This window comes from Quercus lobata, chromosome 10, assembly GCF_001633185.2.
Source record: "Quercus lobata isolate SW786 chromosome 10, ValleyOak3.0 Primary Assembly, whole genome shotgun sequence".
NCBI classification, from domain to species: domain Eukaryota; kingdom Viridiplantae; phylum Streptophyta; class Magnoliopsida; order Fagales; family Fagaceae; genus Quercus; species Quercus lobata.
The window spans coordinates 44,575,369-44,636,316 of NC_044913.1; the positions used below are offsets into that span (position 1 = coordinate 44,575,369).

General features: G+C 33.9%; 4 protein-coding genes across 4 annotated transcripts; 2 read left to right on the forward strand and 2 right to left on the reverse strand.

The window, feature by feature from the left end:
• Positions 1–16,448: 16,448 nt before the first annotated feature.
• On the reverse strand, positions 16,449–17,465 carry LOC115965903 (kinesin-like protein KIN-14A). The gene is made up of 2 exons (XM_031085205.1): positions 17,330–17,465; positions 16,449–16,790 (listed from the first exon to the last, which is right to left on the reverse strand). Exons 1-2 carry the CDS (start codon positions 17,408–17,410, stop codon positions 16,488–16,490), a joined length of 384 nt encoding a protein of 127 aa, XP_030941065.1. The 5' UTR covers positions 17,411–17,465; the 3' UTR covers positions 16,449–16,487.
• Positions 17,466–29,133: 11,668 nt separating this feature from the next.
• LOC115966106 (probable inactive purple acid phosphatase 16) lies at positions 29,134–37,353 on the reverse strand. The gene is made up of 5 exons (XM_031085447.1): positions 36,985–37,353; positions 33,250–33,474; positions 31,986–32,289; positions 31,435–31,609; positions 29,134–29,618 (listed from the first exon to the last, which is right to left on the reverse strand). The coding sequence occupies exons 1-5, from the start codon at positions 37,280–37,282 to the stop codon at positions 29,406–29,408; spliced, it is 1,215 nt and encodes a 404-aa protein (XP_030941307.1). The 5' UTR covers positions 37,283–37,353; the 3' UTR covers positions 29,134–29,405.
• A 1,491-nt stretch (positions 37,354–38,844) lies between these two features.
• On the forward strand, positions 38,845–52,971 carry LOC115964812 (cysteine-rich receptor-like protein kinase 29). The gene is made up of 5 exons (XM_031084060.1): positions 38,845–39,682; positions 39,783–39,911; positions 50,786–50,913; positions 52,318–52,528; positions 52,651–52,971. The coding sequence occupies exons 1-5, from the start codon at positions 38,845–38,847 to the stop codon at positions 52,887–52,889; spliced, it is 1,545 nt and encodes a 514-aa protein (XP_030939920.1). The 3' UTR covers positions 52,890–52,971.
• On the forward strand, positions 52,967–53,889 carry LOC115963151 (cysteine-rich receptor-like protein kinase 26). Its single transcript, XM_031082046.1, has 2 exons — positions 52,967–53,156; positions 53,525–53,889. The coding sequence occupies exons 1-2, from the start codon at positions 53,031–53,033 to the stop codon at positions 53,870–53,872; spliced, it is 474 nt and encodes a 157-aa protein (XP_030937906.1). The 5' UTR covers positions 52,967–53,030; the 3' UTR covers positions 53,873–53,889.
• Positions 53,890–60,948: the final 7,059 nt, after the last annotated feature.

Below are 60,948 nucleotides of genomic sequence, written 5' to 3' on the forward strand. Positions count from 1 at the left end.
TATTACATTACAACACATTTTATTACTAGTAATAAAGATTACAATTCCTGTCCTAATCTTCATTCAGTGTACCAAATGTACCCTTAGAAACTTTTGAAGGAAGGGGAATAAATATTTTGTTTTTCTTGGGTGGTGCTTGATAATTTGCTTTTTATGATTCAATACACATCAGTTATATTAGATTTCCTTTTTCTTATATTACTAATTTGTTGTTTACTATTTAATTGGATTGTTTGGTGACCTAGAAATTGTGAAAATAGAAAAGAAAAGAAAGTAGAGTTTGAATCTTAATTTTTTTTGTTGTTTTATGGAACTTGGGGTCTAACAATTATTTTTTATTTTATTATTATTATTATTTTATATTAATGTTTTAAATGAAACTAAATTCTTCAAAGTACATTAGTTTAAGTAGACTGTTGTGTTGTGGCTGGAATTTTTGTGTTTTGGGTCTTAGTTGGCCTATTTGGTTGATGAATAACTTTGCGGATTGTTTAGCTTTTAAGAAATTGTTTGGGATTTTAGGAGTGATAAAATTCAAAGAACTGAATTCCTTTTAAATTCCATTAGTATCTAGCTTTAAGCTAATTGTTGTGTGGATGGAAAAATTAATTGGTTCTTGATTATTGAATTTCTATCTATAATATTTTGTACATGAACAATATAGTTGGGTTTGTAGTTTTAGATTTTGGATTATGTATTTTTTTTCAAAAACTTGTTTTGCTTTCTAGAATATTGTGTACATGAGTATTAGACAAAACTTAACAGTACTACTATTCTCTGAGTTTTAAATTTTGAATTTTGCTATTTCTTTCATTATTAAACACAATATGATATAGTTGATGTGATCCAATGAAGGCAAAAGCAACTACTATTTTTGAGGCATAGCAACTGATACAATTTGATAATTTTTCATAGCCATTTAAAGTTCATGAGCTGGAATGCTAGTAGCCATCTTCTCCAAGGCAAGAATAATTAGCCGAGCTTAGCAAGTTTGCCACCAACTTTGAACACAACATGTTGGAAAATTTTTATAAAATTATTATTATTGATTAAATGGTCATTTAAGTGGAAAGATCAAATTAATTTATTTTTCATATTCTTTGCATCAGTTTTCTTTTTTACCAACTTTTCAGATTTGTAAATTACTTTCTATCCAACAATTAATTTCACATATACAATGATATAACGCATGGTTTAATTGTTTTTTTACCACAAAATTTTTTTTTTTTTTGAGGAATTTTTTACCACAAACTTAAAGGCTTAGGCTGAAGCTTTTTAAATCATAGAATTGATTGTTATGCATTCTTTAAATTCATAAACATTACCTATACAACTATGAAACAATGGGTAGAAAAAGCTACAATGCGATTAAAATATGGACTTAATTTGGTAAGGCTATGTCTATCTACAATATTATATGGATGTACATGGTCAGGTTAGTAAGATATAATATATATGCCTATGTTCTTAACTCACTTACTTATAATTTGTATATGCACTATTTACACTATTTTGATTATTTGTAGGTATTCAGAACATTGATAAAATGAATGTAATGGCAAGTGGGTGATTTGTATATGGACACATTAATAAATTAGTGTGGTGGACTAGACATGGGTGGAATCAAGGGCACATTATTGTTTAACAATTTAGTCTTTGATAGAAATTGGTATAGTCACTACAAAAAACGCGGGCTAAAGCTGCATTTTAAAAACGCAGTTATAGCTTCTAAAAACGTGGCTATAGGTCAATTTAGCCTATAGTTGCATTTTTTGTAGCCGCATTTCTAGCCATTGCCTAAAACTTGCAACTATAGGTCTAACAGGTCTATAGCAGCGTTTTTTCAAACACGACTATAGGATGCACATTAACCGGATTTTAAAAAATGTGGCTATAGGAGTCTTATTTCAGCCGCGTTTCTAAACTGTGGCTATAAGGTGTACATTAGCCACGTTTATTAAACGTGGCTCTAGATCCTCAGCCTACAGCCACATTTTAAAAACGCAACTTTAGGGTTTTATTTATTTTTTGATTTGGCTATAGCCGCTTTTTAAACGCGGCTATAGATCCTTATCCTACAGGTTTTACAAATGCCTGTCTACAAACGCGGCTATATTCAACCTATCTACAAAATCATCAACCTTTCAATATTTACCATTTCAAAGAAGGCATTCCATTGTTTATTTTCAAAAAAAAAAAAAAAAAAAAAAAAAAAAAAAAACCCTACTCAAACTACTTAAACTCACTCTTCAACAACAATAACAGGTTTATCATAATTGATGATATCGAAAATCGTCAGTAAGCTGCATAGTCCTCACGTGCTCTAAACAAAACCTGTGCAACATTATTAAACGTGGCTCTAGATCCTCAGCCTACAGCCACATTTTAAAAACGCAACTTTAGGGTTTTATTTATTTTTTGATTTGATCCTTATCCTACAGGTTTAACAAATGCCTGTCTACAAACGCGGCTATATTCAACCTATCTACAAAATCATCAACCTTTCAATATTTACCATTTCAAAGAAGGCATTCCATTGTTTATTTAAAAAAAAAAAAAAAAAAAAAAAAAAAAAAAAACCCTACTCAAACTACTTAAACTCACTCTTCAACAACAATAACAGGTTTATCATAATTGATGATACCGAAAATCATCAGTAAGCTGCATAGTCCTCACATGCTCTAAACAAAACCTGCGCAACAAAGAAGAAGGAAACCTTACAGAGAGTACTAGTGTGGTACTGGCCAAATACTCCCTGAAGGTTAAGTTAGAGAGTGTTCACAATTCTAGAGTGCTAGAGCTGGGGTAAATTATACACCTTGGTTTGTGAGGGCTTTGGCGTTTTTAAAGTAGCGTAGAACTGGGATTCGTTTCTTGGTGGATAGGGTCTTTCCTTGTAGGGAAGATCCTCATAAATGCACATAATTTGCGAGATCCTCTCCTTACAGGGATTCCCTTGATTAGGGTTAATCATGGGGTGCAAGATATTTCCTATATAGATACCCGTGGGGGTCAAGCAAGGCCATGCTAGACTCGTCATGCTCTTTATTCCCATTGGCTTCTTTTACTCTCATCAGCCTCTCTCTTCTCGTCAGCCTGGGGATTCCTGTCGTCTCGCGTAGATATCGTCGGGTATTAAGGTGATGTCGTCGGCTTATGGTGTTGTCAATTTTGCGTTACTTCACATGCGTTTGAAGCTGACGGGCTCAATGGAGTCATCAAGTTCTTTGTTCGTAATGAGTTTATTTCTTCCTAAAAACACCCTCGTCAGCTGCCCCCTACTCCATGCTCTGTCAGCCTTAGCTGAGGGGTCGTGGAGTGTAGCTTTTATTATTTATTTGTTGAGAAAAAAAGGGTGCTCATTAATGGCTTTTTGAGCAAATTTTATTTAATGCTAGGACACATGGCATAGGCTAGTTGGCCTCGTTTCTAAACGAAGGTGTCACTTCGTATCATGTACTCTTTTGCCCTATATATAGTCCACCACCTCTTTTCATTTTCCCTTATTTTATCTTTGCTAATCTTGAGAGAGAGCTGTCACTTTGTCACCTTTGCTGCCATCAACTTGCTGATGCCGTCACCTTTAAGGAACCGTCTACTAATCTTGTAAGTCCTCTTCTCTTTTCATTCATTTTTTATTTTCGTTTTTCTAGTTGGTCGTCACTTTTATAGAGAGACCCGTCAAATAGGTTCTTAGAATGCTTCCATCGCTTGTAGGTGAATAGATGTCAAGTGATAGAGAAGCAACGAGTGAGCAGTTGTTGTTAGTCCGTAAGGAAGCGGGCTACGACGAAATCTACCTGTCAGGTTATGGGCTCGAGGAGGACTTATCTTGGTCGTCAAAGAGGGAACTGTCTGCCCATTCTCTTGATAACGATGAGAAAAATTATGATGTAGAGGAGTAGAGGAAGGAGAGGGAGAGGATAAGGACGAATACAAGGAGGGAGAGGGGGATGGAGAGGAAAAGGAGAACAAGGACTGTGAGGGAGAGGATGACGAGGATGAGGATGAGGGCATTGAGAGAGCTTTCATGGAAGGAAGTTCAGGAAGTCCAGGGGATGGTCACACCCGTCCTTTCATCCTTCCCACTATATGGTTAGTCAACGACTTCAAGCCGACGATGACGACCAATATTTTCAAGAATTTACAGGATCATTACCAAATCCCTGATAACATTCCAATTTGTCTGATTGGCATGTATGACGCCATGTTCGCGAAAGGATTGAGATTGCCTCTAACGGCACTACACCGTCAGTTGACCATTTTCCTTGGTCCATATGTTAGCCAAATTGCCCTATATGCTTAGAGGATATTCATAGGGGCTAAAATCCTCTAGGGTCATCTTAGTGGGGGGAGTCGTCAGCTTACTTTGGATAAGTTCTTTTGGTGCTACAAACCCCAACATATCTCCTCGTCCTAAGGGATATATCATTTTGCAGCGAGGAAGAAGACACTTAGGCTGGTGTCGGACATGCCCAACTCTAATAGAAATTGGAAGGGTAGATACATTTTTGTTCAAGGGATGGACTAGGTATGTCGTCGGGAAGAGTGGGTGACGATGCCTCATGGTTTTGACAATACTTAGGGTATTGTCAAGGATTCAGGTCTAGTACCGTCTGTATTTTCACTTTTTCTTTATTTATTTATCTAAGTGTTTAACGTTGTCTACTTTTTCTCTTTTTCAGCTAGCGTTCATCTACGTATAACCGATAAGCAGGAGGCTTTCATCCATTGGGTGCTTGAGATACCCTTTGACTAGAGGAAGTGCAAGGACCTAATCACCCTTAACACACTGCATGCCTATTACAGTGGTCTTGTGCCGACGCTTACAGCTCGTAAACTAAACACATACTCCCGTCGGCATAAGTTCCTATTCCTTTGCTTCTTTCTTCCCATTGTCTTCTTTTCGTCTATTCATTTAACGTCTGTCTCTTACCCTTTGCAGAAATGGAGGTAGTGAGGCAAAGAGCTTTGATAAGGGCATCAGCTGCGGAGTGTAAGCAAAAGGAGAAGGAGGGGGCCTCCTCGTTAGCTCCCAAGGGTGTTGGCAAGGGAATGTCCAAGCAGAAGAGCGACGGGAAGGACGACTGTCCATTCAAGAAAGGTTTGGGTGTTCCTGTTGGTGACAAACAGCCGTTGCCTCCCAAACCCAGCTATAGGGCTAGTAAAGGTCTAATGACGGCGACTGGTCTCGTCACCCAGGGAACTGTCCAACGTCGTCTTACGCATAAGGAACATACTGTTGAGATGGTTGGTCAATCATTAAGGAGATGAACTTAGACCCTTTTGTCAAGGAGATGACGGAAGACCCAGGGGTGTCGGGTCTCTTCGACCTAGCCAGAGTATGTTTTTCTCATACTTTGTTCCATTTCATGTTTTTTTCTCTTCCTGATGGTTGTTTTTTATTTCAGGCGCCCGTGTGCATGAAAGCTCTCTAGGACAAGTGCATCGCTAGAGAGGGAGTGATCCGCCGGCTCTAGAAGCATCAGGATATTCAAATCAAAGAGATGGATCAGTACAAGGAGGCTGTCCACACCCTTAACAAGGAGCCTATCCGCACCCTTAACAAGGAGCTGACGGCTGTTACTAAAAAATTGAAGCAAGAATCCATTCTCCTAGAAAAGGTGCAGAAGGCCAAGGAAAGCTTAGAGATGAAGTTGACGACCCTTCGTGAGCAGACGGAGAAGGCCAAAGCAGACGCCAAGGTGGATTTTAAGGCCTCGTAGTCTTTTATTGATGCGTGCGTCGTCTACTATGGTGAAGGTTTTGGTGATTGCCTGAAGCAAGTTGGGTCCGTCTATCCAGATCTTGAGCTGTCCAAGATCTCCATGGATGACCCAGTGCCGGCAACTCCTGTAAGTGTTGACACCATCAGTGAGGAGATCGACGACTCTACTCAGTTAGAGCGGGATCCAAAAGATGATGGTGTGGTCCTTGCTCAACCTGTTGTTGAAGGACCCGTTGCTCCCTTGATCCCCTCTGCTGATGACCCTCATTCAAAAGCTACTGAGAGCCCTTCTGCCTTGGACGCTAAGAACCTTTCCTCCCCGGATGCCTAGAACCTTTCAATATAGTTTTAATTTTTTAACTTTTTTGTATCTTATTTTCAGATGATGTTAAGTGCCCCTTTTTGTTTTTGGGCTTCGTTGTAAACACTTCTTTTTAATTTATGGCATCGGTTTAACACTTTGTTATTTCATTCGTCGCTCTTGGTATGTGAATGTTCAAATAGTGTATAAAACACCTGTGAACGTTTAGACACCCAATTTACAAATTACCAACACAAGCTTATTATCAAACAATGTATATGAGGAATATGAAAATAAGCTAAAACAGAATTGGTAAAACAATCTAAACCAAAATTAATAACAACCACAACAGTAATTAAAAGGCAAAGATTAAGGGAAGAGAGATGCAAATACAAAGACAACACAGTGATGTGTTATCAAAGAGGAAACCGAAGTCTTCGGCGTAAAATCTCTTCGCCGCCCTCCAAGTGGTCAATAATCCACTAGAGAATAAAGTTGGGATATATGAATAGTAGAAGACCTTCCAAGCCTAATCTACCTAGTGCACCTAAGCCCTTCAGGCTTCTTGCTCCAACAAGGTTTTGCCGAACTTTGTTTTCTCTAGCTTACCGGATCCCGCAATAGCCCATTGCATCAATCAAAATGAATTGGTCCCTTTTTAGCTACTTCCCAAGCACCAAATAACCTTCTTACAGATATTGGTATAGTGAGATAAGGATTTGGCTAATGAACCTTTCAAGGATGTATCAATGGAGAGGGTGAGAGTAAAGGAATTTGGAGAATCAAAGGATGAAGATTGTGGATGGGTCAATCTTGTTTTTCTCTAGGGTTTCTCTCTCAAAATTCTCTCTAAAAGTTCTCTACATTTCGTGGGTATAAGGGTATTTATAGTAGGGTGTGTATGGAATGCGAAGAGTTGGTTACAATCAAACAGGGTGTTCTGCCGACTCAAGCTTGCAACTAGAACGAGTCGCGACTTTGAGTCGTGAGCTAACTGCCTGGCCAGACTGGAAGTTTTGTCTTGTAGTGGAATAGCTGGCGTGACCCTTCAGCTCCCCTGCATTCTTCACACGTGTGCCAGCTTTGGCGACTTGCTAGTCGCAAGCCAGTTGCGAGATCCAGTCGTGAGGCTTTTCTTGAGTGCACACTCTTGAAATTTTCTTTACACTCTCTCACACACTACTCTTACATGATTCCCACCTAAATACAGTGTTTCTAAATGTTGAATTACAAGCAAATTTGGCATGGAATAAAGCCAACTAATGATTGAATAAATTCAAGCTTACAATCTCCCCCTTTGGCTATTCTGTGACAAAACCCTAAAACAAACTCTAGACTTAACATGGGAGTTAGGAATAGTTGAACAAAACTCACTCACGCCTAACTGTAGAATCTATGAAGCTCTTGAACCATACGGACAAGTATTTCTTGAAAACAACAACATAATGTGATCATTGTAAGCAACAAACTTGAAATGCATATGGAGCAAGCACAATGCGATTAAGCAATATAGTCAAAGAGCAAATAGTCGCCTTAAAGAAAAATTGGAGGAGGTCGAAAAGGCCAAAGATCAAGCCGAGAAGGCTAGGGAGGAGGCGGAGAAAGCTCAGGAGGACGCATAGCAACAAGGATACGATATTAAAGTGGTTGAGACCGAGGAAGCCCTCGGGGCTGAGGTCTCAGGGGTGTGTAGGACTTATTGTGCCCAGGTATGGGATGAAGCCCTCAACCAAGCTGGGGTTAAGGCTTCTTCTGTGCTTAGGAAGACAGAAAGTGTTTACTACCCCCAGCCATTCATGCCTCTTCTTCAAGCAGCTCCAAGACAGACACCCTTCCCGAGGTGGCAAATCTTAAGAAGAGTAGCCCAGCAAGGTTCCCCCCCCCCCCCTCTCTTAGCAACCCTCCAAAAGTAGCCGAGCAGCTGGGGTGACGGGAAAAGTGACTGAGGTGACAATGGAGATGGCCTTTGATGCCACCAAGCCCCTGACTGTTCCCCAAGATCCAAATAAAGACAATGAGGCACCTAGGATGGAGCTTGTTCTTGCAACTCTTTCGCTACCTGCCAAAGGTGACCTTAAAGGCGTAGGCCAAGGACCCTTGGAGGCTACTATCCTATAATCCTAGGCCCCAACTCATGGAAAAATTACGATAAAGAAGAAGTAGGATTTAGTACAGTTCTCTCTTTTTTTTTTTTTTTTTTTTTTGGTCTGACAACTTCTGTTTTGGTTTTTGTAATTTGTAACCAAGTTGCCATTTTCTTTTCAATCTGCCTTGTTCCAAGGCTTTTGTTAATGAAAGTTATGACCATTTTCCTTATTTCTATAATTGTCATACAAGTATTGATATAATTTCTATCTTGTTTAATACTTAGCTAATATGGAAATTGGATACAACTCCATTTATGTATACAAGTGGTGAGACACTAGTTCATGCCAGACTTTATCTAAACTTCTTCCCATTACCAAGTTAAAAAACCTGGATACAATAACCAGACCTAAAACAGATCATGCATAGACTTTCAACTGTCCTAAGTGATGGTTATAAACATGCAATTGATTATGTCACTTTAATGAAGATCCACATCATTCAGTAAGGCTGATTCCATCAGACATTTAAATAACTAAGAGGAAGTGTTAACACACTCAAATAGGACCCAGATAACTTGCAGGTTCTGTTTGACACTTAGATAGATATCAAGGAGTATTAATTTACTCAAAGCATATTGTTTGAGGAGCTAGGCAAAGTTAAAGTTCTGTTTAATACTTAGATAGATGTTAGTAAGTATTAATTTACCTAAAGCATGTGGTCCGAGGAGCCAGACATAGCTAAGGTTCTGTTTAATACTTAGATAAATGTCAGTAAATATTAATTTACTCAAAGCATGTGGCCGAGAAGCCAAGCATAACTAAAGTTCTGTTTAATACTTAGATGTCAATAAGTATTAATTTACCCAAAGCATATGGGTCGAGGAGCCAGGCATACCTAAGATTCTGTTTAATACTTAGATAGATGTCAGTAAGTATTAATTTACCCAAAACATGTGGTCGAGGAGTCAGACATAACTAAGGTTCTGTTTAATACTTAGATAGATATCAATAAGTATTAATTTACCCAAAGTATGTGGTCCAAAGAGTTAGGTATAGCTAAGGTTCTGTTTAATACTTAGATAGATGTCAATAAATATTAATTTACCCAAAGCATATGATCCGAGAAGCCAGACATAGTTAAGTTTCTGTTTAATACTTAGATAGATGTCAGTAAGTATTAATTTACCCAAAGCATGTGGTTTGAGGAGCCAGACATAGCTAAGGTTCTGTTTAATACTTAGATAAATATTAGTAAGTATTAATTTACCCAAAGCATGTGGTCTGAGGAGTTAGACATAGTTAAGGTTCTGTTTAATACTTAGATAGATGTCAGTAAATATTAATTTACTCAAATCATGTGGCTGAGAAGCCAAGCATAACTAAGGTTCTGTTTAATACTTAGATAGATGTCAATAAGTATTAATTTATCCAAAGCATATGGGCCGAGGAGTCAGGCATTGCTAAGGTTCTGTTTAATACTTAGATAGATGTCAGTAAGTATTAATTTACCCACAGCATGTGATCGAGGAGTCAGGCATAACTAAAGTTCTGTTTAATACTTAGATAGATGCCAGTAAGTATCAATTTACCCAAAGTATGTGATTCAAAGAGCTAGGTATAGTTAAGGTTCTGTTTAATACTTATATAGATGTCAATAAATATTAATTTACCCAAAGCATATGGTCCGAGGAGCCAGGCATAACTAAGGTTCTGTTTAATACTTAGATAGATGTCAGTAAGTATTAATTTACCCAAAGCATGTGGTCCGAGGAGCCAGACATAGTTAAGGTTCCGTTTAATACTTAGATAGATGTCGTAGAATATCAATTTTCCCAAGGCATGTGGTTCGGAAAGTCAGGTATGACCAAAGTTCTGTTTGATATTCAACAAATAGTAGAATGTATGACAAATAATATAATAAACCAAAAATATGGCAAAGACTGCTTTCATTAATAATAATACCTTCTCAGCTAATGCTAAACCAATCGCTCAAGTTTTTCCTCTAGCCTCAATTGACGAAAGTAGTCTTCTTCCTTACTCAATTTTAGATTTGAATTTTGCATCAGTTTTATTCATCGAATGCTGCTAAATGGTCCAAAATGATCTTTTTCTATTGATAATGAAAAAAATTAGAGCATGGATAATGAAAAAAATTAAGTTCGTAGAAGCCTGCCTACCCAGGCTAGTTCATTTGCCTGAAATTGATGTCATCTAAAAATCTAATACTTTCTCTTTAATCATTGTAAATCAGTAGAGAAAATTTTCAAAGTCTAAGCGGGGATAATGAAGCGGGTAGAGATCCACTTCTAAAAGTCTCAGTGGGAAAAATCTTCAAAGTTTACTTTGAAATATTGGTATGAACAATGATTTCATTCAATAACTTGCGCAGTGCTGGTATATGCAAAATCATACACCACGAACTAATGCTAAACCAATTGACGAAACTAGTCTTCCTTACTCAATTTTAGATTTGAATTTTGCATCAGTTTTATTCATCGAAGGCTGCTAAATGGTCCAACATGATCTTTTTCTATTGATTTTGATGAATTTTTAATGGTTCCCACTTCCCACTTTGTTCAGTGGACATTTAACAATTTTTCTAATAAACTCATGTTGTCATCATTGGTTCCTACCTTTGGTCTAATTCCATGAAACTGGATTGTTGACACATGGACCCACCACCTTATAATATTTCTAATTCTGAAACTGGATTGTTGACACAATGACCCAACACCTTATAATATTTCTAATTCTCAATTTGATGGTGATGACTAAATATTATTATGGGTATAGTTGGTGACTCCCTTGTGACCAAATACATGATAGTCTTCTCCTTTTATTTTGAACGTGAAGTTAACTCTTGAAGTGTTACCTTTTGAGTGTAAACCAAATGTTCATCTTTTCCCCGATGATACCTTCCGATAAAATTCGAATGGAAGTGATTATTAGATAAGCATAATGGATTTTTCAGATGGTTCTTTCAATGTCTTTAGACAATATACATGAAGACAAACAATTTAATTTAAAGAAAAAATGGCGTAAGAAAAAATTGTGCTTGATTGCAGAAAACTTGTAACGAACTAGACAAATAATTTTCTGACGTTTCTAGGGAAATTACATTTTTAAACCCATAGTTTATGAGGTGTTGTTAAATTACCGATTGTCCAAAAAACTTAAGAAACTACATTTTAATAGGTGAGGCCCAACACATAGGAATTTAAATGGGAGAAATGCTACGTCCACAATATTTTTACAACAAATCATAGGTGATTATTTGTTATTAGTTCAAATTTGAATATAATACTAAAATTACTTTTTCAAATTTTAATAAAATACTAAAATTACTTTTTTGCCCCAACAATAATAACCAGTAACAACTTGCCACTTATGATTTCTTGTAAAAATGTTGTGAAAATATTGTGGACATATCATTTCTCTTTAAATGGAAGGTAGAGTGGAAGAGATTAAGATTGAACTCAAGATCTCATGCTCTGATAACATTTTAAATTACCGATTGTTCTAAAAGTTTAAACTATTGAAATATGGTCAATTTAATAATTTAACCACATAATTCTAACAGGTGTAAACATAACATTTGTTTTCAAAAGTATTATTTACATTTTGCTGTTCTTTCACTTTGAGAGCCTAAAATCCTTTGGCCAGGTATGTTCAATGATTGTCTTATTAAATAGCTTGCATATATTTTTAGTGATATAAGAGAAAGGCTTTCTGAAACTTTTGTCAAGCAAGGCATAACCCACGATTAGTGCGCTGTTTATTTAATTTTTAAACTTTGACATTATTATTTTTAAAGCTTTTTTACTTTATATACAGTAACTGCAATATTTTCATTGAAATACCAAGTTCCTTATGTTATGACGTTTACTGTATCAATTAAAATAAATTCTTTACCAAAGTGAATATGTGACTTTGTAATTGCGTTGGGATTCCAATTGCACCAGCATGATTTTCAACATATTGCACCAGCATGACTTCCAAAAAAAACTGTTTGTTTGATTGAATCTAAGTTTTGTGTGGGTTTATGGCTAATTACACCTATAGTTGGCATCCATCAAAATTTTTCTTCATCATGTATTCAATTTCCATCTCTCTAAAAAATAAATAAATAAATAAAGGTTTTGCAAGTTCCCGAACTACTCCATATTCTATACAATGATTAATGAACACTATGGGAAGAAAAATTATCTATATATATATATATATGTTTGGTTGAAAGGAAGCTGGAGGGAAAGCAAGGGATGACAAAGGTAGGAAGGAAAAGAAAATTCCTTTATTTGTTTGGAGAGAAATGGAATGAGGGAAAGGAAATAGAGAAAAGAGAGAATCTGTACTAGAGCATGAGGATTTTTTTTTCCTTTCCTTTCTCCCTTGTAAACTAAACACTTCAAATGCAAGGTAGTCTCTTTTCCTTTTCCTTCTTTTCGTTTCAACTCTTGACTTTTTTTTCTTCACCCCATCCATTTTCCAAACATTAAATCTTTAACCCCATGCAAAATAAATGTTCTAAAATTACTAACTTAGAATTTCAATCTTGTAATATGTAACCATGAAAAAGGCTACAACCATCATAAACAAATGAAACATCACATGATATCATACAACCATATCTTGAATATACATCAAATTAATTTTATACAAAATCCAACAAAATGGTCATTGACTGTTGGGCGTTGTGGAGCCTAGTTTGTGTTTGATCCGGCCCAAAATAATATTGTGAGAGACCACAAAGCTTCCTCAATAAGGAGAGGGTGCTCTCAAAAAAAAGATTTGGGTGCTTGCAAGGGCACCTCTCTTTTTGGGTAAGTGGTGTGGAGTCGCCACTTATTTTTTATAGAAAAAAATAAAATACAAAACACATGATCAAAATGCTTCATTGTAATTGATTGAATAGAAATAAATACAAGCTTGATAAAATGAATCTTACAAGACTTTGAGTCCTAGTTACAATCTACCAAAAGAATAAATGGCTTTTTTTCATAGTTACAATCTACCCAAAGATAAAAAGAAAGACAAAGCAAATTATACCTATCCAAAAGAACTAAATTCAGAGGCTAGGTTACGGAATGAGAAGGTGTTAGAAATCCATTTCGCCCAGACAAAGTCTAATCTTCTAGACTCTAATGACCAATATACTATTTATGCATGATATGAATGATATGTTGAACATACATGACAAACATTGACCAAAACTAACTCACATAAACTTATCTTATGAATGTATCCTCTCTTTTAGAGCAAAAAAAAAAAAAAAATTCAGATCTATTTTTGTGAATAAAAAAGTTTGATTTGATTCATTAAAAAACCAGAACTGTCTTTGTGTGGATAAAAAAAATTTAGTATTGTGAAGAAAATTAGATCTGTTTTTGTGTAAATAGAAAGAACAAGATTTTTGTAAAAAATGTCAGATCTCTAAAAAAAAAAAATTCTTATCTATTTTTGTGAATAAAAAAGTTTGATTTGATGCATTAAAAAACCAAAACTATCTTTGTGTGGATAAAAAAAAAAAAAAATAGTTTTGTGAAGAAAATTAGATCTATTTTTGTTTAAATAGAAAGAACAAGATTTTTGTAAAAAATGTCAGATCTCTTTTGGAGCAAAGTAAAAAAAATGTTATTTAATTATATAATCTCCAAAAGGAACCTTTAGATTTTAGCAAAAAAAAAAAGGAACCCTTAGATGTCACTCTAATCACCTTGGAATGTGACTTTCGAAGAAAAGAGATGACTACCAAATGTGCCTCACATAATTGTGTGCCCTTAACAACTTCTACTACATTCGTGATAGTCTTTTTATTTTTTTTATAATGATAGTGATACAATCTAAACATATGCACTTTTTAAATTCCAGCTTGTTGTATTGGGATAACCCTCCTAAAGGCAAGTCACATTACTTTTAACCATATATTAGAAAAAATAATGTTAATTAAAGTACACCATTTTCATCCCGTCTGCATTTCTCCATAAAAATGAATTTTACATCAGTATCCATACAGCTCTCTAAAAACAAAAAAACAAAAAACAAAAGCAATCTTGCAACATTCTTGTGTGGGGGGGGGGGGGAAGGAGAATATAAAAATACTATCAATCATCATGCTGACTATTAAATATCAGGATGAACTTTTTCTTTAAAAGAAAAAGAAAAAACTCATTTGTAAATGAACCCACAAAATGGAACTATGAATACTTAGAAAGGCATTTAAAACATACACACAGAAGCACAAAGAATTACTAAGATAGTTTAGACCAAAAAAGGACATATTCTACAAGCAAATCGCACAAAGACTTATGAAGAAACTGCCAACTCCATCATGCCTTGTAAATAATCCTGGAAACAATTTAAGCCATGTTTCATCACCAAACATCACCATCTTCCAACCAATCTTTAAAAACTGGCCTACATAGGAAGGCGGTGAAAATATTAATTGCATTACTTGAAACAATTGGTGAGCCAACTATTCTAACACGATTAAATCAACTAACCAAGTAGATTGTCATCTAATAAAGCTTGTGTGTTAAAATTGAAAGCCACATCCAAGAATCCCCCAATTGCACCAGAAACCATAGCCTACAATTTACACACCAAATAGTGATGATTAAAAGACTTCAAAAGGTTACACATATTTTAAAAGATTGTACCAACACCCCACCTTCAAACGAGGCATTGTAACAGTCGGAGGTGCAGCCTTTGCATGGTACCCAATTGCCATTCCATTCGCTAGCAATGACTAAGTGTACGGCATAGCGTCCATCAAAGCCTTGGGCGGAGGCTTATCATCCTTACCGAGCACAAATTCTGCTGGAAGACCATCAATAACCTAAACTGACATGGTTGTAATAAATGACAAACTGAACCTTATCCAATTATATTACATAGCATCATTTAATGGCCCAACGTTTATCTATTTAACTAAAGCAAACTTTAAGTTTGGAGTTGTTTTCATTTTGGCCCTCCTTGTTTGATTCCATTTCATATTGGCCATGCCATCGCCATCCATTTCCATTACTAATCTAGTGAAAAGTGGCATTATACAGGTAACATTGCTTAATCGAGAAACAAACAGCATGGTCAATATGAATTTGGGTCAAATAGATGTCAATTTGTGTCAAATAGATGTGCAACTAAACTTTTTGAATTGTTTTAAATTTGTGAATAAATTCTTCAGATATCCAAATTATTAAGTGTAATTTATTAATCAAATTAATAATCTATTTTGAAGTAAAAGTTATATAACATTTTTAAAAATTGTATCTATTCTTTATAAATTCATAAACAAAAAATATTATATTAATTAACCCAAATAATTAAATTTCTACCATAAATTCATTATTAATATAGATTTGTGAACTAAAAACTTTTGGTCATAACGTTTATTATATTTGGAAAAAAAATTTAATCAAATAACTCACAAATAAAATATAAAAACCAAAATTGAAGGTTTAATCTAACTTAGTGATAAATTCAAACTCAACTTGTGTTCAATAAATTAAATGAAAAGATTCTGGCTTTTAATACTTGACTCAACCTATTCACAACTCTAATTTCAATAGTTAATTTAGACAATTAAGGGCAAGTATAAACATCTCACAGTTTCCAAAACTTTAAGGATCAAATACTTAAATTTTGATACAATATTTAAAGACAATTAAAATCTGATAGTTTAATAAGAATCAAAGGAAATAGAAGGGTAAAAACAAGGAGTTCAAATCTTCTGTCTCACTTTTCCTGCTCCACTCGATACTTCACCAATAAAAGCTTATCACGTGTTAACATAATTAATTAAAATACTATCATTAATTAATAATGGTAATATTAATAAGTCAATAATTATAGTATTTAATTAATTATGTTAACACGTAGCAAGTTTTTATTGGTGGAGTATAGAGTGGAGCAGGAAAAGTGGAACGGAAGATTTGGATTAAAAAACAAGGCAGCGATGTATTCACAAGAAGCTTCAGTAATTTACCCGAAAAATTGATACGAAAATCAGCGATGACTCTCATATCGAATACGTGAATACAAAACGTGTATACAATCCCCATTACGGCAATAACAGTTAGAATTCGCAAAGAGACTGTTGCCAGGCAAGCCACGCTATATATTACAACGCCAAACTGGACAAACCCCCCAAACTGATACAAACAGACCTCGCATAAGACAATCGAGCACAAGGCATAAAATTATTTCACAACAAAAATTTTCATGATCTCACATCTTTCAGTACTCCCCCCTTCTCAAGCTCACCAACGAGATCACTCAGTGAAGGAACTTTCATGGCCAAAGTTCTTTACAGTCTAGAATACCGAGTTCGAGTTCCATCTGCAGTCCTTGCTAAGGAAAGCAAGCTTAGAGCCTAGGGGAGTTGAGAGAACACCTGTTTAATCTCTTCCCAGCTCATGTTTTCCAAAACAGATGGTCTTGGAACAACCCTCACTATCTCACCACCTTTAGGTTCCTGAACCCTGGCATCTGCTTTAATAACCAGTTCGGAATTTGAGTTTGCACCACATTTAATTATAAACGGGGTTGTTGAGCCTGTGTTAAACTCCAAGACATTCCACTGAGCCACATCGACTTCAGAACCAGACCCCAAATCTGCAGATGCTCTGTGAGCATGTGATGTCTCTTGAAGGTGGTCATCTTCTTCCGGAATTGCCTCCAGCAATGTAGGGCAAATTGAAATTCTAGATAAGGGATGAAAATATATTAGTGCAGTCTCATACAAAAGCCAGATCAACCGATATAGAAAGTGTCTTGATTGCACCACCCCCCATATTCATACGTTGGCAGTGAACAAAAAATTAAGAGCATTACTATTCCACATGAATTGCACTAAGCCCATTTTGTTTCTTTCACAAATTCAGTTATTTGTTTCCATACCCACTATACAACTTAAGTTCATTCCAAATAAATGAAGATTATCTTCTTCTTTTTTTTGCTTCCTGGAGATGCATGAAAAGGAAAAAGATTTGAACAACATTATCGTCCATCAAATGTATGCCTGTTTTCTCTTAACTGTAACAGTCCTCGTAAATTTATCAAAAACTTTTTTCTAACATGCAGATCTACAACAATGCACTCTGGAAGAGGGAGAGAGAGATCTACAACAATCCATGTGATTCCCCTACCCAACAAACAGGAAACAAGAGTTGAAAAAAAAAAATTATCTCCTCCGAATGCAAAACTTTTACAAACCTCAATCGCACGGCGAGCATCAGCAATTTGCCTCTGTGCACATGGATGATCAATATCAAGAAGGGAAGGCATCCGTTCCATAAGTTCATCTAATGATGCAAGCAGTGCTTTCTTCTTACTTTTGCTCAAGGTGCTAACAGAGGATTGCCTCATTATATCCTGGTCAATATATATTTAGGATGCTGCTTGTTTGCATTCCACATAAAATTATCAAGTAAAGCACTAAACTAGTTTTGAAAAAGGCAAAAACCTTGATTTGCTTCAATATGCCATCAAGGGAAATTAGAGATGCCAATCGTGCATCTTCAGCTGCAGTAGAAGGATTCTGAATAGGGGAACCACCATCTTCCAGTGTTAATAACGCTATATCACCCTTACTAAATCTTCCGTCAAACACAAGACAAGCAACTTCAGAACTAGATAAGAAGCTAAGAAAAGTCAGCAACTTCCTTAAGAGCAAGATGCAGGACAGCAAAAGATATTAGCAGTCTAACAAGATGAGCAACTGAGCAGAAACCTTTTGATTTAACAAGTGCAGTGACAATAACACTATTGATATATTGGAGATCTAATTTGAAATGTGCTATGTCTGGTTCGACGGAAATTGATTTTTGGAAAATATTTTCCACATTTACAAGTATTTGAGGGTGACAGAAAATGGTGAAAATTTTACGATTTCATTTTCTGTAAACTATTTTCAGCCTCACCCAAAACTTTCAGCCTAACCTCCACCCCCAACCACCAACCCCCCACTAACGTCCCTAGCCTCCTGTGGCCAACCACCTCCGCCGGTGGCCACTGACACCGCCCCAATAGTGTGGCCTCAAGTATTTAAAACATATACAAACTGATTATAAAATGTACACGCACATATGTACATCATGTAACATGTTTGATCTTGGGGGGAAGGGGGAGAGAGAGAGAGAGAGAGAAGAATATGCAATGCATATACTTGCACAAATATTATTGGTCCTCTTTTTCTTTTCACAAATGTGATTAATTATATATCCCTTGATGGTACTGGCGTAGGACAACCAGAAAAAAATTGAAAGAACAATAAAATAAAGGGGATATAACCTAAGAGTCAGAACCAAACCAAAGAAAGACCAAACGGCCATTTTTTCATTCATCAAAATATCAGCTAACTCTCAAGGAGTACAATAAGTTGCTTATAAAGGATTGTTAAACCCTATTTCTAATTGGCTAGGAAATCCTAATTGCCTTATTATAAAAATAACCTTACTTTTAAATTAAAATACTAAAAGCCCAATAAACTAATAAAACCTAAAACATAAAAATACAATTAACTTGAAAACATAAATAATACTAAATAATAATCCTCTTGTATCTCCCTCATCATTTTCCTCTGGTTGGAGAAAACTTGACCTCGAGTTCTAAAGCGTTGAAGGATTAGGATGCTGACAAGTAACACTTGTTTCAAGTCTAAAATCACCTTAGAGAGCATAGAGAAAAGAAAAACATTGAATTCTGCCATGTCAAACTCTTCTGGAATAACAAAATCAATGTGTGGAATCAACATAATCTTATTTTGAACCATTGGAAACACTATGTTATCCACTTTCTCCACTTTAGCGAACTGTTTGTCTTCATGCACCATGGAAGGCTGATCAATAGCAGATTCATTAACTTCCAATATCACATCATGTGCACCTTCTAACATAATACTCTCTTTAGACACCATCTCTTCACCTTGCTGCTCTTCAATAGATTCATTTCCTTGCACACTTGTTTAAGCAACACTTGTCGAGGCATGTTCGCCTATGTCAACATTAGGCTTTGGTGTTATTGGAGGATTCTCCATGACCAAGATATCATCATCAATGTTGTCTTTTATTGGGACAGCAATAAGTTTATTGTGATCAAGTATCTTTGGTTTCCCAATTGAATCGGTTTGAGTCTTCTTTTGCTTCATCTAAGCAATCCTGTCTTGAACATCTTTCATGAGCTTTACAGATAATTCTTTTAATTCCTTGGTAAATAATTCTTTGATAGATTGTTCAAAAGTGTGCTAAGGACATGAAATGGGATGAGGATGAGGATTCATCGTATTTGCTTCAACTTGAAAAGTATCACACTGAGATTGGGGTAGATACTTAGCTCAATAGTATGGTAACAAATACTCATCACAAAACTTTTCTTTTATATCTTCTCACACACTAATGGCAAGTTCATACTTCATATAGCGGAAATATTCAAGATTCTCCCAAAACCTTTGTGCTTTACCTCTTAACTTCAACTTGGCATACCTAACCTTTTTGTTATTTGCAAAATTTGTTTGCTCAAAAAATTGCTCCATTCCATTCACCCAGTTGACAAAATCTCATGGATAAGTTTCACAACCATCAAATAAGGTGCTTCTAATATTACCATGATTCTCTAAAATAGTGCTTCAACAAATAGTTGGAAGTTGGAACAAGAACCTGGGTGGTTGTTGTGATGTTCTCTGGATAGATTGTAGGAATAGGCTTCTAAGACTATTCTCTAAAATAGTTGCTGGGACTGGGCTGGTTGACAGATTTGGATTTTGTGGGCTGAGTCTTTTTTTTTTTTTTTTTTTAAAGAAAACTAGTGTTGTAAAATGTGGGCTCTAGGCTTGTTAACAAATGATTGCTAAACACTAGTTCTAATTGGTTAGGAAATCCTAATTGCCTTATTACAAAAATAACATTGCTTCCCAAATTAAAATACTAATAGCCTAATAAACTACTAGGACCTAAAACATAAAAATACAATTTACTTGCAAACATAAATAATATTAAATAATAATTTTCCTGCATCTCCCGCATCATTCTCCTCTAGTTGGAGAAAACTCGACCTCGAGTTTTAAAGCATTGAAGGATTAGGATGCTGACAAATAACACTTGCTTCAAGTCTGAAATCACCTTAAGGAGCACAGGGAAAAGAAAAACCTTGAATTCCACCACATCAAACTCATTTGGAATAACAAAATCAATGTGTGGAATCAGTATAATCTCTTTTTGAACCTTATGAACCATAGGAAGCATTGTGGTTTTAACCTCTTCGACTTCACCAAGATGTAGATCTTCAAGGACTGTGGACGGTTGATTAGAAACACGTTCAACAACTTCAACTTTCACATCATGTGCACCCTCTAACATAATACTCTCTTTAGGCACCATCTCTTCACCTTGTTGCTCTTCAATAGATTCATTTTCTTGCACGCATGTTAAAGCAACACTTGTCGAGGCATGTACGTCTGTGTCAACATTAGGCTTTGGTGTTGTTGGAGGATTCTCTACAACCAAGATATCATCATCAATGTTGTCTTCTATTGGGGCAGCAATAAGTTCATTGTGTTCTAGTATCCTTGGTTTCCCAATTGAATCGGTTCGAGTCTTCTTTTGCTTCATCTGAGCAATCCTGTCTTGACCATTTTTCATGAGCTTTACAGATAATTCCTTGGTAGATAATTTCTTGGTAGATTGTTCAAAAGTGTGTTGAGGACATGAAATGGAATGAGGATGAGGATTCATCATATTTGCTTCAACGTGAAAAGTACCACACTGAGATTGGGATAGATACTTAGCTCGATAGTATGGTGACAAATACTCATCACAAAGCTTTTCTTTCATATCTTCCCACACATTGATGGCAGGCTCATACCTCATATAGCAGAAATATTCAAGATTCTCCCAAAACCTTTGTGCTTTACCTCTTAACTTCAATTTAGCATACCTAACCTTTTTGTTATCTGCATAATTTTCTTGCTTAAAGAATTGCTCCATCTCATTCATCCAGTTGATAAAATCTTGTGGATAAGTTTCACAACCATCAAAAGAAGGTGCTTTTAATATTACCATAGCTCACTAGGCAAAAAGATTTTGTTCAACTTGATTGGTTAAGTATGGCCCACTAAAGAAGAAATTTTCATGGTATTAACAAAATAAATCTACATTGTTTGAAGTTTGAACACCAATGGAAAAACCAATGCATCCATGTGGATTGGACTAAAGGCCTAGACTTTCTTTTTTTTCTATTTTTTTGGTATGAACGTAAAGAAACTAAAGAAGAATCTTAAATGAAAAGTTGAGTCCACTAAAGGTAGTAAGAGAACCTAACTCTTGTGATGGCGGCTAAGTAACTGGGCCTTACGTGGAGTTGGTTGTTCATGGACTTGGAACTTCTCTAGTACACGGGCCAGAGGACTTGACCCTTTTTTTTTTTTAAAATGACCAAAAAGCTAGATACACCGTGGTGTGGATGGGTAACAACAAAACGAAGCTTCAGTCCCAATAAGTGCTATAGTTTGACAGCGGTGCCAAGCGAGATGGAGAGCTTCAGAACCAGCGGAGCCAGTAGTGGTGCACAAGATGAAGGGCTTCTGGCGGTGCAAAACTGACAAGGATCAGGATCGGGCTCGCGAGTTGACGGAGATTGTCTGGCATTGATTGGAGTAGGTGAGCAGATGGCGGTCTGAAGGCTGGATCGTTGTCGTGGTGGCGCTGGACAATGAAATTGGAAGTCGCTACTATGATGGGGACGCTACTGGTGATGGAGGCTGATGGTGGCGCTGGCATCTCGTGGATCTGAATTGTGATTAGATGCGATGAGAAACATGGGCACAGAATGATTTTTTTTTTTTTTTTAAATACTTTTCTGGTTCGTGACTGCGATGATGCTTCAAACAGATCGGTGTTTTCTCTGATACCAAATATTGACACAAGCCAACCATAACAAAACTGAAACAACAATAAAATGTTGGAAATAAAGGAGAGATAATACTTGAATTTTCCTTGGAAATTACACAATTTGATTTTTCCAAAAAGAGGTGGCAGAGATGAGGCATGGACCAAGTCACTATCTTGAGACAAATCGTGCCATCTACGGTATATCCGATGTAGTTAGACAAATAATTTCTGCACGTTGTCCCCAAGATACAACAGCCCAACCACCTTTGCTGATTATCCTTACGAGCCTACACTGCTCGTAGGATATAAGCTCTCTATAGTACTTTCTTTTCCCATAAATTTTGTAAAAGATAGAATATTTTGTGAGTAGTAAAAAGCAATAGATGGTAAGTGTTTAAGACAAAAAATAGTTTTTGAAAAGTCTACAGCTTTTTAATTCAAAAATACAAATGTGTGTATTTGAAACTTCTATTTCATTCCATATATATAGGGCAGACATTTTGCTTGTCCTTAGCCAAAAAACAAAACGTTTGATATCAATTAAATAGTCATAAAGTTATTGAAATTAATATATATAATCAAAAGCTTTCTTTATATATATATATATATATATATATATATATATATTATAAACCGGTCATCAAAAGCTTCTGTACGTTGAGAACAAAAAAAGATCATAATCTTTGAAATTAATGCCCCATAGATTAAGGGTCTGTTTGGATAGAACTTATTTTACTGAAACTGAAAACTGAAAACTGAAAACACTGTAGCAAAATAATTTTTAAATGTGCGAATAATATTGTGGGACCCATTTTTAATGAAAAAGTTGATAAAAAGTGAAGTTTGTGGGACCCATGAACAGTGCACAAATGCACTATTCACAGAAGAACGAGTCAACCATTACGGCTGAAAAGAAAAAAAAAAAAAACTGAGGAAACGCAGACGCAGCACTAATAAGTGCTATCCAAACGAGCACTAAGTTGTTGAACAAGAAAAGAAAGGGTCATAATGCCAAGCATTTAATGGCTTATTATTACAAAACCTTTTCAAAAGTTTTCTTTATGAATATATGTTACAAAAAATTGCTAACAGTTTGACCACTGTCTATTAAACCAAATAGTAAACATTTGTGTATATATGGTAACATAAAATAATTCAGCTATAGCTGTACATTCAAGTGCTGAAATTCTTCCATATATGACGTTATTATGTTGTATTCAAATAAGATAATAAAACCAAATATGCTGGCAATTATGGTATTAATATCACATTAATTTTCATAAATTTCCTAATTAAAACCATTGACAAAAGCTATTCAAATTTTAAATTATATTTGAATTTCAAAATTTAGTAATCAACGTATCTGACATTAATGGATAATTGATACACATAAATGAGTATTAAAATAAATATAATGTTTTATTTAAGTAGAACATTATGCATAATGGGAGTGCCAATGGTTTGAACCCTCATTTAGTGTTTCAGCAATATTGTTCCAAAGTTAATACTGATCTAAGTCTTGAACTATAACTTTTTCTATGGATACAAAACGTTACATCACACACATAATATTCCAGTACTCTGCTACGAGCTTCTAAGCCAACACATTACGGCCTTGTACTTTATCCCAGCATCCACAAGCTATTTAGAGAACTAGCCCCATTCTCAAAGGAAGCGGCCTCACTTCCATGCTCACTTAGGTGTGGCTATCAAGGATGTTCTTGCAACTCTAACATCCCACTCATAAGAGCTATAGTCCACATTAAGAGTTTCTATAAAAACTCATCCTATATAACGTTACAAGATACATGCATGCACACCATAGGTAGGGACATGCGTATTATTACTCATACATATATTTAGTGCATGTTAATCAAACTACTCTATGATTAGTTTTTTCCTTTGAACCTAGTTCTTGGGATCTCCAGTCCCTAGGTAGGGTATCCTCATAGGTAGTTTATTCTTCTTTGGGCTTAAGTACCATCCCCCTCGATGTTATCCAGATCTTTTCTCTAGCTAGAGCTTTAGTTAATGGATTCGCAATATTATCATTTGTACTAATATAATCAACATTTATGGTACCATTGTTTATGTATGATCTCACAGTACTGTGTTTTTTTCTAATAGATATGGGTTTACCATTATAGTATTTATTGTGCACTCTACCAATAGTGGCAGTACTATCACAATGAATTAAGAAGACTGAAATAGGTTTCTCCCACATAGGAATTTCAGATAAGAAATCTCGTAACCAACCCGCTTCTTCACTAGCTGAAGATAAGGCAATTAATTTTGCCTCCATGGTGGATTTAGCAATAATCTGTTGTTTTTTAGATTTCCAACTTATTGCTCCACCACCTATTGTAAATACATAGCCAATGGTAGACAAAGAATCACCTGATAAAGTGTTCCAACTAGCATCACTATATCCTTCAAGAACAGCAGGATATCTTTGATATAGCAAACCATAGTGCACAGTTCTTTTTAAATATCTCATTAATTGAGTCATGGCATTCCAATGCCCAAAATTAGGTTTGCTAGTAAATCTTGCTAGAACTCCTATGGTATAAGCAATATCAAGTCTAGTACAATCAGTAGCATATCTAAGACTACCAATAATACTAGCATATTCCTTTTGATTGTAAATATCATTTTCATCTTTAGTAAGAAAAAGATGCACACTAGAGTCAAAAGGAAAACTTGCAAGTTTACAATCAAAGTAATTATATTTTTTCAAAAGTTTTTCTATATAATGAGATTGATCTACAAATATGCCATTTGAAGTTCTAGAAATTTTCATGCCAAGAATCACATTAGCTTCTCCTAAATCTTTCATATCAAAGTTATTTTTAAGAAGCATTTTGGCAACATTTATAATATCCATATTAGGACCAAAAATTAGAAGATCATCAACATATAAACAAATTATAACATGAGCATCATCAAAAGTTTTATAATATATACATTTGTCACTTTCATTTGTTTTAAAACCATTAGAAAGCAAACATTGATCAAATTTCTCATGCCACTATCTAGGTGCTTGCTTTAAACCATATAAGGATTTTAATAACTTACATACCTTGTGCTCATTACCTGGCATTGTAAAACCTTCTGGTTGGTCCATGTAGATTTCTTCTTCTAAATCTCCATTTAGAAATGTCGTCTTTACATCCATTTGATGTATCATCAAATTATGTATAGCTGTTATAGCAATCAATAATCTAATAGATGTAACTTTAGTAACAGGAGAAAAAATATCGAAAAAATCAATATCTTCTTTTTGTTTAAAACCTTTAGCTACAAGTCTTGCTTTGAATTTTTCAATAGATCCATCAGGTTTTAATTTTCTCCTAAGTACCCATGTACATCCAATTGTTTTACAACCTGGAGGTAAATCTACAAGTTTCCAAGTATTATTAGATATAATAGAATCCATCTCATCATTGATGGATTCTTTCCAAAACTCTAAATCAAGAGAAGATAAAGCTTCTTCTAAAGAAGTAGGGTCACCTTGCAAATTATACACATAATATTCAGTACCAAAAATCTTTTCAATTCTAGGTCTTTTACTCCTCCTAGGTTCAATCTCATATTCATTAACATCTTTTGACTTAGATGTTGAACATTCAAATTTCTCTTGTTGTTCAAAACCCCCACTATTTTTATATTTAAATGGAAATTTATTTTCATGAAAAATTGCATCTCTAGATTCAATTATTGTATTATTATCAATATCAAAAAATCTATAAGTTGTACTATATAAAGAATAACCCAAAATACACATGTAGAAGCCTTTACCCCAAGTTTAGGTCTTTTAGGGTCAAGTAGCCTCACATATGCTAAGCAACCCCAAACTTTGAAAAAATTCAGATTTGGTTTATATTTTTTCCATTATTCAAAAGGAGTTAAAAAAAAGTCTTTTTATGAGGTACACTATTCAAAACAAAATTTGCAATTAAAACAGCTTCACCCCAAAAATATTTAGGAGCCTCAGAACTAACAAGCATAGCATTAGTTAAATTTATAAGAATCCTATTTTTAGGTTCAACTACTCTATTTGAAGATGGAGAATAAGGGGCAGTAGTCTCATGAACAACACCAAGAGATTGAATATAATTATTAAGACCAAGAGTATCATATTCTTTTCCACTATTAGTTCTAAACCTTTTAACCTTTTTATCAAAAGTATTCTCAACTTCTTTTAAGAAAATTGATAATTTTTCAAAAGCATCACTTTTGTTTTTCATAATAAGATAGATATATGAATATTTTGAAAAATCATCTATAAAGGTTATAAAATACCGATTACCTCCACGTGTCAAATGTCCTTCAAATTCACAAATATCACTATGGATAAGCTCTAGTAATTCAGTATTTCTTTCAATTGATTTATGAGGCTTTTGAGTAATTTAAGTCATGCTACAAATTTCACATTTTTCAAGTTCATTTTCAAGTTTAGGAATTAAACCTAAACCACTCATATTTTTCATATATTTATTATTAATATGACATAATCTACCATGCCCAAACATTCACACAAGAAACAATATAAGCAAAACTTGAATTTTCATTCATCTCAACATTAAGTTTAAACATGTCATCACAAGCATAGCCTTTGCCAACAAACATGCCATTTTTAGAGAGTACATATTGATCAGCCTCAAAGACTTGTTTGAAACCAGCCTTATTCAACAAAAAACTAGAAACTAGATTCTTTCTAATGTCAGGAACATGAAAGACATCTTTGAGAGTGACTTCTCTTCCAGAAGTAAATTTGAGAAGCACCTCTCCAATACCTACAACTTCAATGGTATGAGAATCACCAAGCATAATTTTCTTTTTCTCATCCAAAATGGTGTAGGTCTTGAACCAAGTTTTATCATAGCAAACATGTTTGGTTGCCCCAGAATCATTCCACCACCCTCCTAAGCCTTCGAGAATATTAATCTCTGTAACCATAGCCACAAGAGGCTCTTCAATGACATTGGCTTGAGCCATAGGCCCATGTTTTCGAAAACGACAATTTCTAGCCGAATGTCCAAGCTTTCCACATACAAAACATGCATAATTGCTATTATTAGTGTGGCTGCCATTGTTTGGAGCATGCTTAGAATGGTGTGCTTGGTTCATTCTTTGATTAGAGTGGGTCTTATGTTGAGGCCGATTTCCATTTGGCCTACGTTTGAAGTTCCTTTTCTTAGGCCTTACATAGTTGTTATTTTTTACATTGGCTTTTGGCATGTTTTCATTTGAAGAAATAAAATTTACCTTCGGACCACTTGCTCCATGGAGTTCAACAATTTTGTCTTGGTTCCTAGCCTCTTCCTCCACTCTCAAACGAGTGATAAGGGATTCAATGGAGAGTTCCTTTTGCTTGTGTCTTAGGACTTTGGCAAACTCCTTCCAAGACTTAGGCAGCTTGTCAATGACGGCTGAAACTTGCATTTGTTCATCTACTCGAATGCCTTCAGATTGAACATCTTGTGAAATCATTTGGAGTTCATAGGATTGTTCCACCACGGACTTGCCTTCAACCATCTGAAATCTGAAAAATCAGCTACATGCATATTTCTTGGATCCAGCTTCCTCTGTATCAAATTTTTAATTCAATGCCTTCCATATCTTTTTGGCTGATTTGTAAGCTTGATCATAATAATCATACAAATCATCAAAAAGACAATTAAGTAAATAATTTCTACAGTAAAGATGATCCTTATCCCATTTCTTAACATCTTTTTCATGTTGAGAAAGTTCTTCAGTCAATTGTTCAGATTTCTTTTTCTTTGGTTTTTTTCTCAGTTAACACATAAGCCACATTCAAGAGAGTAAGATAAAATAAAGTCTTTTGTCTTCACCTCTTAAAGTTAACACCACGGAAGCAGAATGGCTTATTAAGATCACCCGCTCCAGAGGAATTAGACATAACATTACCATTTTTCAATGATGATTTTGTGTTCTCCATAACGATTTGTCTCAAATTGTTGGAAATAAAGGAGAGATAATACCTGAATTTTCCTTGAAAATTACACAATTTGATTTTACCAAAAACAGGTGGCAGAGATGAGGCGTCGACCAAGTAACTGTCTTGAGACAAATTGTGCTGTCTACGATATATCTGATGCAGTTAGACAAATAGTTTCTGCACGTTGTCCCCAGGATACAACAGCCCAGCCACCTTTGCTGATTATCCTTGCGAGCCTACACTACTCGTAGGATATAAGCTCTCTATAGTACTTTCTTTTCCCATAAATTTTGTAAAAGATAGAATATTTTGTGAGTAGTAAGAAGTAATAGATGGTAAGTGTTTAAGACAAAAAATTGTTTTTGAAAAGTCTACAGCTTTCTAATTCAAAAATACAAATGTGTGTATTTGAAACTTCTATTTCATTCCATATATATAGGGCAGACATTTTGCTTGTCCTTAGCCAAAAAATAAAACGTTTGATATCAATTAAATAGTCATAAAGTTATTGAAATTAATATATATATATAATCAATAGCTTTCTTTATATATATATATATATATATTATAAACCAGTCATCAAAAGCTTCTGTACGTTGAGAACAAAAAAAAAAAAAAATCATAATCTTTGAAATTAATGCCCCATAGATTAAGTTGCTAAACAAGAAAAGAAAGAGTCATAATGCCAAGCATTTAATAGCCTATTATTACAAAACCTTTTCAAAAGTTTTCTTCCTGAATATATGTTACAAAAAATTGCTAACGGTTTGACCACTGTCTATTAAACCAAATAGTAAACATTTGTGTATATATGGTAACATAAAATAATTCAGCAATAGCTGTACATTTAAGTACTGAAATTCTTCCATATATGACGTTATTATGTCATATTCAAATAAGATAATAAAACCAAATATGCTGGCAATTATGATATTAATATCACGTTAATGTTCATAAATTTCCTAATTAAAACCATTGACAAAAGCTATTCAAATTTTTAATTATATTTGAATTTCAAAATTTAGCAATCAACATATCTGACATTAAGAGATAATTGATATACATAAATGAGTATTAAAATAGATATAATATTTTTTATAAAAATATCCAACATAAAATAAAGGGATATGACCTAGAAGTCAGCACTTAGGGTAGACTTGGAGTCAACACCAGACCAAAGAAAGATCAAACGGTCATTTTTTCCATTCATAAAAATATCAACTAACTCTCAAGGAGTACAATAGGTTGCTTATAAATGATTGCTAAATCCTAGTTCTAATTGACTAGGAAACCCTAATTGCCTTATTACAAAAATAACCTTACTTCTAAATTAAAATACTAAAAGCCCAATAAACTAATAAAACTTAAAACATAAAAATACAATTGACTTGCAAACATAAATAATACTAAATAATAATCTTCTTGTGTCTCACTCATCAGGTACTCAAGGACTCAAGGTAACTCTGCTGTGTACTACACCGTCCTCCATCCTTATCCAAGATTTAATAGAGAAAGGCTGCTGAGTGATTTCTATAATTCTAGCTCCTTTAGGCCAATCTCCATAGCCACCATAACCAGTATGCCTAGCATAGCAGAGCCAGAGTTTCTCATAGGGGCAGCACCAGTCCAATCCATGGTTATGCCCAACAAATACTGCCTGCAACAATAAAAAGAGAGAGAACTCAAAATGATCCCATTCATATCCGTCAAACCCAAGCCATAGATTCATTTAGTTTCTGATATTCAAGAACCCTAAGCACATATGTTGCATATTAAAAATGTGGTTCCAATTCCGAGCTTTTCTCAAGCCAAAACTGATCAGGATTTTTTCAACTTTCTTGCCAAAACATTAACATATTTGCTTCTACTGCTTCCACATTTAAAAGAAAGATATAATTACAATTACCAAAACTCAGCTGACCATCCTAAACTGCATTTGTGATAGAAGATGATTTAGATGCAAGTGTGTGACTCAAATGTCATGGGTGCTTGAACTCATATTTTCAGGGAAATGTATTGTGATAGAAATGAAAAAAGATAATGGTACCATTAGGGGTGTGCAGAAAACCCACCGACCCGCCAAACCCGACCCAACCCAACCCGACCCACCGGGTTGGGTCGGTTTTTAAGGCTTGGTGGGTTGGGTTGGGTTACAAAAAAAAAATTTATAGCGGGTCGGGTTGGGTTTGGGTCATAAAATTACAAACCCGCCAAACCCGACCCGACCCACCCATATTTAATATATATTTAAAATATATTATATATTTAATAATTTTTTTTTAAAACCAGCTGTAGGGCACTTATATATATATATATATTATATTTAATAATTTTTAAAAAAATTAGCTGTAGAGCAACACTTCCTCGGTTCCTCCTACTAATACTAATTTAATATATAAATATATATAAATATATATTATATAATTAATAAGAATTTTAAAATAACCAGTTCTTCCTATCCTATATAAAAGCCAATTAGTTCACACAAATCCTAATAAATTACTATTGTTGTTTAGTCATTAGTGTTGTTTGCCTTTAAGGAATTACATTGATACTAATCTTTGGGTTTTTTTTTAATATATTAATATTTATATTTTTTTCTACTCAATTTAATAATAATAATAAAAAAATTTGTTAAACCCATGGGTTCAACCCGACCCATGTGGGTTGGGTTGGGTTGGGTTGGATTTATGCGGTGGGTTGGGTTGGGTTGAATATTTTTTGACCCACCATGGTGGGTTGGGTCAAAAAATCCCCTCAACCCGACCCAACCCGACTCATGCACACCCCTAGGTACCATACAATCATGAAGAACCAATTTAGAGAGGGGGGGGGGGGGGGTGGGTAGAAGTACAACATGATAAATTAATCATGATGAATAACCAAAAGAAACATAACATTAAAAAATAAAATATTAAAAGAACAAAAAGAAAAAGAAAAAGAAAAGCTCCTTTTGACTGCAACGAAGTTATAAAAGACACAAATACAAGGTACTCTAATTTCAACATGTCAAAACAAGTTTTCATTCTTTTCTAATGTAATTCTTGTCAATTAAATGGAACAATAACAAAAAAAAAAAAATTGGTCATTTTGGGCCACAAAAGCCAAGTCATACAAATCAAGCCAGGCAAAGCCTGGCCAGCTTGTGTATCAAGAAATTCCCTATTTGACTTGGTAATAGTAATCAATCGATCCTGCTGAAAATGGGGTCATTCAAATTTCAAGGTCAAATCTAGACCCAGTCTGTCTAGGAGCACTGATGTGTATCATGTGTATGAAGGTATATGTACTTTTGTATGTACATATGTGCACATGCTTGTTCCTTTGTGTCGTTACCTAGAGAGCAGGCATCTAACATGAATATATGTATGTATGTGCAAATCTATATATTTACATAAGAATACGATCGTGCGTTGCTTATCTTTGAAATGAATATAATTATGTATGTCGTGCTTGCTTATCTGTGTGCTTACCTTGACAGAAGGCCTTTTAACAAGAAGATCCATGATACCCAATTCAGCTTCTTGAGATGCAACAGGTTCTTTGTTAATTAAGCCTACACAAGGCTGGTCTATTCCGTTTCCAAACTGTGGAGCAACGTTCTTATATGCTTGACTTGGAATATGCCAGAATATTAGCTCGGGCACGCTGTCAGGTAACACTAAATTAATTAAGAATATGAAGGAAACAGATTTATATTTTAAAAAAAAAAAATTAAATGAATATTCTCCGTATCTTATTGATGCAATTCAAAGAAGAAAACCAAAACCTCAGCATTGTCAATTACAACTATTTGCCTCAATGGAATTAACCTTTCTTTCCTTTTCACTTTCTGTTTAATCAATCCACATCGGGAGCAATGTTCCAAAGTTTTCTGTTCATTTTATTCCTTTCTCTTGCAAACCATTTAAATCAATGAACTAGAGTCTGGCTACTTAAACCTTGTTTCCAATTAATTATAGTCAATGCTAATAAGGTTCCACAAAAAGTAGTTAAAAAAAGAAGTATTTCTGTGTTCTAATACCTTGAGTTAGGGTTGATCTCTTCAGATTTTTTCTGGAACCATTCTGCTTGGGCATTTGAGATAACTCCTGGATAGGACCCGCCGCCAGAATCTAAAAAGTACAGGTATACCACGGGTGATTTTGGATCGACTTTTTTTTTTTTTTTTTTGAGGAACCCTGATGATGAGACTTGGATAACATAGTTGGATATACTTGGCCAAAGATCTTTAGGACCATTGCTAGAATAAGATAGCAAATCATGCTCAATGTCGTGTTTCATCAACTCGATACGCTGTGTGCCTCTGAAGCTGCATGCTTCTTCTCCTGCCAGACATAATGGCCCCATCAGAGAGAAGCTAATATAAAAATCTTTAAATCATGGAAAATTCTAGTGCTACTATTTTGTGCACAACTTTGTGCACAATTTGCCCACATGACAAGTTGTGGTTGGTGAATGGGTGATTCTTAAATCATCCCAAAAAAAAGTATTTAAATCTCTCGTACGAGAAGAGAATCGTATATTATGATACTATTGAGAATTTGCATGTTAGAATGACATCATTTTCTATATTTTCAAATTTTGAAATAGTAATATATTATGGAAGATGAGAAAGGAAGAACGGAAGAGATTAACGTGGTTACATCACTAAGACCTACGTACACAACACCAAAAGCCAAATGGCTACATCTTCATCCTCTTGATTGAACATATTACAAGGGAACTCAGACTTATAATGGAATTTACAGAATTTGAAAATAGGTAAACAATCAAATTATTACATACATATTTTGAATGTGATCTTCACATCTTTATAATTGATTCCTCCAATCCCTTGATTTACTCCATGCAATCAATTCCTTGATTGTCAACAATTTGTGCAAAATGCCATTCTTGCCAACATATATTAAACTATTATAAGTGAGCAAAAATATATTGTTATGAACTTATGATTACTGATTAATTCTGTATCCCATCGCTAATGCATTATAAACATCATCTAAAAGGCTATCTTATGTTCATTTCAAAATATTGCACGAGGGTTTTATTTTATGGTTCACTTGGTTCTGTAATTTCAGTATTCTTCATCATAGTTTGCGTGAATATCATTTTGACTCTATACCAGCTTACAATAGGCCAAGCTCCAATGAGGCAGTTGTCCAAAACAATGAGAGATCAATCATAATCCTGGGAAACACTGACAAACCCAAGGAGTGTTGCCTGTCACTAGTGATGGCTGGTTTGTCACCAGCCTTTTTACACCACATTTCATACAACATGCTAACCTGAATATGTCGAGTTGACTGCTGGGCAAATAAGTGGAGGAATTCCAGGGGCTGAAAACCACTCCATCGGCCATACAAATGGTGCATCGTCATGGTTTCCAAACACACTGGCCCAAGGAATATTTCTGGATTTTGTTGGAGAGATTGCCTGATCCCAATACAAGCTGGCATTTGCTATTAGGAAATTGTTGGCTGTAATGACATCTCCAAGGTATACAACAAAATCTGCTATCCAATCAGTTCGTTAGAGTATTAAACCGAAAAAACAATCTATAAATAAATAAATGAAAATATTAACTATGCAAAAGGGCTCTATTTCAAGCTTTGCACGCTTAACTTCTTGAATTTAACAATCATTGGAGTAATTTATTTGGGTAGACCGATACGTTAAGCAAAAACGTAACCTTTTAAGTCAGCTGAATATCAAACAATTCAAGATATCGGAATAGAGATGAAATTTAAGTTTTTTCAACATAATGCACTAAGCCAGAAAATAATAATGGTGATCTTGTCTCTACAATGGGTGACAGTCACCAAGTAAAAGTGACACTGATTCCCAGCATGTTAGTACAGTATAGATAGAACATTAAGACATCATACGAAAATTTCTTTGTGTAGCATTCAGAACTAACCATTTTAACAGAAAATAAAACAACAAACCCAACAAGTTCGTCATGCCTTTGCAATGATCTCTATTTTTTTTTGGCACAATATCATAATCTATTCCATGGAGAGTACCCATAAAAAGGAAATGAAAATCATGTATGTCAAAGTGGTACCAGGCATGTCTTAAGCCCTTAACACCAACAACACATTGAAGTGTAGCAATTTGAATGTGTGGTCATGTAATTATGAAACAAATTAATGCTATATCTAAATGAAACAGTCGACCCAACTAGTGGACATCAATTCATTGAATAGAATCAATAGACTGGTCATTATGGCAAGGTCGAACCCACCAAATCTGCTCGTAGCAATTTGTAAGGCACTACACAACTGGTCAACCTTTGTTATTGTTTGATGAGAGCGATACCGTAAACAAGATGTTAAGCTGCCCATGCTGTTCAATATATGAATGTCTATATATGTGCAGCATAACCTAAATGTATAGACAGTTTTGTTTCTTGAAACTAAGCCAAATTGCGGTAATCTTAATATAATTTAATCTAATTTGATCAACTTTGTCAACATTGAAATATTTAGAAGTCTAGATTGTACAGAACAAGAACAACTAAGTCTTTGTCCCAAAATATTGAGGGTCTGTTATGGATTCTCAATAGACTAGTCAGCGTTGACCACATGAGATATCTATTTTTAATACTTCTAGTGTCCGAATTTTGGAAACAAAACTAAAATTCTATAGTACTTAAAATTAATAGATAGACCCTTCAAGGTGCAATTCTAAAACTTGTTTCCCCATTTATCCTAACATGACAAAAGAGACAACAAACATGTAGTAGTAAGAGAGTGCAAGGCCCATATCATTGCTATTTCGAGTCATGTGTGAGACACTTCACAAATGACCCACATGAACAAGTTGCTAAGTTAGTAGCCCCAGATTACAGATTACTAACCCCAAACTCCCTTCAAGAAATTGGACTTAATACATTACATAAAAAAGTGTGCATCATAAGTACCAAAGTATTAATGAACTAACCATTAATAAGTTATGAAAAAGGTTTTGCCGCATGCTTGTACAGAGTATGTGACAGCAAAAAAAAAAGGAATAAGTGTCTAAAGTTCACTTGGTCCCGTTCATTGTACATGAGTTGACTTCTCTTCTGTGAGCTCTCAAAAGTCAATACCATATTTTTGACGATGAATTTATATACACACTTCACTTTAAAATTTTGAAAAAAATGAAATACTTTTAAAATTTTTTTAGAAAAAATGCTTTTTGAAAAAGCATTAGAGTCTTTTGGCTAAATATTGTAGAAAACTAAGTTTGTTTGTGATATGGATACTGTTTAAACTTATTGGGAAAATTGAGGAGAGAAGCGAATTTCGGCAATACCATTACCGAAATTCTAAGAAAAAGTAAGAGAGAGGAGAGAGAAATGATGTGATGGAAGGGGGAGAGAGAAAAAAGGAATTTTTGCAATGGTATTGCCGAAATATGTGCCCAAAAAAAGCAGGCTAACCTACCCGAAATTGGAGACTGACCTGACCGAAATTATTAAAAAAAAAAAAATGGAATTGTGGCAATTGAATTGTCAATTGTGGCAAGAGTAATGCTACATCTATAAACTATTTTATAATATTTTTACAAATTGTTGATATGGCCAACTTCTTACCAGTTCTCATCAGGGCCCACCAATAACATTATTTTTTTTATTTATCAATAATCACTCATCACATCAACAGTTTGTGAAAGTTTTTGTTAAAAAAAAAAAAAAACTCAATTTTGCCACAATTGAGTTTTTTTTTTTTTTTTTTTTTTTTTTTTTTTTTAATCATCCATTTTAGACAAAATGCTAGAAATACAAATTTTTTTACACAAACTGCTAATGTGGTAAGTGATTATTGATAAATAAAAAAAATGATATTATTGATAGGCTCTCATGAGAATTAGTAAGAAGTTGGTCATAACAACAATTTGTAAAAATGTTATAAAATAGTTTATGGATGTAGCATTTTTGGCCACAATTGACAATTTAGTTTTTTTTTTTTTTTAATAAATTTTGGTCAGGTCAATCCCCAATTTCGGGTAGGTCAACCTGCTTTTTTTGGGCACATATTTCTGCAATACCATTGCCAAATTTTTTTTTTTTTTCTCTCCCACTTCCGTCACATCATTTCTCTCTCCTCTCTTTTACTTTTTCTTAGAATTTCGGCAATGGTGTTGCCGAAATTCGCTTCTCTCCTCATTTCCCCAAATAAGTTTAAACAATACCTATATCACAAATAAACTTGATTTTCTACAATATTCAACCAAAAGACTCAAAGCAACATCCTTTGGACCTTTCCTCTTTCTCAATAATAAAAATAAACAGTTGGTATTAATATTTAGTAGGACAATAATAGTGACATGGCAACTGAAGCAACATGGTACCATAGTTCTCAGAACCAGACCGGAACAGGAGGTCGGACCGAAAAAACCGAGAACCGAGATAAAAATCGATTTTTTAAGCATAAAAAACCGGGCATATGTGGCAATTCCGTGAACCTTTAAAACCGGGGTTGGACCGCATGAACCGATGGCAAGAACCGTGTGGTCCAATCCCTTAGCATTTTTTTTTATATAAAAAAATAACTTAACACAATTTTATTATACTTAATTAAATTATCCATCTCTTACAAGGAATAAAAAAAAAAAAGTAAAATTAAAATCCTCCAAAGATATTCAACTTTACTTCAAAAATTAATCATAAATTTTAATGTTTTCATGGTTATTATTTTATTTTATTAACTTTCTTATTCAATTATTAAATATATGCTTGAAAATCATTAAATTTCCCTTACATATATAGATATATTAGTCAATTTTGTTAGTTTTATAAATTTAATATTTATATTTAGGTTTTAATTAATTATTAAATTAATTATGACGTCATCATGTTTCGACCCCAGACCTCAATTGGATCTCAAAAATCTTGAATTTCTCCTTTTTACGGTTGAATGAACTCTTCCACACGAACATCTTACATGGTACAACCACTGCATTTATTATCACACAACACAACAAAGCTAGCTAAGCTAGCACATGATTGATTAAAAAAGAAGTGATAAAGTCACCTGTAGGAGTTTCATTGTCCAGCACAGTGTTCATGACCTCTACTGAGTTCACGTCTTGGTCTGGTCCCCAGTCAGACCACGCGTTCTCCCCAAAATGCAGGTCTGCAAAAACCGCTATCTTGAACGCTGCACCCGCCCGCATCTGAACATACCTCTCACCGCCTGAGGCCTTTGTTGTTGGTGGTGGTAGTACGGCCTGCACTTGGTCATCTAATCCGACGGTCAGGATGAAGAGAGAGAAGCAGGTGAAGGATAAGATCGCTACTTGGGTCTGAGTTTGTGGCCTCTTCAACTCCATTGAAAGGAGAGAAGAGAAGAGAAGAGAAGAGAATTTGGGTGCAAATATATTGCTTTTTTTTTTTTTTTTCCTTTTTTGGGAATCAAGGAGGTGAACTAAAATCTTAAAAAAAAAAAAAAATTGTATCAGAAAATCTGAAAAAAAAAAAAAAAAAATTTCGTAACAAAGAATATGTGAGAAAATGATTATGAAATAAGAAATATCTCTTAATTTGGGCGAGGAGCCGAACTAGGCTTTGGAGGAGACAGAGAAAGAGAGGAAACTGCAGCTCTACCGCTGCTTCTTCTTCAGAGTGAGAGAAAGAGATTTGAGCTATTTGTTTAGACTTTGGTGCGGTTTACCCGTTGGTCTTGGTACCTATTAGTATGGCACTAATAATGTCCATAAAGACTTTGGTGCAATATGAATAGAGATTATTAATAATGCCCATAAAGACTTTGGTGCGGTATGAATAGAGATTATAGTGTCTACATTTTGGAAGGGACGCGTTTCAGCTTTTTTTTTTTTTTTTTTTTTTTTTTCTGCATGCGTGTCAACTGGGGCACAGAAATTACTGTTTACATACTGTTTCGTACTGTTCATATTCTGTTCATCCACTTTCCATGAGTTTATTTGTGACAGTAGAACTCGAAAACGATTGTTTCTGGCATTACTCCACGAGATGCCATTCCATGTACCGTGTTGAATGGGATGGAAGTTAGGACCACTCCACCTACATGGTTATAGACTATAGTTGTAGGTGGAGTGGTTATGTGCCAAACGATCTAATCCATGTCTCTTTTTGCTTCAGCTCTCCTTTTCTTGGGCAGTGACTTTAGGCGTGTGGTATACCCAGACATCTCTTTTCTCTTCAGCTTGTTCCACACGCCTAAAAAGTCAGTCTCCAAGGAAGTGATGCTAGCTTTTGAGTCTTTTCCAATTACCCCATTAGTGAGGTGGTTTATCAAGCGTGGGCTGGACCATAGAGGGTATGTGTGAAGCTGGCTTTTGAGTCTTTTGTGTGATGCTGTCACTTCAGCATGTTCCACGCGCCTAAATAGTCCGGAAGTGTTTGGTGTACCTGTTTAAAAATATGTGTTGTTATCTTTGTGTCAAAATACGTATGAGTAAAAAAATGTATAAAAATATGTGTAATATTATTTAAAAATTGAAAGTGTGTGTTTGAGTGGAGAAATTATAAAGTCCTCTGGTGGACCACATCACTTGTCTACCATTCTACTAAAAAACTTCCACTTGTTTAAAATTGATGAATCAGTAATTAATTTCTTTTTAAAAAAATTTTCTAACTAACAATTTTAAACAAGTGAAATTTTTATAATAAAATGGTAAATCACGTCACTTATCTACCACGTAGATTTTATAATTCCTCGTTTAAGCGGGTGAACCAAACACTCCTTCAGTCTCCAGGAAAGTGACGTTGGCTTTTGAGTCTTTTCCAATTACCTCATTAGGGAGGTGTTTTTTTTATCAAGCGTGGGCTGGACCATAGAGGTTATGTGCACCCTACAAAATGCCTATATCAATATTATAACTATTTTCCCCTGAAATCTTGCGGTAATTTTATGGAAAACATAGCAAAAGTTTGTTCAAGACTTATCTTCCTGTCAGTCATTTGCCTGTTCTTTGCTCAAGCCATTATTGCTGATAAGCCAGACTTCAAATATAGTTTTGGGTGTTTAGACAAGGGTGACTATACCAGTAATAGTACCTACAAAGCAAACCTCAATCATCTCCTCTCCACCCTCACTTCCAACACTGAAATTGACTATGGGTTCTACAACTCTTCTTATGGCCGAGACCCTGACAAAGTATATGCAATTGGACTTTGTCGAGGAGATGTTAAGCCAGATGAGTGCCGTAGTTGCCTCTATAACACTACAAATTTTCTCATACAGCATTGTCCCAATCAGAAGGAAGCAATGAGACAGGATGAGTATTGCATATTACGGTACTCGTTCTGCAACATATTTGGGATCATGGACGATGATCCTGTTTACACTCAACATAATGTTAATGATCAATCTGGCAATTTGGATACTTATAATCAGGACCTCAGGACCCTGTTGGATGGCCTAAGAAATCAAGCTGCAGCAGGTGGTTCTCTTCGAAAGCTCGCAGAAGCAAAATCTACAGGAATAAACAACAAAACACAATATACACTTGTGCAATGCACACCTGATTTGTCTCAAACAGATTGCAGTGATTGCTTGCTTTCGGCATTTGGACAGATTCCTCTTTGTTGTGATGGCAAGATAGGTGCGGTAATTTTTACACCCAGCTGTAATTTTCGGTATGAGGAGCACACCTTCTTTGGCCCCGTAGCTGATGTTGCACCACCATCGACCAATACCTCCGTAGCTGATATTGCACCACCATCAATCAATACCTCTGCTGCAAAAGGTACTTTTCCTGCATAATTTCTCGAGTTTCGAAACTAACTAGAATATTATATAACACTCGAAAATTTTTGTGTGAACATTAATTTTTATGATTTTTGCAGGAAATGATGGTAACAAATCTCAAACGGTAATCATAGTTGGGTCCATCATTGCTTTTGTAGTAGTAGTGGTACTAATAATAATCTCCTGCATCTACCTAAGAGTTCGGAAGCCAAGGGAGAAATCAGAAAGTAAGTTAATTAATTGGTTTATTGTTAAGAAAGTATGAAACCACTGCGGAATTTTATTAAAAAATCTTATAATATGACGAAATACTTATATATGATAAACTAGACATTAACTCATGCATAGACAAACTATTAAAAGTGATATCTGAAAGAAATTATTTGCAAAATTATAGTTGTAGGATGTATTACAATTCATGTAATATAAGTATTCTCTAAAATAAATACTAAATAAACACTTTTTTCTACATATTTTATAACACTATTAGTCATGTAAATTTTCTAACATATTTTAACATAAAAATTGATAAGTAAGAGTGTAGAGATTTTATTTTTTTGATAATTCAATAGTTATAATAGGAGTATATTTTAACATAAAGAGGGCGTTTGGATTCAACTTAATCCTACGTTTACGTTTTGCAATACGTTTTCAGTCCTTTTTTTTTTTACTGCACATGAACAGTAATTTTACTATTTAGGAGACAATTTTTACTGTTTACACACTGTTCCATCACTGTTCACACACTGTTTATCACTGTAGTAGCACTGTTAATTTATACATTAAAAAATATTAAAAATGGGTCCCACAATACTATTTACACATTTAAAAGTTATTTTGCTACAGTGTTTTCAGTTTTTAGTTTCAGCAACAATAAATTTAATCTAAACGGACCAAAAAAGCAAACAAAAGCCGTTTTCATGAAAAAATTTGGTTTGGTTTGATTTATTAATATTATTTATTTTTATAGAGAAAAATTGCATTAAGTTTTATTGGGTCTGAATTCTAAACAATGAAAAGAAACCATAAACAGTCAGACACAAAATGAAATAAAATCTTTACAAAACAAATGTAGAGAAAGAAATTAGTTTTGTATACAAACGTTAAAGCCAAGATCCACATAAAAAAAAAAATAATAATAATAATAATAATAATAATGAAATAAACAACCAACAATCATGGGCGGCTTTACATTAAGGCCAGGGAAATGAACCCCCTGACCTGGCCCAAAAAAAAAAATTTATATATAAAATTTATATTTATTTTTTTCATTTTGACCCCTAAAATAAAAATTTGAACACCCTAATCCTAAATTTTGTTTGAACCCAATTGAAATAAGCTTGAAATTTGAATATGATTATCTTGATTTTAATTTCACAATATTTTTACAATAATATGAGGCAAATTGTAACTGCTTTTTATCTGGATCCCACAACAAACAATTTTTTTTTTTATCTACCTTTAACAATTGACCACCTAGATTTTGTTGTGGAATTTTTTTGAAAGTATTGTGTCAGTTCCAAAAATTTTGCTTATTCATTAATATATATATATATATATATATATATGAATATTATTTCTATGATTCTGGCTTACTTTGCAGTTGACAACGAAGTGAAGTTGTTTTTCCTTGCACTTTTCTTCTTTATTAATAAAAAAAATTACATCACTGTTACAACCAACACATCTGTACAAATTTGTATCTATATTTGTAATGTTTTCCTCATTCTCGCTATCTCACTGTCTCCCTTCTATTTTTTTTCTTAGTTTTTCTTTTTATATCCAATTCAAAAAGAGTAACTATGTTTATGTGTATGTTTAAAAAGTCATCCACTTCAAACACAAAAACTTATATCAATTACTATTTTATTTTCTTAATTTCACATTTACTCCTAGTCCTACTCCTAAGTGTGTTACTAGTCTTCTCCTTCTTTATCATATATTTTTATATAATTGATATTATATATAAATATAATAAGTTATTATTAACTTGACAAAAATGTATTATTAGTAATTTAATTATATTAGTTTATGCATTCAATAGTTGTTGGCTTACCTATTTTATAACAGTTTTAGACTATTGTATAATATAGTTATATTGTATACTAAATTATATTTAGAATATTATTTTAAATTATTGTATATAATATGGAAGTTTATCTATACAAAAAAAAAAAAAAAAAATTAATCATTTAATTTTTTACTTACTCCTCATGACAAATGACAAATTCCTAACTTTGCCATTGATAACCCCCATAGAGAAAAATCCTGGAGCCACCAACGAAGAAGCTAAAGTTGTAATCAAAATATGCCAAAACTATTTCGAAAACAAAAGTGTGAATGAGAGAATTTTTACCTCGATGGAGAGATCTCAGATCAAAACACCCAGAGAGAGAGAGAGAGAGAGAGAGAGAGAGAGTGCTTAGTATATATATAGAGGCAACGTCCCAAAGAGAGGGATTTCTTTTTCTATTTGGTTTGGATTTTACTTTGATATGGTTTTTTTTTTTTTTTAATCCTAAGTTTTTAGAAAGCTGATGTGTCAAAATTTTAAAATGTCAACAAAAAGTAAAAGACTTTTGTTTTATATAATAACTAGTATTATGTCCTTGCGATGCACAGCTTAATAAAAAAATTATATATAAATTTTAAAAAAATATTTTTTTTGATAATATAATCAAATCTAATAACAAATAAAATAGTAAAAATATTTTTTAAAAATTAAGTTACATGGAAAATGTATATTATGTAATTTTTTATAAAAAAATATATATATATATATATATTATAAAATATTTTTAAAAATTATGGCAAGTTTTAAATTTCTAAAAGCTCTTAGTAGTATAATTGTAATATATATGTATGTATGGCACTTAAAAATCTTTTCATAATACTTGCTAACATGTATGGTAGCGGAAGTATTAATCATATATAAATTTCTTATATATATATATGACTAAAAACAAATTCCATAAATTACAAAGATGTAAGTATTTAGACTGCAATGTAATGTTTACATATAAATTACCAGTCATAGCCATTTTAATGTTGCCATAAGTGAGGAAATAATCAACATAATCAATGAAGATTTTGGATTGTAATCAAATTAAGAAGAAAATAGATGATGAAAAAAATTTGTAGTGTAATTAAATTAAGATTTTTATCAACTTAGAAATTATAAGAGAAGAAGATAAGGAAAAAAAATTATATCTTTTTTATTTTTTTATTTTATGAATAGTATTTTTTTTTTTTATTGATTGAATTTAGCATTCTTAAATGGTTTTAGTTCAACTCAACTTCTCTTAGATTCAAACTTAATCTGTGGAGGTGTGAAAAATAATCATGTTAACTCAATCATATATCACGTTGCTATTTTTTTTTTTTTTTTTAATCCAAAAAATTGCAGCTAATAGGTGTAATAATATAATTTAAATGTAAAAAAGAATTAGATGAAGATGAAAACTAAGAAGAAATAGATGGAGAAAATAATTTGGATTGTAATTAAATTAATATTTTTATCAACTTAGAAATTATAAGAGAAGAAAATAAGAAAAAAAAAATTATATCTATTTTTTAAAATATTCTATAAATATTGCTGCAATTTAAGATGCATTAGACCTCTTTCTTTTCTTAGTGTAGTATATAGTTACTGCAATTTAAGATGCATTAGACCTCTCTTTTTTAGTTAGTATACGGTTGTTGCAATTTAAGATGCATTAGACATTTTTACTTAAAGAAAAAAAGAAGATGCATTAGATTTTTTTTTTTTTAGTGGAGTAATTAAAAAATAAGAATTAGATTACACTACGTCTACGTTGCTGCAATTTAAGATGCATTAGAATTTTTTTTTTAATGTAAATTTTATCTTTTTAAAATCTAAAAATTAATCTATTATTATTATTATTTATTTTTTTTTTTTTGCAATTTGGTGCCGCCGCTTGGCACAACCACGGCGCCTAAGTTCAACTTTTATTATATAGTATATAATATAGATAAAAAGGTCATTTATCTATTAAGAGTACATTTAAAAATAGTATTGTACCATTCGCATTAACTTGTACAAAAATTCACGTCTATTTTAGCATAAAACCTTACTTTTTCTATTCTACATAACCACTTTTCAAAAACATACACATTAAATTATTTATTCTACACTCTATTTTATTTAAATAAACACTTTTCATTCTTTATTTATTATTATCTTCATAAATAGGGAGAGAGAGAGAGAAAGAATATGATGTGAGTAAGAGGTGAGAGAGAAAAAAATTATGAAATACAACATTATACACAGTTACAAATGTGATAATACATAACATATGAGTCAATATTGATCTATTTTCAACATATTTATCATTTTGCCTAATTAACTCCGTCCATCTTTTCAACATACAATTCAACGGTGGGATTTTCAAAATATTAACTCCAAAAAAAGTTATTAAGTTATGTTATTGAGGTAATATTTTGAAATTTTCATCATTGGATTGCATATTTTCTGTGTTTTTATCATGTTAAATTTTACACTAATCAAATATTATTTACTATTCTATCCATAGACGAACTTTTTATGCATAATTTAAAATTTAACCAATTTATGGATAAGGTAGTTATTTATCTCTGGTCATCTTAAAATTTCATATGCATAAAGGTTATAAGAAGAAGATGTAATCTAACAATAAATATTTTAAAATTGACAACCAATAAAAAATTGAGTGGTGTAACGTTTCTAGAATTTACACAAAGTATAACTTGATCTTGACCTTATATATATATCCTTCATGTTTGCGAATAGTAAATAACATTTTATTAGCACGAAATTTGGTAAGCACATAGATAACTTGTAATTTTCAATGGTAAAGTTTTCAAATTATTAAATTAATAAAAAGTTATTTGATGATCTAACACGTAATCTAACCGTAATAAAGTTCAACTTTTTTTTTTTTAAGAAGACAATAAAGTGTAACTTGATAATGACTGTATACATTATGTGTGTGTGTGAATTTTAAAATTGATATGTTAGCTTAGGAGATTCAAAAAAAAAAAAAATCTTAAGGGGGGCTCATAATTTTGGGACCAAAGTATAACAAGCAAAATTTTGATTATATTTATTTAATAAAAAATATTTTAAAAACAGTGCTCCTGGGGAAAAAGTTTTTTACGGATGAAAAAGGCAAAAAGGAAGATGGAAAAAAAAAAAAGTTTAAAGGGTATTTTAGTCTTAACGGGAGTATTTGAATTTTTTTTTTAAAATTTTTTTTTTTTTATGCTTTTCTGACATTCACCCAAATCTGTTGTTGTTTCCTGTTCATCATAAAATGCAGGGATATGTTAGTCAATTACTATAGCTTAACGAATGCCCCTGGATGCACATAGGGCGATCCATTCCATAAATTAATGTTAAATTAAATTATATATTTGGTAATTAATGATATGTAACATTGTAAAACTTATGTAGCAAAATTTATAGCATTCTAAACACCACTCTATTGATTTTTTCTTTTTTTCTTTTTTTTTTTTGGATAAGAAAACAAAAACTTTTATTTAGAATGGGAATCAAGTACAAATATCATGGGCACATGCGTGCTCAATTAAACGAGGACACTCCTCTAGCCATGCAACGTAGCTCTCTACACCACTTGCGAATTGGGCCAATAAGTGGGCAGGGATATTTCCCTGCCGTTTGGTATGGGAAAAGGCATAGGATCTAAAGTTTCGTACAAGATGTGACAGTCCAGATACAATATTTTGCACAGACGAAGACACCTCACTCACACCTTTAAGTGCGTTGCAGATACGGAGGGAGTCGCCCTCAAAAGTGACATCTCGAACTCCCACATCCAACGCGAACTGGATAGCAACCTCTATTACTTTGGCTTCAGTCTCCAACACACCTAATGGACGAGCGAGCTTTTGGCTTAAAGCAGCAACCACTTCTCCTGCCGAGTCACGTATCACCACCCCAATACCAACCTGCTTCCATTTGGTGAAAACTACCCTATCAACATTGACCTTGTAGCTACCTAGTATTGGAGGACACCATTTGGTTTCCTTTGTAGGCGCCGCTCTCATGGGTTGTGGTTTCTCATTCACCACCTGAAACTCGTCCAATAACCTTAACGAGCTTCTTATGATAGCTAATCCATTTCTGCGCACTCCACCATGTCGTCTCTCATTTCAGTATTTCCATATTCCCCAGCACAACATGATTGTACGCTCCACCAAGTCAAGGCATGAGTTCGACCATTGTTGTAACTTCCACAACGCATCTATGAACTTCCAAGATGGGTTGATTTCGATAGGCAAAATCAGCTTATTGGATGATCACACCTCCTTTGCACTATCACACAACCAAAAAATATGACATGCAAATTCCCGCTCTTTCCCACAGGATTCACACAGATTATCCTTGGTGATGCGTCTCTTCCATAAGTTCTCCTTTATGGCTAAGATGTCTCTACATGCCCTCCATGCAAAGTGCTTGATCTTGTTCAACACCCGCATATTCCAAAGGTCCCTCCAAACCTGTTTCAGGGCAGTAGGATTTGAGCTTTCAGGAGAGTTCCTTTTAGTTGATATGTCTTGGGCTAGCCTATATGCACTATTTACCGTAAACTTCCCGTTCTTACTTTCCACCCATATCAGACGATCTCTAGCTCCATGTGTGCTTAGAGAGATGCTTAATATTGCATCCATATCCTGGGGGAGGAAAACTTGGTGAACCAAGTGCTCTTTCCATTCCATTTGGTCACCATCAATTAGGTCACAAACATGTGTCACTTGTAGGCCTGGATTCTCGGGTGTTACTACCCTATATGTGCTCGAGTTATGAAGCCACTTGTCTTTCCATATCTGAACTTGTTCACCATCCCCCACTTGCCATCTTATGCCTCTTTTAACCACTGCTTGAGTTGCTAATATACTTCTCCAAGCGAAAGATGGTTGACTTCCTAAGGTAGCCTCAAGAAAATTACACCTTAGGAAATACTTAGCCTTGAATACTCTATAGAAAGTGAGGTTGAGTTAGTCTGCAATCCCCACCCCTGCTTCGCCAATAAAGCCAAGTTGAACATTTTCAAGTCCCTAAAACCCATTCCACCTTTTTCTTTCGGCAGACACATCTTCTCCCAACTCATCCATGCTAGTTTCTTCTCTTCCTTCACTTGTCCCCACCAGAATTGTCTTACCATTCTGGTCAGCTTGTCACATAGAGTATCAGGTAGCTTGAAGCAACTCATTGTATACGATGGTACTACTTGGGCAACTGCCTTTATCAGAATCTCCTTCCCTGCACTCGACAATAATTTTTCCTTCCAACCCGCTAGTTTATTCGACACTCGTTGCTTCAACTGGGCAAACGTGTTCCTCTTAGACCTACCTACCAAGGATGGGAGTCCTAGGTAAAATTCATGTGGTTTTATGACCTGCGCACCAAACATCATCTTAATTGTCTCTCTAACTCCGTTGGCTGTATTATGGCTAAAGAATAATGAAGTCTTATTCCTATTCAATTGCTAGCCCGAGGAGGCTTCATATACCTGTAATACCCACTGGATTTCCTCACATTCCTTTACTGTGGCCCTCTCAAAAATCAGACTGTCATCAGCAAAAAATAGGTTTGAGATTCTAGGCCCCCTTGCTGATGCTGCAACACCCCTTGGTTCCTTCCTTTAGACAGACTTGTGTAGTAAAGTAGATAATCCTTCAGCACAAATAAGGAATAGGTAAGGTGACAGCGGGTCCCCTTGACTTAATCCTCGAGTTGGAGTAATCTGACCATAAGGCTTCCCGTTGATGCGCACTGCATATGTAACAGATGATACACATCTCATGACCAGTCGAGTCCAATTCTCATGGAAACCCATTTTGGCCATTATTTGTTGTAGACAGCCCCATTCCACCCAATCGTAGGCCTTACTCATATCGAGCTTCAAACCCATCTCCCCACATTTACCTTTCTTCTTCCTGTTGATATGGTGCATCAACTCATAAGCCACTAGCACGTTATCAATGATGAGTCTTTCTGAAACAAAGGCACTTTGATTCTCACATACTATATCCTGCAAAACCAATTTCAGCCTGTTCGCCACTGCTTTGGATGCTAGCTTGTAGGCCACATTACACAAGCTAATAGGTCGATAGTCCATCACTCTTTTAGGATTTTTAATTTTGGGAATGAGAATGTGGGTTTCATGAAACTTAGGAGGAGCTGCACCATTGTTAAGAAAATCCAAAATAGTCTGTATAACAATAAAGTTTACAGTAGGCCAAAAGTGCTGATAAAATAAGGGGGGCATACCATCGGGTCTTGGTGCCTTCATGGGGTGCATTTGCTTCAGAGCTTGCTTAACCTTAGAGGCTTGGAAGTCTTGTAAGAGTCTGGAATTCATCCTGTCTGTCACTTTGGTATGGATGGCATCAATAAGCTTAGCACTGACATTCGGTTGAGAGGATGTAAAAAGTTGCTCAAAATACTCCACAAAAATCCTCCCAATCATCTCTTCATCCTCCTGCCAAGCGTCATTAGAGTTCTTGATTTGGTGGATGGTATTCCGTTGGTGTCTGTTAGAGGCCTTGGCATGAAAAAAGGAAGTGTTATGGTCCCCTGACCTCAACCAACAATTTATCGACCTCTGATGCCACATATCTTCCTCAACTACCATCAACCAGTTCAGCTTTAACTTCGTTGCATGAATCTCCTCCATTTGTACAAGAATCATGACTCCTTTCAACCATTGGAGTTTTTTCTATAGTGCTGAGATCTTCCAACCCACATAACCAAATGTGGTTTTGTTCCAAGTAGAGAGTGACTTCCTACATTCATCTAAGCACTGTGTGAACTAGTGTTGGGTGCCCATACTCCTTCCTCTCTCCCATGCATCATTTACCACTTCCTTACATTGTTTGTCTCTTAGCCACATAGATTCAAACTGAAACAACTTTGATCTTCGAGGCGCTCGCTGTCCAGTTTAGGGGGTTTTGAGTACCAACATACTGTGGTCCAACATTGAGGTGGCCACATGGTATAGCCTAACACTCGGGAACATTGTCATCCAATCCAACGATACCAAAGCCCTGTCCAGACGTTCTCTGACCCAACCTCATGCCCCCATTCTCCTGCTCCGAGAATAATCCGCTCCAATATAACCTAAGTCTCGAAATTTGCTACGGTTTATTGTTGTCCTAAAATTATTCATCTGCCATTCTGGCCTTAAACTACCCCCCACCTTCTCCCCATGGTGTAGTATTTCATTAAAGTCTCCTATGCAAATCCAAGGTAGAGCATATCTTCTTTCCAACTCCTCCAACAATCTCCATGATTCCTCCCTTTTACCAGTTTCTGGATGACCATAGAAGCCGGTAAACCTCCGCTTTTTGTTACCTTGATCGTCAGTAACTATAGCATCAATATGGTGAGGAGAGTAAGTTTGAACATCCACCTTCGTAGAGCTTCTCCACAAGAGTGCCAGACCCCCTCCCCGCCTTACACTCGGTACTACTAGACTCTATTGCTGATCCAGTTTGCTCTTGATTCCATCCATTTCCGATACTACAAGCTTGGTCTCAATAAGAAAGGCCAAAGTGGGATCTTCCTCCAAAACCACCTTCTGGAGAGCTTTAACTGTGCAGGGGTTCCCAAGCCCTTAACAGTTCCAGTATACTGCACTCATTGCTCCCGGCGGGGCTATCCTGTAGCTGCTGTCGATCCCAGTTGTTGTGCCATGAGTTTACTGAGCACCGAGACCTCCTCTTGTATTTTCTGTTTCTTTCCCACATCCACTTCCATTAAGATTTCTTTCAATGGCGAGTTAGCTTCCTCTTCGGCCCACCATCCTTGTTATCTGTTACCTCCACCATATCCTGGACTCCATCCACCCTATGTTCGTCTCCCCTTTCCTCCTGCATGAAATTTTCCTTCCCCACCACTTCATGCATGTTTTTTCTTTTTCTAAACATTGCTTGACATCTCTCTTGTCACTATCCCACCTGATGCCTTCGTGGTGTATGACCTTAAGGAAAATAAGCAACGGGCTGAGTTTATCTCCTGGCCCTTAGTAATGGTATGAAAAGAAAAAGACTCAAAAGCCAAGCCCGTCTCACTTAAGCCCAATATGGGAGTGAGCCCAACCTTGGGGCCTGATTTCTTGTCCACCTCTGTGATAGTATTGTTTAAATTTAAAAATCCCATCTTCTTCGTCTTGCACTCCTCAATATCCGGGATTGGATCTGTTGATGGTGGAACTACCATATTCGGAGCAGCACCTGTAATTGCGGCGACAATCTCTCTTAATTGCTCCTCGAAAGTCGCGGGATTCAGATTATGAGAGATCTTCGCCACTCCACGTGAACGCCACAGTACTGGGCTTGCCGTGTCAAAGTTAGAACACCACTCTATTGTTATTTAGTTTATTAAAATAATTTTTTTTTAAATGATTAATTTAAGATTAATGATTACCACATGTAGTGTGTTTGCACACATAAGCTGAAAATACAATTTCAATTAAAATTGTGATTTTTTTTTTAATTTCACAATTATAATTGAAATCATGTTTTCAAAATATAATTTTAAAGGCTGTGTGTAATAATAATTAGTCTTAATGTTTTTTTAGAATACTAAATATTTTAACACACACACACGGGGAGAGGGGAGAAGGTTTTTTAAAGAAACTTACAGTGGTGTATATCAAAAAGAGCATAATGTTAAACTACTACATAATTTGGTGAATATTTCTTATAAAATGATACTTAGCTTCCACCAATTAACTTTCAATATGTTTGGTCAAGAAATGACTTCCATTAAAATAACTAGAAAATTATTAAATACTACTCTATTTGGCATCTAGACTTTCATAAATAATTAGGTTTTGAGAGGTTAGACAAAAAATTTCACACCCAATTGATGTGGCAAAGTGTTTGTAGTAGGTAAAATTAATGTCGGTTATGGGTCCAGCTAAAAACAAGTATATTTTTACCAATTCAGCTATTATAAAAAATGTTATGAAATTTGTTGTGCGCATTAATATTGCCTGATAGGCTATTGGTGTTGCATGCACGTATTTTAAATTGTGTAGCTCTCTAAATAAGACACTAATAAAGTCTTGTTCAGGCCAAGCAGTGGAGGAGATTGGAAATGCGGAATCCTTGCAGTTAGACTTTAAAACTATTAAAGTAGCAACAGATGACTATTCTAATGCAAATAAGATTGGAAATGGTGGATTTGGTGTTGTTTACAAGTTACTGTTACATTATCATTAACTTCAAAAAGAGATAATTTAAGAGTCATGTTAACGAGTGTCTTTAGGGCACTTATTAATAATTCATTTTAGGAAAATTCTGATATCACTTTTATAGGAAATGAAAAAAATCGTCAAAATATTAATTACTTTTTTTTTCATTTCTTATAAAAATTTTCTTTAAATAAATTATTAACCAATGTCCTAACACTCGTTAGCATTTCTTATAATTTAATGGACAGACCAGCCTCATGATTGAAGTAGGCTATTGGTTCAAACAGTTTCCTTTCCACCCCATGGATTTGGCTGCTGGGCCATACAATCCGACCGGATTAACCGAAAACCGTCTACCAAAATGGTTCTTTAACTCTAAAAACTGGCTCATGCAAAAAAATCACTGAACCGTGTGAATCGCGGTTGAACCTTCAGATTTGAAAACCATGGATGGTCCTCGCAGGTTCAATTAAAAGCTTTTCTTTCTTCCTATTTTGGGTACTTACAGGCTCAGCCATTGTTGAATCTTCATTCTTCAACCTTGGACCTTTAGATCGCGCCACCATTTCCTCTTATTCTTCTTCTCAGTCTCGCCCGCTCTCTCTATCATGGTTTTGGTGACTGCTGTTTCTGCATTTTTCTCTCTGCGTTTTTTTTTTTTTTTTTCCTGATTGTTGTTTCTGCATTTTTCTCTCCCTATGCGTTTTGCCTTTGCACTCTGCTGTCTTCTGGTCTACTCTGCCAATGATCCATGATGGACAACTTGCTTTTCAGTCATCCACTAAATAATTGTTGTCAACCACTTTCTTTTTAAAATGTTATTGGGCTTTGTTCTTCATTTAATCAAATATTTTAATGGTCTGTCCGCCAACTCTTCTAATTCTAGCGTTCCAATGGGCTTGGGCATAAAAAAATTATTGGGTAGTGAAATGGGCTTGGGCATAAAAAAACTATTGGGTAGTCAAAAGGCTTGAGCATGACTTAAGATAATTTAGACATAAGCTCCCAATCCTTCCATAAAAAAGTAATTTATTAAGCTCTAACAAAAATTATTTATATTTGGTTAGAATTTAATATTTTTTATTTGCCTTATGGAAGTTATGATATAAAAAAAAAAAAATTGAAAGATAGATCTTTATACTTATTTGAACGGTTTTACTTAATATTTCTATTTTTTTACTAATTTAGTTTATTTATTTATATTTTAAATAATTATTAAATTAATTATAATATCATTAAGGTTCGACCTCAATTCAATCTCAAAAATTTTAAACTTCTCATTTTTACGGTTCATTGAACAATCCGGTTTCAAAACCATGACCCACCCTCAACCCAATTGGAAAAGTATGTATTTAGGATCCACATGTCAAGTCCAAATGGTTAAATATGTTTTAACCTAATATGTTTTCAGGGTAAACTCTCCAATGAACAAGTTATTGCTGTGAAAAGGCTTTCAAAAAATTCAGGACATGGAGATCTTGAATTTAAGAATGAAGTTTTGTTAGTGGCCAAGCTTCAACACCGAAATTTAGTTAGACTCCTAGGATTTTGCTTGGAAGGAATTGAAAGGCTTCTAATTTATGAGTTTGTGCCCAATGGAAGTCTTGATCACTTCATTTTTGGTATGATTTTATTTCTACCTTTATTTCAAATTATATTCATTGTAATTTTTTTTAACATGTCTTTTGTGGGTAGATTTCCTTCATATTTTAATCCAATATAAAATATTTGATTGAATATGTAGATCCAATAAAACGTGAACAATTAGATTGGGCAAGACGCTACAAAATCATAGGAGGCATTGCTCGAGGTCTTCTCTACCTTCATGAAGATTCTCGACTTCGTATTATTCATAGGGATCTCAAAGCAAGCAATGTCCTATTAGATTCTGAAATGAATCCAAAATTTTCAGATTTTGGTATGGCAAGATTGTTTGAACTTGATCAAAGTGAAGCCAATACAAGTAGAATTGTGGGGACCTAGTAAGTTTCATACTTTTTTTGTATGACAATCTAGTATCTTACATAGGTATACTTTATGTTTACATTGTACCAAAAGAAACAACATGAGAGTATTAATAAGTATTGTTGAAAATAATTTGTGTATGTGCAGTGGATATATGCAATGTATGGACACTTCTCAGTAAAGTCTGATGTCTTTAGTTTCGGTGTGCTAATGTTAGAGATAATAAGTGGACGGAAGAATAGCTCCTTCGGAAATGGAGAGAATATTGAGAACATTTCAAGCTATGTAAGTATTATTATTTTTGGGTCTAATAACACATAAATCCCGTAGGTAGGGTTCCCTGTTCAAACCCCATCATGTGGTGGGATAGGGGGAGGGGAGGATTAAACTCCTCAGCGGGAGTGGATAAATTTGAAAAAATACACTTAGCTTTATGACGTGGAGTATTCTACCCGTTGGCCTTGGTACCTATTAGTATGGCACTAATAATGTCCATAAAGTAAAATTATTGGTGTAGTTTGTATAGCTAATTGGCTTTAAAGGAAAGCAAGAAATACATCCAGTTGTGTAGCCTAAATATATTTCTTTTTAAAACACAAAATAAAATAATTTTCTCTTGATTTCTAAATTCGTCAATTTAATTTATCTTGCAGGCATGGAAAAATTGGAAACACGGTATAGTTTCAAATCTTGCAGATCCCACATTGGAGGCAGGTTCAACAACCGAGATAATGAGATGTATTCACATTGGATTACAATGTGTTCAAGAAAATCTAGTTGATAGACCAACTATGGCATCTGTTGTTCTCATGCTGAATAGCTACTCTATTACTCTATCAATACCTTCACAACCTGCATTTTTTATGAATAATGGTACTAAATCAAACATTTGCTTGCAATGCGAGCATGATTCAAGGTTGACAAAGTCAAATCAATCTAAAAGTAGCTCTGACCAAGCTTCGCTAAATGAGGCATCAATCACAGAGCTATCTCCTTGCTAATGTTTAATGAATTTGAAATGTAATACTACTATTTTCCTTATTTATTTATTTTAATTGAAGAATACACAATATATGAGTTATTGATGATATCTTCTCAAAAAATAATAATAATAATAATAAAAAGAGTTATTGTTGATACATTAACAATGTAGCATTCTTTTCAAAACCCAAACTATTTAGTGACCCAAAAGAAAAAAAAAAAAAAAGTTAGGGATGTTTTTGGCTGTATTACATATGCCATTTGATTGCCAAAGTCCTCAAACACCATTTTTGATTTGCTTTCCTTATGTTTCAGATCAGGAACTGAACCAGGATTCAAACTTAGGGGGAGGTGTCAAAGTTCTTTGTTCAAGAATTTGAAAAAATTGGAATATTAATACTAGAGGTTAACAATTAGCATTAATATTTTTTTTCTTTTTTTAAAAATCAATAACAGATATATATAATCAAGAGTTCTGTAAGTCAATTGGCACGTCTTGATATTTTCAAGGTTTGACTGAGGTTGGACCAATTCTTTATGTTGGAAAAAACTGGTTTTGCATCTCATACAAAACACACAGCGGAAGCAATACAAGTGTCTTGTTCATTCATGTAAGATAACATGGAATATCTAGAATTTTAGAAACAAATAATAGAAAGGCGTACCTTGATGGAGTGAAATTCAAAAACAAAAGAACTTCGAACTTGGGAAGACCTTCAATTTTCACCCCAATTCCACAAATGCCCAAGATGTGTGGTCTCTTAATCAATTATATACACACTTGTTTAAGAGAGAATATATATATATATATATATATATATGAAAAACAATCTTATTCCTCCTTTTATCATATGTACGTTTTTTTTTTTTTTTTTAAATTGTCAAAAGGCAGTTACTTTATTTAATAATGTTAGGACATATGTGATTCAATGTTAGGAACATATGTCAACATTTTATGTAATTGGCTAATCCTTTGACAAAACGCACTTTACTTGTATTTGGGATAGATCTAGAATGAGTTTAATGCTTCAAGAAATAAGGTTTCAAGTTCAAGTGTTAAAACCATGCAAGTCTGTCCAAGAATCAAGTGAGAAAGTGCAGGATTTTGAAACTCGACAGCTAGCATCTACCGATGTTTAAAAGTTGCTAAAGCCCGTGGCTCGACAGCTAGCTCGATAGATGGCTATCTATTAAGGTTTATGAAATTTAGTTTTTCAGAGCTAATTTCAATCCAATTTGTGGGTGTATATTTGAGCTTTCTTTTCTCACAACCCTAAACATATATAAGGATTATTTTGAGGGCCGTAAAAGGTTGCACAAGAGTACAATTCCACAAGTGTGAAAAAAAGTGTGACCGAAAACCTAGTTTGCCCTACTTCTTCTTTCTCTTGAAGAAGCTATTGTGTTTGTGCACCATAGAGTTTTGTGACCAAGCAACTTCATGATCTTTAACGTGTGATGAACTGAGGAACTTTGCAGCCAATTGGTAATCAAGTCGCGTACTGGGATCTGCGTAATTGGTTAGTCACGTACTGGGAACCTTGCATTGAAAATGAGAGATTGTCATTACAGAACAAGTTCAATTAGGTATTGCGGTAAGGGTTCAATTATAGGTTGATATAAGGTACTGGGATTCCTTTACTTGTAACCGCTTGTTTTGATAATAGTGGATTCTCGAGAGTAGTGACCTTAAAATCACCTGGTGGGGTTTTTGCCGTCTAGGTTTTCCCCATTCGTAAACAAATCACCATGTCAATTTAATTTCCGCTACATACTTAGTTTAATTGGTGATTTGTTTGTGCTGCCATGTACATTGCATGTTAATTTGATTAATTAATAAACTTGGCTAATTAATTAATAATAGTGGATTCCTTTATTTATAACAGCTTGTTTTGATAATAATGGATTCTTGGGAGTGGTGACCTTAAAATCACCCGGTGGGATTTTTATCGTATAAGTTTATCCCATTCATAAACAAATTACTGTGTCAATTTAATTTCCACTGCATACTTAATTTAATTGGTGATTTGTTTGTACTGCCATGTACATTGCATGTTAATTTGATTAATTAATAAACTTGGTTAATTAATCAATTAATTTATCATAAGGGGTTAATACATTCTTGGTCTATCAAATAACTCTTATTAAATAAACAACTGATTATCTAATTGAACTAACCATTTGGGCTAGCCTAATTGGGCTAGCCTAATTGGGCTTTAGTGTGTGGTTTGGGATGGGACTAAAGGGACAAATAAAACTCTAGCTCTAATGGGCTTTAGGCTTATTTGTCAACTTTTGACAAGCCCAAAGTTACTATTAATAATATTTAATACCACTATATAAATATAATTACACTCTAGGCTTTATTAATAAAATTAAATCCCAAGACTTTATTATCTAAACAATTAACCCCTTTCATGAAAATATTCGTAGTAATACAAAGTCATAATATATAACTGCCACTTTGAAAATTACTACCTCTTGATCCTTGAGTACCCAGTTTAATCCTTTAAGCTATTTATATTTTTTTATGAAATCAAATTTCATAAAATATAAACTTTAGTAACTCCTTACTAAAGTGGTCAAACCTAACACTCTAAATAACCAAACTCATTAAACTTATCTTAAGAGAATATTTTATATCTCTACAAAGAGACTATGAATTCCATCTTGAGAATATGTGTTCCTTTAGCACTATGTGTGGCTGTCCAACATATTGAAGTTTTGACCATTGAATTAGATCTCACTCCAGATATATCAAAACAACCTACATTTCATGGTCAGGTTCACTATCCTCTCAAGATTGAGAGTTTATGTAAATTAAAGTCGTGAGATTTATTATTCATTTGACAGTCGTTAGGAGAATAATAAATCTCACAACAGTCTAGTTCAATATGTCTTAACTCTTAAAATATATCAACATATCAACTAGAAGTCTTCACTTCCATGATCAAGACAAATCATCTTAGTTGATATGTTATAGTTTTCACAAATGAAATGCCCAATTTCATCACCGATTACAAACTAAAAGTCTGAGTTTACAAAGAACTTGTGATTTATATCTTTTGTGACTAAATAACATATTATGCATCTCATGGACTATATGATAATGTCCAAATATTCATGTTACATTATTTTAGATAATAATAAAATAACTTTATTAATCATAATATTAAATCATACATAATGTCATACATAGTATCATATAATAGCATTTAAGGGTACTAATCCTAAGTCCTAACACTTTATTCTATCCACATTATAATTTTTTTTTTTAAAATCTATTTATTTTTTTCGTATAATTCTATACTTAATAACTTCATAATGCTATATATAAAGGATTCAAAGAAAAAAAAATACAAAAACTATAGTTAACAGTTCAAATCCATTTCTAGTATTACATTAATAAAACAACTAAAATAATGGTTAATCAACATCATGCACTAATATTCAGCAAAAAAAAGGGCGAGACAATTATTGGTGTCTTGGTTAAGGATTTTTTTATTTTTTATTTTTTTTAATTACTTGTTTAAGGTTGAGGTAGCATAAAGATGTGAGATCATCTTTTCCTTTAAAAAATTGCCAAGTGTGTCCCAAAGTTAATAAAACATTAAAAATTAATAAAATTCTATCATTCAAAAAAAAAAAAAAAAATTCCATTGGTTCATGGGTTGAGTTAAAGACACTAACTGATCCAAATTGTTGGTGACACTAATTGGTGTGTGGATGGAGTGATTAGCAGTATAGAAGTTGTCTCTGTAACTATGGGGCGGAGTCATTTGAGAGGGACAAAGAGCTTTCAAATGAGAGATAGAAATTGGGTAAAGATTATTGGGTTTTAGTGATTTGCTTTTTTAAGGATTTATAATTAATTTGTTATAATTTCATTTTTTTTACATAGACCTTGTCCAAAGATTCTTTTTATTATCTGAATATGTGAATTGTTTTGTAGATTTTCCTTGTCGTTCGGATTTGTAAATTGTCCAAATGTTTAGCTAAATGTTTTTTTTGATATTCTTGAGACAATCAAACAAGGGATGATTTAATAATTTTTTTCATTTTTGGCTTCATGGGTTAGCCTGTAAATTTTTTGGGAGAGGGGGGCCAAGTATATATTAATTTTAGAGCCAAAAGTAAATTTTTTATGCTAATATATATACTAGGGAATATTTTTTTGAACGCTGGAAAGGGGTGGGGGGGGAGGTGGAGGGGCATGGCCCCCCTCAACCCCAAGATAGTTCAGTCCCTATTTCGGATCCCACAGAAGCTTCTAATGCAAAAAACATAGGTGTGAACATGGGTTTTTTTTAGCCCATTACTAATAATATTGCTCTATTAGTACTAATGATATTCTCCTTCTGCATCTACCAAAGAGTCAGGCAGCCAAGGTAGAAACCAAAAAGGCACATATTTGGTTTATTCATTTTATGCAAAAATTTGAAGGTCAATTATCACAAAGAAATAACAATCAAAGTCTAGATTTTTATTTTTATTTGACGAGAAGCTTATGGGTTAACTTTTCTGCAAATTGAAATAGCAGCGTTTACATCATGAGCAATAACTGCTTCTAAAAACCTTGGAGTTTCCTTCACGCAAGTCACAAAATCATCAACCTGTTTTCATTGTATAAATGACTCCTCACAATATTCCATTAGGTAAGTAATATTGTGAGGAGTCATTTATTTTGGGAGGAGTGTCATTTTGATCAACATCAAAGAAAATTGGTGTAATTTATCCATTTGTTCTTTCTCTAGCTCTAGTCTTATTCAAGCAAATAGAAAGCCACATTATGGTATTCCAATCTTACCGTCCCCAATTTCAATTTTTCTATTTCAATAATTTTCATTTGATTGTGGATGATGGTGCTGTTGGATTTGAATCATATGATATAAAATTGAATTATAAGAAAAAAAGAAAAGGATTTGATATAAAATTAATTTTATGTGTATTAAAGATATTGTCATGTGATGTCTTTTAATATTTTATTTATATAGCATTGGTAATGGCCTTTTTCATGATTCCGTATTACTAGATTGAAATTCAAAGTTAGTACTTTTGGTGATTCTAAAAAAAAGTTAGTAATGTTGGAACATTGATTTTGCATAAGATTTAAAGTGTGGCAACATGAGAGAAAACAAAAGAAAGGGAAAAAAAAAAACAAAAAAAAAAATACAAAATACAAAAAGTGGAGTACTTTTCTATTTTTCATTTCCTGTCCCTGTTTTTTACTGTATTTTGTTGCCTTACTTAAATAAAATAATTTTAAAGAAACAATTTTTATTTTTCATAAAATTTTCAAAATTATTGAAGTAACAAATTGTTAATGATAAACAATAAAATAAAATAAAACTATAAGTTATTGTGAGCCTACTTAAAAATCAAAAACTTTGTCATCTTCAATCAAAAAGAAAAATAAAATAAAATCAATAACAATTTTGCAAAAAAAAAAAAAAAAATGTTGAAAACATTGCGTACCTCTAACATTACTCCATGTGCCGTACGTGTTGAATGGGATGGGAGTTCACTAAGACCAGTACACCTATACGTTGACTACCATTTTTAAAGTTTACAGAAAAGTCCCAGTGGTGTAAACCTGAAGTAGGTGAAGTAAGACTTGGCTTCCCTAACATTTTGATAAACTAGTATTTAACTACTTATCTTCATGATTAGTAACTAATCTGATATGAGAAGTATAATGCATATATTGAATATATGTGATAATTGTTGCTATTCAGTAAAGGTAAGAGTAAAATTATAGGAGTTTTTAAGTTCAATTAACACCTCCTAAAGTCATAGGGTTCAAATCAAGCTACCCTCAACTATCAAATTATAAAAATAAATAATAAATAAAAACATAAGCGCAAAAGAGACTAATATAATGGTGGCACTCCGTAATAGGCCAACCATGCAATTACTAATTTTATTACTGTATTTTTTTTTATTAAATCACTAAATTTATAACAAAAGGTTATTATAACTTGATAACTATATATACACATATAACAAACTCTTTATATTTCCTAATTATTAAATTATGTAAATTATATTATGTTTATACTATATACACACACATTCACACACATCACAATTCACACAAATAATATTATAAAAAATAAAAAATAATGCACACAATTAGTATTAGACACACCCACACAATAATATATAAAATTAAAATAAAGAGATACTCACAACTCATAAATGCTTACTCTTTACTTTTAGAGTAGGATATACTCTGAGAGAGAGAGAGGGAGAGAGAGAGAGAGAGATCTGTGATTTGTGTTGCTGTTCAATTTTAGGCTAGGCTGATATGCGATAAGGGAATGCAAGATTTAAGTTTGGGTGTGCAAAAATATTTTTAAAGGTAAATTAAACTAGTATATATATATATATATATATATATATAGACACACAAAATTTTCAAATTAGGGGGTTTATTTGAAGTCACCCTTGCTAATATATACATGTCAATGGGTAGCATACTCTACATCATGAAGATAAAGGTATTGGTTTAAATTTATCTCCCATTGAGTCATTTGATCCCCCATTCCCAACCCCCTCTCCCATCACATGGTGGCAGTTGAACATGCAGTTCTACCTACCACTTCAAACTTATGGGATGTATGTGCCATTAGACTAAAATATAATAGTACTTACATAGCTTAGAAGGTGTTCAATACTCTCTTTAATTTGGAATGAGCAATTCTTTTGTCCACTTATTATCTCTAAAACTAGCACGCCAAAACTAAAGCCATAAAATTTAACTGAGAATTGTCCATTCATTACATACTTCGGAGACATATATCCACCGTACATTCACAATTATTTTCAACATTATCTGCTAGGACTTTCATGTTGTTTTTGGTACAAAGTAAACATCAAGTATACTAAGTATACTTACTAGATTGTCCAAAAAAAGTATGATACTTACTAGGTACCCACGATTCTATTTGTATTGTCTTTACTTTGATCAAGTTCACATAATCTTGCCATACCAGAGTCTAAAATTTTGGTTTCATTTTAGAATCTAATAGAATATTGCTTGCTTTGAGATCCCGATGAATAATTTAAAGTTGAGAATCTTCATGAAGGTAAAGAA

Bases quoted from the DNA above. Each gene is read 5' to 3' on its own strand.
- LOC115965903 (XM_031085205.1), bottom strand. From the start codon at position 17,410: ATGGAACGGATGCCTTCCCTTCTTGATATTGATCATCCATGTGCACAG. The intron at 16,791-17,329 runs GTTTGTAAAAGT...ACATTGCTGGAG, and splicing joins ATGCTCGCCGTGCGATTGAG to GCAATTCCGGAAGAAGATGA.
- LOC115966106 (XM_031085447.1), bottom strand. From the start codon at position 37,282: ATGGAGTTGAAGAGGCCACAAACTCAGACCCAAGTAGCGATCTTATCC. The intron at 32,290-33,249 runs GTTAGCATGTTG...TATGTCTGGCAG, and splicing joins AGTCAACTCGACATATTCAG to GAGAAGAAGCATGCAGCTTC. The intron at 31,610-31,985 runs GTATTAGAACAC...GTTACCTGACAG, and splicing joins GAGATCAACCCTAACTCAAG to CGTGCCCGAGCTAATATTCT.
- LOC115964812 (XM_031084060.1), top strand. From the start codon at position 38,845: ATGGAAAACATAGCAAAAGTTTGTTCAAGACTTATCTTCCTGTCAGTC. The intron at 39,683-39,782 runs GTACTTTTCCTG...TGATTTTTGCAG, and splicing joins CAATACCTCTGCTGCAAAAG to GAAATGATGGTAACAAATCT. The intron at 52,529-52,650 runs GTATGATTTTAT...TTGAATATGTAG, and splicing joins TCTTGATCACTTCATTTTTG to ATCCAATAAAACGTGAACAA.
- LOC115963151 (XM_031082046.1), top strand. From the start codon at position 53,031: ATGTATGGACACTTCTCAGTAAAGTCTGATGTCTTTAGTTTCGGTGTG. The intron at 53,157-53,524 runs GTAAGTATTATT...TTTATCTTGCAG, and splicing joins TTGAGAACATTTCAAGCTAT to GCATGGAAAAATTGGAAACA.